General features: G+C 44.5%; 3 protein-coding genes across 4 annotated transcripts; all 3 read right to left on the bottom strand.

Moving 5' to 3' along the window:
• Positions 1 to 12,799: 12,799 nt before the first annotated feature.
• Positions 12,800 to 24,620, bottom strand: LOC308308814 (sodium- and chloride-dependent GABA transporter 2-like; the record flags this gene model as incomplete). Its single annotated transcript, XM_080754266.1, has 14 exons — positions 24,431 to 24,620; positions 22,028 to 22,162; positions 21,415 to 21,555; positions 20,986 to 21,067; positions 19,964 to 20,096; positions 19,553 to 19,687; positions 17,850 to 17,953; positions 17,259 to 17,383; positions 16,574 to 16,686; positions 16,140 to 16,277; positions 14,412 to 14,514; positions 13,657 to 13,757; positions 13,339 to 13,509; positions 12,800 to 12,952 (listed from the first exon to the last, which is right to left on the bottom strand). Exons 1-14 carry the CDS (start codon positions 24,546 to 24,548, stop codon positions 12,800 to 12,802), a joined length of 1,752 nt encoding a protein of 583 aa, XP_080610392.1. The 5' UTR covers positions 24,549 to 24,620.
• A 5,686-nt stretch (positions 24,621 to 30,306) lies between these two features.
• On the bottom strand, positions 30,307 to 59,516 carry kdm5a (lysine demethylase 5A). The gene is made up of 29 exons (XM_080754674.1): positions 57,885 to 59,516; positions 56,955 to 57,032; positions 56,237 to 56,359; positions 55,447 to 55,617; positions 52,738 to 52,932; positions 50,953 to 51,031; positions 50,731 to 50,822; positions 50,465 to 50,623; positions 49,953 to 50,072; positions 49,423 to 49,581; positions 48,680 to 48,861; positions 48,154 to 48,316; positions 46,493 to 46,612; positions 46,103 to 46,297; positions 45,730 to 45,911; positions 43,209 to 43,333; positions 42,793 to 42,943; positions 42,451 to 42,571; positions 41,947 to 42,123; positions 41,277 to 41,455; positions 40,947 to 41,085; positions 39,565 to 39,744; positions 38,676 to 39,233; positions 37,100 to 37,258; positions 36,643 to 36,771; positions 35,981 to 36,128; positions 34,951 to 35,171; positions 34,129 to 34,617; positions 30,307 to 31,806 (listed from the first exon to the last, which is right to left on the bottom strand). The coding sequence occupies exons 1-29, from the start codon at positions 58,029 to 58,031 to the stop codon at positions 31,477 to 31,479; spliced, it is 5,271 nt and encodes a 1,756-aa protein (XP_080610800.1). The 5' UTR covers positions 58,032 to 59,516; the 3' UTR covers positions 30,307 to 31,476.
• Positions 59,517 to 67,286: 7,770 nt separating this feature from the next.
• On the bottom strand, positions 67,287 to 71,352 carry LOC308308637 (aldo-keto reductase family 1 member D1-like). 2 transcript variants are annotated; one of them, XM_080754073.1, is made up of 9 exons: positions 71,135 to 71,352; positions 70,777 to 70,944; positions 70,524 to 70,640; positions 69,579 to 69,656; positions 68,988 to 69,110; positions 68,694 to 68,803; positions 68,005 to 68,170; positions 67,800 to 67,882; positions 67,287 to 67,390 (listed from the first exon to the last, which is right to left on the bottom strand). In XM_080754073.1, the coding sequence occupies exons 1-9, from the start codon at positions 71,225 to 71,227 to the stop codon at positions 67,348 to 67,350; spliced, it is 981 nt and encodes a 326-aa protein (XP_080610199.1). In that variant the 5' UTR covers positions 71,228 to 71,352; the 3' UTR covers positions 67,287 to 67,347. The 2 variants fall into 2 exon arrangements, with proteins under 2 accessions (XP_080610199.1, XP_080610200.1); XM_080754074.1 differs by lacking the exon at positions 70,777 to 70,944.
• Positions 71,353 to 72,089: the final 737 nt, after the last annotated feature.

Genomic DNA, 72,089 nt, shown 5'->3' with positions numbered 1-72,089 from the left:
TTTGGAAAATGATCGCATCTCGCTTCTTCCAAACAGAGTCTTGCAGGTTATTTTTGGATTAATACTAACCTGGAGAATCCACTCTGTAGTTGAAAAGGTCGGGATCTTCAAAGTCGGCGCTCATAAACGCACAGCAGTAAAGACAGTGATGTCACTGAAAAGCGACAGGTTTTCTCTCTGCCGTTTTCTTCTCTGTTAACATTATGGGTAACCCATTCAAGTGGCAAATTAAACGTGACTCACATCATGTATTTAGCAAACAAGAAGATATGTTATCAGGGTCAGGCCATACATTTGAAAACACATTTTTATTTAAATCAATATAGTCTTCAGTTCGTGTATGATTATTTTAATATTAGGCTAACCAAGGGTGAATTGCAATGACTTTCTATGGGCTGGCTTGCAGTTCACCGTTCTCCCTTACCCGAAGCGGGGCCGCTGTTTCAATTGTGGGCGTGAATTTGTAGGAGCCCGTCTGTCTGCCGGATTTATCGAAGGGCTTGATGTGCCAAAGCACAGGATCTATCCCTGGTTGGTTGATTGATTGATTGATTGAAGACTTTATTAGAAGTTTGCGGAAAAGGTACAGTTTCATGACGGTACACGGTACAGTTCACTGGTACAATGTCAACTAAAAGGAGATCCTAGTAAGCTTTTCTGCTTATTTGCACAGGAAATCTTTATGTATCTCATATATTGTCTCTCCTAGTGAAAATGCAGTACATAAGCATAACCACCAGGTGTCCTCATTCGTCTAAAAATAAAAAGAGCATTTCAGTTACTTACTGCTGCTTTGATTGATTGATTGATTGAAGGCTTTATTAGAAGTTTGCATAGGAAAATGTACAGATTAATGACGGTACAGTTCACTGGTACAAGGTCTACTAAAAGGAGATCCATGAAAAGACTAAGCTTATTTCAACAGGAAACCATTAAAGTATCTCATATAACATTGAATGACAGACAAATAGAACACAGTACTATGCAGTAGATATGTAAAGAAAAAAAGAAAACAGTAGGTCTATACAATCAGTAAGTACAGTATATACAATATAAGGAAGGGGCAGGTAACAGTAAGTCTAAACAATCAGTATGTACAGTACAAGGAAGGGGCAGGGAGGGTAGGGTTGGGCTAGGTTTTTACCAGTTGTGAACGGCTGCTGCCTGTAAGTGGTTTTTTAGGGCAATTTTAAAGGATGCTAGTGATCCACACTCCTTTATGGCCTTCGGTAAGGCATTCCACATTTGTTGTTGTTTGGCTTGAGGGGCAGCAGCTGTTTATTTTAGCATGTGCTTTGTAGCTGCCACGGTTCAATGAAGGAAGGTCCACGCCTCATACAGATGTCTTTCAGTATTTTTAATGTTACAAAACTCCTCCAAACTCCTCCAACAGACATAGACTCCAAAGACACAGTGAAAACTATAAAGAAAAATAAACATACAGTACCATTTTCGAGTCCACAATTTTGCCATAGTGAAGCAGTCCTCTGATCAGTCCACACAGGTGTAGGCCTATTAATTATCCACAGCAGTCTCTCAAAGTTTACGTTTTACAGAAATCAATCACAGATCAATAAAGGACACAAAATAAAGTGCATTTATTTATGTAGCAATGTTTTCTGTGTGGCTTCTCTGTATCTCTGCTTTGGTCTGACCTGACAGGCTTCACTCTGACCAGGTGTAACTCCTTGCTCTAATTACCATACACCCTTTAGATGACAGGCACACCCTCTTTACCTTTTATCCTTGTAATATAAACCTTTTAACATTTATTCATCGTTTTTAATACAACTTATTTATCATGAAATTACCTTTTTAATCCCAGAATGTAGAGCTATATGAATTATAAACCAAACAAAAACTATTTATATTAGTTAAATCACTGTCTCGACCTCTGGGACAGTTACATGCTTGTTTTAGACTGGAGCAGATTTTATCTTTTTTCCCCCCATCACTTTATTATTTACATTTTGTAAGTCAGTTGTGTTCTTTTCTGCTGTCCTGCGGTCAGAGTTGAGTCTGTGCTGTGGACACACTGAGGTAAGGTAAGGGCCTGGATCACATCAGTCAGGGATGGGACATGCAGCAGCTCCATCAGAATGAATGAATGCCAATATAGACTGGAGAAGTAGGCCTACTTGCTCGCTCGCTGGCTCAAGTAATTACACTTAAGGCCAGTCTAGGACTGGCCTCCAAGTGTGTTATTGATGACTGCACGGTTCTCCATATATGGGCATGTATATACCTGCCATAAACGTGGCAGGTTAAACAGGTTACAGGTTTGAGGTTTCAAGCCAATCGGTCAGACTGTCCTCCGGTTATGGCTGAGACAGACACAGACAGATTTTGCATTTATGCAAGGATTATAGATTATTAGTGTGGTTGCTATAGGCAACCAGACAATTATTGTTCTAGACAGTCCAAAAATGTTCCGTAAACCTTTGTCACCTAAAGTAAACCTGTTTTCATTAAATTTTCTTTGGTAAACTTTTTTCACCTAAAGTAAACCTGTTTTTGTTTACTTTTTGCTGTAAACTTTTATGTAAACTAAAGTAAACCTGTTTTAATGTAACTTTTAAGTCAACCTGTTTTCATAATCTAAAGACAGAATTTACCAGAATGGTACCATCTAGTTAGTGTGGTTGCCCAACACACTTTAGTTCTGGGGAAACCTTATTGCGACCGTAAGGTCGCAGTTTAGTATGAAAACCTCCACCGGCCGTCCGTCGGTCACACGTGCGGTCGACCGCACGTCACACGTGCGGTCGACGTGTGATGAGGTCACGATGAGTCATCTATGCCCAAATATAGATTTCTAGGTCAGATGGCCCATAGAGTTTGTGATGTCAAACCTAGCAACCCAATATAAACAAACCTGATGTCAGACCTGAAGTATCCTTTTATACCCATATATGGAGATACAGAGATCTCCATATATGGGCATATTAGAAAGCCCATATATGGGCATATACGGATGACATCAGGGATATCCATATATGGGCATAAAAGGGACAAGGGCTTACAGTTAAGAGATCTCCATATATGGGCATATCAGAAAGCCCATATATGTTCATATACTGATGACATCAGGAATATCCATATATGGGCATAAAAGGGACAAGGACTTACAGTTAAGAGATCTCCATATATGGGCATAAAGGGACAAGGACTGTTACAGTAGATATAGAGATGTCCATATATGGGCATAAATGAACAAGGACTGACAAACACTGAGATCTCCATATAACCTATGGGAATATAAGGGACGAGGACTGTCAGCTTGTAGACCTATTTTCTAAATATTGTTGTACATTAAAAACTTGAAATGGGTCGTTCTGCATAGTACTTGGGATTTGTTGATGTAAATGTTCACATAGAGTGTAATAATTGGTAAAACAAACTTTTGGCCTATTTGTGGAGATAAGCGACCAACGGTCGCTTATCTCCCGATTAGGGAGTCTTACTGGTTTACACCACTAGATACACTTTTTTTGTGAAAACTGGGGAAACTCTATTTTCACCACAAGATAAACCTTTTAGTGAATCAGATGCCATTGGAAATTGAAGGTGGTGCTAGCTCGAGTATGGGGCTGTTAAGTCTGACATCATTTTGTAGGCAGAGGAGAACTTTTGGCCCCAGCGCCCGTGAATCTTTTTACTATTTTTACTATTTACTAATTTTTCTTCTCTTTGTTGTTGAAAGGAAAGTGGTAGAATTATACTTTAGTCGTTATTTTTGTCTCGGATCTGTTGAAATAGCGAGGGACAGATATTAATAATGATAATAAATCTGTTTGGAGGTCTGACTACAAAATAATGTCACGGCTTAAAAGCCCTATTGGTTGAGCTTCACATGACGGGAGAGTGTTTTCGGCTGGTGTTTCAGTCCGAGTGTATCAAAGGGTGCGTTCGGAAATGCGCACCGGGTCTGGTTAGGGTTAGGGTTAGGGTTAGGGTTAGTTTTAGGCATAGTTTTACTGAGGTTAGGGTTAGGATTAGGGTTGGGTTTAGGCACTCACTACACAGAGCACACACACCCGGTGCGCATTTCCGAACCGCACCCTTTGATACACTCGGACTGAAACAGCAGAATATAGTCACAGCAACCACATTTGCAATTTCCAATTGCATCCTTCTATTTATTATTAGTGTGGTTGCCTGTAGGGCAAGACCATTGTTGTAGCCCATTTTTCATAGTATCCTGGATACACAATCAGATGTCATCAGTGATGTCATTGATGCTGATTGTAATTGAGTTCAATGGGGTGCTAGCAAGGATTCGTCGAGCTTCACATGACGTTCTGGCTAATAAATAGGCAACCACACTTGCAATTTCCAATTGCATCTTTCTAGTAGTTGGTATTATTATTGGTACTAGTAGTGTGTACAAGTGTGTACCCGGGCCGTTATATCCATTGTCAGAGTACACCAGTAAGCCGCGCACATGGGCGAGAAGCGCACATGGGCGTATGGGATATAGCATCATATCATTGTGATTTCAGAACAGGTCAGCTATATCCTTCTGCTGAGCTGGGATGATATTGATGACATCAGGGATCTCCAGATGGGGCTATCCTATATCCCTCTGCTTAGCTGGGATGATATTGATGACTTCAGGGATCTCTATGGGGCTATATCTCCATATATGGTGCTATATCCTATATCCATCTGCTGAGCTGGGATGAGGTGATGTCAGAACAGGTCAGCTATACTGTGATGTTAGAAGAGTGACATATTGAGTGATTTTGAGTGACAGACTGGAGGCTTTCATACTAAGAAGTGACCTACGGTCTGAATAATGCAGCACCCATTACTTGAAGGCCAGTACTATGATGTTATTTTGATAACATCAGAGCTCTCCATATGTTGGCATAAAAGGGACACGGCAGATAGAAAAACACACTGCACGTTACAAGCAAATGTGAGTTTCCCCCACACAGGTATAGAGTTGCCATGGCTGCCATGGTCTCCGAGACAAAGCAGCAGACAACCAGATGTACGCTGGGGTCTGAAATAGACATGGACTGGTCGTATATCCTCTAAGGTCCACACATCACCTTCGTGGGCGTTTCAGATGGTTTGCATGAAGCCATTTAGCAGAAAAATACAGCAGTAGAAATCTCTACAGTCTACACCACCTGCTGGCGTAATTACGATGAGAGCTGTGGAGGGTGGAGGCGCAGATGTTCCCTCAGAATGTCTAACCGACCGAAACTCTTGTCACACCGATTACAGTGGTAGGGTCTTTCTCCGGTGTGAACCCGCTTGTGTCTCGTCAGAGCGCCTGACACGCTGAAACGCTTGTCGCACAGTTCGCAGTGGTAGGGTTTTTCCCCACTGTGGATGCGCTGGTGCGTCGTCAGGTTACTTAACAGACTGAATCGCTTGTCACACAGTTGACACCCGAAAGGTCTTTCGCCGGTGTGGACACGCCGGTGTCTCCTTAGCGTACCTAGCGCGCTGAAAGCGGTGTCGCACTGGTGACAGTGGAAAGGTTTCTCTCCAGTGTGAAGACGCTGGTGTGTCCTCAGGTTAGCCAACTGACTGAAACTCTTGTCACACTGTGTACACTGAAAAGGTCTTTCTCCGGTGTGGACATGCTGGTGCCTCTTCAGGTGAGCCAACTGACCGAAGCTCCTACAGCACTGTTTACACACGTGGGTTTTCTTCCCACCGAGAGACAGTTGATGTGCCTTTACGTCTCCCGGCTGAGTTAAAGTCTTGGCGAGCAGTTCACACGCATCACCTTGTCTCTGCCACGTAACAGAAATGCTGATTTGCAGACAGGCTGACGAAATGATCTGTCCGTTTGTCAGCATTTGACTGTAGAGGACACCGTGGTCCTTCTTGGGCTCATGGAGGAACGTGAACGCACAGGCGTATGGACACTCTGAACGGGAGACTCTCTGTCCATTCCGCAGCATTTGGCCGTAGAGGTTGTTAAAGCTCTTTTTCATGTGTTCATGGAGGAAAGTGAAGGTGCAGATGTAAGGAGGGGGACACTTAAAACAGGACACCCGAGTCTCAGAAGATTGGGACGTCACTCCTTCCAGGAGCGGTTCATGGTCAAAGCTGCATCGATTCATGGACTGTGATGGTGATGGAGTTTAGGTCCTGTTGCGGCTGTATTGGTCCCTCCCTCTGTTCCCTCCTTTATATCTCTCCTCTGACTATAGTGTGAAGTAATTTCCACACCTTAAATAGGCTGGCCAGAGTTCTGTTCTGATGTCATTCACCCACGACACAAACTGTTACTGTACCATGCACAATTAACAACCAGTAAGACTCCCTAATCGGGAGATAAGCGACTGTCAGGTCGCAGCGTGATTTTAGGGCAAAATGTGTAGGAGCAGTGTCCAAAAATGTGGTTGAAAAAAATCGGCCTGATGGTGGCGCTATATGGGACAGATCCATGTTGATGACATGAGTGTAGACATACTGTGTAGCGATTTGCGTGATTTTAGGGCAAAAATTGTAGGAGCAGTGTCCAAAAATGTGTTTTAAAAAATCGGCCTGAAGGTGGCGCTATATGGGACAGATCCATGTTGATGACATGAGTGTAGACATACTGTGTACTGATTTGAGTGATTTTAGGGCAAAAATTGTAGGAGCAGTGTCCAAAAATGTGTTTTGCAAGAATCCGCCACATGGTGGCGCTAGAAGAGGGCCATGTGAGAAATGAGGGGTGGGGTCTCCGCGCCGCCGAGGCGGACGAATAGGTACCGGGCCCGGCTCTCCCGGTCGCTCCTAGCCCGAGTTACGGCATTTTATGTACGCTGCAGTGGCAGGGGGTCCTCCACTGGGGGCGCCACCACTTTTGCATCCGTTCTGGAGCACCAGGAGTCGGTGGTCCCCGGGAATTCCCAGTGAGCAGCCCCGTTGGGGTGGTCATTTGGTCATTTTTGCACATTTGGTCATTTTTTACATCTGGGGGTCCCCCAGGGACCTGGGGGTCCCTGGAGCTCCGGGGGTCCTGGAGGTTGTAGTTTGGCAGGCAAGGAGTGTGTGTGCAAAATCTGGCATGGATCGGGGCAACGGTTGCGGAGATATGAGCAGGGCAAAAGTGTGACATGTGACGTGTGACAGACAGACTGACGGACGGACTGACTGACGGACGGACTCACAGTTTGTGGAGGTTTTGATAGTAACTGCGACCTGGCGGTCGCAATAATAATCATGCATGAATACACATACCTTAACATAAAAGGTATGACTGTGTCTGTCAAAAAGAAAATAAAGTTAAACTAGAAAGATGCAATTCTGCTAAATTGAAAGTGAAGTCACAGTGACGCGAGTCACAAGGAATTTGCTGGGAAATTCAATGTCACTCCTGCATAATTGGACGTTATATTGTCCAATGAGAGAACAGAAAAAGGTTAACAATGAATTATATATTGTGATGTAAAGCGAAACAATCGTGTCTAATTTGGACATCTAATTACATTGGACACCAGTAAGACTCCCTAATCGGGAGATAAGCGACCGTTGGTCGCTTATCTCCACAAATATCACAACCTCCACCTCTCACGTCATACGGGTAGCCATAGTTACACCTGGAATGTTGAATCTCCATATATGGAGATAACCTACGCATCACACAAAGTCTGACCTCACCAGCCCATACTTGGGCATGGACGACTTATATCTCCATATACGGAGATGGCCATATATGGAGATACGATGACATCACAGAGTCCACAGCTGATGATGTGGCGTGATGTCATACAATACACAAACAAGCCCTATATAAAGGGGCAATTCTCACCAGGGAAGAGAGCATTGCCTGGAATGTTGAATCTCCATATATGGAGATAACCTACGCATCACACAAAGTCTGACCTCACCAGCCCATACTTGGGCATGGACGACTTATATCTCCATATACGGAGATGGCCATATATGGAGATACGATGACATCACAGAGTCCACAGCTGATGATGTGGCGTGATGTCATACAATAAAAAAACAAGCCCTATATACTGATGCGATACGATGACATCACAGAGTCCACAGCTGATGATGTGGCGTGATGTCATACAATAAACAAACAAGCCCTATATACTGATGCGGAGATATGAGCAGGGCAAAGGTGTGACGTGTGACGTGTGACCGACCGACCGACCGACCGACGGACGGACCGACGGACGGACGGCCGGTGGAGGTTTTCATAGTAAACTGCTCCCTGACGGTCGCAATTATACCAGTAAGACTCCCTAATCGGGAGATGCTTATCTCCACAAATAGGGCAAAAATTTGTTTTTCCAAAATGAGTGTAGACATGCTGTGTAGTGATTTTCGTGATTTTAGGGCAAAATCTGTAGGAGCAGTGTCCAAAAATGTGTTTTTAAAAATCGGCCTGAAGGTGGCGCTATATGGGACAGATTCATGTTGATGGGATGAGTGTAGACATACTGTGTAGCGATTTGCGTGATTTTAGGGCAAAAAACTGTAGGAGCAGTGTCCAAAAATGTGTTTTAAAAATCGGCCTGAAGGTGGCGCTAGAAGAGGGCCATGTGAGAAATGAGGGGTGGGGTCTCCGCGTTGCCTTGGCGGACGAATAGGTACTGGCCCCGGCTCTCCCGGACGCTCCTAGGCCGAGTTACGGCCGAGTTACGGCATTTTATGTGAGCTGCAGTGGAGGGGGTCCTCCACTGGGGCGCCACCACTTTTGCATCCGTTCTGGAGCACCAGGAGTGGGTGGTCCCCAGGAATTCCCCGTGAGCAGCCCCGTTGGGGTGGTCATTTGGTCATTTTTGCACATTTGGTCATTTTTTACACCTGGGGGTCCCCCAGGGACCTGGGGGTCCCTGAAGCTCCGGGGGTCCTTGGAGGTTGTAGTTTGGCAGGTAAGGAGTGTGTGTGCAAAATTTGGCATGGATGGGGGCAACGGTTGTGGAGATATGAGCAGGGCAAAAGTGTGACGTGTGACGGACGGACGGAGAGACAGACAGACAGACAGACAGCCGGTGGAGGTTTTGGTAGTAAATGCGACCTACGGTCACAATGATATTGATATATCCATGATTCAGCCTTACAACTTGGATAACATCACTCAAAAAGTTAACAAAACACAGGTTCACTTTGTTGGCAAAGAATTCTCAGACCGAATACAATAGTATGTTGCCTATAGCAACCACACTAAATATGGATTATATCGCTGGGGCACGTCTGTCTGTCACTGTCAGTCATTGTGAGCCCAAATATGGAGATGACAAATGTCACAGTACTGACGTCTTTTCGACTTCGAGAACTACTGTGAACCACACCGATTAGTTTCCATACTCTACAGCTCGGGTTCAGATAAGGTTCCAAGAACCTATTTGGGGCCCCGCTCAGAAGTTTGGTACTAACACACATTTAGCGCTGCTACTGTAACAGCTACAGTAGCTGTTATCTGACAACAATCTGACAACAATATTCCTGGAATGTATATAGATACAGACAGCACATAATATACCAGTAAGACTCCCTAATCGGGAGATAAGCGACCGTCAGGTCGCAGCGTGCTTTTAGGGCAAAATGTGTAGGAGCAGTGTCCAAAAATGTGGTTCAAAAAATCGGCCTGATGGTGGCGCTATATGGGACATCCATATTGATGAGATGAGTGTAGACATACTGTGTACTGATTTGTGTGATTTTAGGGCAAAATCTGTAGGAGCAGTGTCCAAAAATGTGTTTGAAAAAATCGGCCTGATGGTGGCGCTATATGGGACAGATCCATGTTGATGACATGAGTGTAGACATAGTGTGTACCGATTTGTGTGATTTTAGGGCAAAATCTGTAGGAGCAGTGTCCAAAAATGTGTTTTGCAAGAATCGGCCTCATGGTGGCGCTAGAAGAGGGCCATGTGAGAAATGAGGGGTGGGGTCTCCGTGTTGCCTTGGCGGACGAATAGGTACCGGCCCCGGCTCTCCCGGACGCTCCTAGCCCGAGTTACGGCATTTTATGTGAGCTGCAGTGGAGGGGGTCCACTTTGGCATCCGTTCTGGAGCACCAGGAGTCGGTGGTCCCCGGGAATTCCCCGTGAGCAGCCCCGTTGGGGTGGTCATTTGGTCATTTTTGCACATTTGGTCATTTTTTACATCTGGGGGTCCCCCAGGGACCTGGAGCTCCGGGGGTCCTTGGAGGTTGTAGTTAGGCAGGCAAGGAGTGTGTGTGCAAAATTTGGCATGGATCGGGGCAACGGTTGTGGAGATATGAGCAGGGCAATAGTGTGACGTGTGAGGTGTGACAGACAGACTGACGGACGGACGGACGGACTGACTGACTGACTGACTGACTGACTGACTGACTGACTGACTGACTGACTGACTCACAGTTTGTGGAGGTTTTGATAGTAAGTGCGACATCTTTCATGAAGGTGGAAATCAACGAAGCACCACAGCTTTGCCTTTTTCCGCTGCCAAATGAAGCGCAGAGTCTGAAATCAGGCTAAGCGGCGATGTCAGCCTGTTGATGTCATCTTCAATAATAGCACTGTTACTAGTGTATTATGCATGCGCTACTTGGAGGCCAGTCTATGACATCAGTCATCTATGATGTCAGTACTTTAGTGCCAGTCATCTCCATTTGTGGGAACAACACACAGACAGACAGATACTGTAACATGTATTCCTGAAACTTCAATTGAGACTCAATTGAGAATTGAGCTCAAGTAAGCACATGACTTATTTAAATTGATATCCCTACATGGGGGGAGAGAGAGAGAATAGACCACCACGCCCCCAAGTGGGTGGTCTGTGCCTGGGGGTCCCCTCCCCACGGATTCTTTTAACAGCATACGTCATTTCCAGTATTCTGGTGGATTTGATATGTATTACGTACAGTATATGAGACTTATTTACTATAGGATACATACTAGGCCAAGAGGGTGGGTAAGAGGGTGCTGTTGAGACTAGCCTGGGGGGGGGGGGGGGGGGGGGCGACAGAATTCATAGATCTAGAACACATAGAATTCATAGATATAGAACACAGAATATGTACAGTACAGTTAGGTACAGTAGAGTACAGTAAACCACCGCTCAGTTCACACGGGTGTGATTTTTTATGTTTAATTAGCTAAAACATAATTTTTGGAGAAATAAAAACATTTAAAGACATGCCCAGTCACTATACTGGTGTACGGGTGTTTTTGAGCCTTCTGAATGATAATAATAATAAAATGAAATGAAACATAAAATATAGCCAAGATTAGCTCTGGTCCATAGCGTTAGAGGAACTCCTCTAACGCTATTATAGACCAGAGCTAATCCTAGATAAGATCACAAAAATAACATAATCAAATCATAAAATTATAACTCAGCGTAAATTTGTACATGTTTATTTCAAAAGGTACTTACACAATCCACATTTCTTTGTACAGTCATGTTATACACAAAACAAATTCTATATTGTACACATTTCATATTAGACATATATCTGTTGTATGATAGGCTAATAATCTACAACAATTTGCACACATCGCAACACATTTCCATTGATTAGCAACCATACAGACTCACTGTGTAAGCCTATACTGTACAACATAATAGTTTACCATCATTCCTGTAAAGACAAGAAGGAAAACATAACAATTATTTGAGCCATATAGCAATAATATAACAATATACAAAGTCTTAATACCCATTGTGCAATGACAGAGTGGTAGGGAGACACTTGTTTAAAAAAGGAGGACGGCAAAAAAGGAAAAAGTACAGTACCCATACAGTAAACACTGTATAAAAATCTCAGTATTATTGTGCATGACAAGGCAGACTTCACTTCTTTGACAGTAATAAATCACCATGGCTGGGTAATATGGACAAAGTCAAACATCTATCTATCTATCTATCTATCTATCTATCTATCTATCTATCTATCGGTATCTATCTATCGATCGAATCAATCGATCAATCGATCGATAGATAGATAGATAGATAGAAAGCTCAAAAAACCTCTTCTCGATTCTTCACATTGCCATGGCTGGGAAGGTCCCTTTCAAGTATTATATAACTAACACATTGTTATATAATCCAATATATAAAATTGGCACTAATGTCATCCACTTTCAACTTCATCTGAGATCCTTTACTATAACAAGATCAGTACATTTACAATATATTTATACCAATTCACAAATTGTTTGTACAGTTTAAAAAGCCATTTCCCAGTAAATATGGTTCTCTGTAATCCAGTAAGTAATTAGGTAGGTACCGGTAAGGGATATTCTTTTGGTAAAAAAAAAAAAAAAAGTTATAAAGCTCTATATTCTGATAGTAATCATTGCTATGTCTGCTCATTTATTTGTATCATCACTTCCAATTTCACTTGTTTAATCTGTACCCTGACTGAGTTCTCTATGCTGATCGGATCAAATTGGTATCCGGATCTGAAAATGTATGTTCTGTTTAATAAAGAGGTGGAGAGACATGGAGACTCCTGTTACTGAACACTGAACACTCTTCTATAGCAAAAAGTACTATCAGATATAGAGCTATTTAACACTTACTTTAACCAAAGGAAATCACTTATCCTACCTTTAACTATTTTTCTAAAGTTGAACACTGTGTTTTGTTTCAGTATCTGTAACATATTATAGGTAGTCTTGTCCATGTGGTAATCAGAATAATCCAATCCCTTTACATGAATTCCAGTACTTCCCAACACTACAGATTACCATATACCGTGTGTATATCATATCGTCTCCTAGTTTCCTCCCTCTCAAAAAGAAAGAACAGGAAGGAGGCTAGGGTTTGACGTGCTGAAGACTGACATTTTGTGAGGCTAACGAAAACATGTGTTTGTTTCGTCAGTGGAACCTCAGATGTTGGAGTCCTTCTCAGGCACGGGGAAGTAGCCGTTTTGGTTCATTGCGGTGCCGTCGCCCTCCGGAGCAAAAATGGCCAGCATCCTCTCCTGCTCCCGTTTGGTCTTGGGTAAGTCTTCAGCTGGTATGATGAGCAGCTGGACACGCTATACACACACACACACACACACAAAACAAATGGTGATGTCACCTTTAACCACACTCGCAATTTCCCAGAATTGCATTTTTCTAGTTATTACTTATGCTGCTGCATTGTCTGAAGGAAGCCAAACTAAAATAGTAGAATAACTCTTACCTCGTACCTGTATGCAAGATGTAACAATAAAGCAGAACCTTGAACCTTGAACAATATTCCAATGGTACATAAAATGTAATTCCCCCCTGGTAAAAGATGAGAAGAGGAAGCCGTCTACTGCTCTTCTGATCCAGAGGAGATTTTTTTTTATCATCCTTGTCATCCTTTTTATCACCCCTATCTACCCATGACAATGAAATTGCACAGCACTTTGTTAAATAGTGGATGATCATTCACCTCTCGGAGTGTCCCCTGGGTGATGCTGATCTTGTAGATCATCCACATGGGGATGCAGACCATGGAAGACAGTGCCAGCAGCCAGCCCAGCCCGTAGCCCCACCACGGGTACACATACTCGTTGTTGTACTTCAGAGGGGTGTATTTAATGAGTGAGAAGGCAAAGGTACCCTGCAGGGGGAAAGAAGTAGATAGCCTTTAATCACATTAACCCTGATGTCCCTATTTTGTGAAGATAAAAAAAAAGTATAATTAAAGAAATAACAGATCTACAAGCTCACAACCCGCTACGATGCAACGTGTGGTGTTGACACTCACAATGCACGTGGCTGGGGTGAAGAACAACCAGCAGTACTTGATGTAAGGTCCTGGGCGGTAGCCAATCATGTCCTCTATGTTGTCGTAAAAGCGATCCGCACCTGGGAAAATAGACGGAGAGAACCAAGGACAGGACTTAGAACACTGGGTCTTAGGGCGGACTCACACATGCGTGAAATATCTTCTCCGTATCGTCTGAGAATAAGGGGGGAGGGGGAAGTCCACACTTTATATTAAAATGCGGGCGACTGTCTAATTTCTCTTTTGGGTCAAAGGCTAAAAAGTTTGGGAACCAATGGGCTAAATAAACAACACACTCTTAGTTTTTTGTAGATTTATTTTATGCCTTTATTGATAGGACTGTAGACTGACAGGAAATGGGGAGAGAGATGGGGGGTGACAAAGTTCGTCGGGAACGGGATTCGAACCCGCAACACGCTGTCAGGCTGGCATTGCGGCCTATGGTGCCCGGATTATATAATCAATCTTCCTCTCATCTTTGGAGTTAGCGTGCATATAGTTATGTTCTTTTTCTCTTTATGTTTAATATCTTTTCATTTTGAATGAGTAATATGCCTAACGGTAAAGTATTACATTACAGAATCTTTCTATATATACACCGGTATATATATATATTTTTAAATACCACCAATAAGAGTCACCAAGACCAACCTGAAACTACTTTCTTTTTGTTATTGTTTCTAATGGAAGAGGTGCTTCTAAGGACCTATGGGGACATCTACAGGCCAACTTACCATAGACCCAGGCAATGCAGACGGTCTCAAAGATGGCCATGAAGAGAAGACACATGCCGCTGGCTGCATAGTAATCAAAGAGCTGGAAGACATACATTCCACCCTGGAAAGAGAGATATACTGAGTAATGTACTATGACTATGTGACCTAATTTGAAAGGACAGAAATACAATACATAATGCTTCTATTTTCACTATACTTAACTTGAGCCCAACCCATATATTGTTGTGTTGCGATGTGTTGTGAATTTGTAGGTTGGCTATTTCTGAACATTATTATTTATTTTTAATTACGTTATTTTATCTGTTTGCCTATATACGGTAAATGTTCTCAAATAGAAAATTTATATCAACTCTACGTTTTTCAAATTGATTCGAAAATATTTTGACAAATATCGGTCAGTACATCTGTATGCTTTCCGCCTTATTTGTGTGTTTGAGAATGAGTGGTGAGGAGTGACTGAGTGTGATTGGATAACTTAAGCGGAACTAGCTGGTGATTGGCTCCAGTGGACTATGAAGATGTCTGACTCCAGTTCCACAATGGACTTCCTCCTAGCCATCTTCAAAACAACAGTCCTCTGTGTTTGCCAGTGTTTTTAGTTGATCGATGGTCCAGTACACAAAAACAGGATAGGCACTGGCCGGGCTCTACACTTTTCTTTTTCTCCTATCTTATATTAATCACTTGAACCCTAGTGTCCATATTCGGAGAACTTTATCCAAAAATAGCAGATCTACAAGCTCACAACTGTTGTGAGCTTGTAGATCGGCTATTTTCGGCAAAGAGCTTTGGTGTAGAGGGGAAAAGAGCAGACTAAGTACAGAGTGAAAGGTAAATTTTATTAAGTATTGACGGTTCAAGTGGTGAAATATATGAAAACACAAATTTACATGAATCCAAAATACAGACGATTGTGCTGTCAAACAAAGAAACTAAATGGAATCTATGATAAGGTAGTGGGGGTCCCTGCTTCATCTCTCTCTCAACTAAGGGGTCCTTGGCCTGAAAACGTTTGAAGACCCCTGCTCTAATGTATGCACAGTCCAGAGTGTTAATTTAACTCTGAAAGTGCCTAGGAGTGGACAGAGCAGGTTGAGACAAAACAAAGCAAATAAATACAAAAATACTACAAATCAAGCAAACATCATGCCTCAAAACACCCTCTGAGGATAAGAAAGTTTGGGAATCAAACAATTCTAATTTCTTAGGTTGCACGTCTTAAGCCGCGACAAATTGAAAATAAGAAGAAAAACTAAAAAATTGAAATCCCCTCTAAATGCCAAAACCAGTCCTCTCCTACAAACCCGCCACTGCAGAGAGGGCTCAGGAAGGCAGCTGTGCAGAGGCGAAGGCGAGTGAACTGCATGAACAGTTTATTTCTCCAGAACAGAGCATCCTGACATGGACAACCTCCCAGGTGTGACCCCCAGCGCCAGCCACAGGAAGTGTGTGCGTGCGTTCATCTATCTGTGCACGAGTGTGTGTGTCTGTGTGTGTGCTCTGCTCTGCTCAAGCGTTTGCCTGTTGTGTGCTTCTACATCGGCTATTTTGGGCTTCATGGCAAAGAAATTGTACAAATGGCATTCATATTATCGCCGTCCTAAAATGTTGGAAGTCCTCAGAAGTATACCGTAGTTATAATGCAAATGTGTGTGTGCGGGCATGTGTGTGTGTGTGTGTGTGTGTGTGTGTGTGTGTGTGTGTGTGTATGTGTGTGGCCCCTACCTCCATCAACATGACAAGGCCGAAGAGGAAGGACACAAACGCCACGACCAACAGGAAGAGCTCCCTGCGGTTCTTGCGTCGGAACGTGGCTGGGTACATGTCCACTATGGCCGTCACCAGGCTCTCCACGCACACAAACTGACAACACACACACACACACACACACACACACAACACACTTTCAAAATCATTCCAACACCACTTAAAACAGCACTCTGTAACATTAACGTCCTTTCCGCGATCCGACCCCGGGTCCACCGCACGTACCAAAACGTTTTACCACTGAGCAGATGGAGCACACCTGCTTGCTCAGCCAATACCACTTGTCAATTTGTGAAAAATGAAAAATAATATAGAATTATTTTAACACCACAATTATCTCCGCAACCAAATATATGAACATGTTTGAAAAACAATGATGTAAGGCTGTATACCTGGCTGTCCAGCCCCAGAAAAACGATCATGATGAAGAACAGAGCCGCCCAGACAGGAGAGAATGGCATCATGGACACAGCACGAGGGTAGGCTATGAACGCCAGCCCTGGACCTGAATGAAGACAGGACAAATCACCAGTTGATTGAAAATAAAAGGAAACCGTTCAAATTACAAAAAAAAGCTTCAAATTGCAAGAAGTTTATGCACATCCAAAACAGGTGCTGGAAAGAAGAACACATTAAAATAAAAGAGTCCAGAGTCAGTCCTCTTCAAATCTGGGCACGTTTTCAGCCCAATCTGAGCAATTGACTTCCATTCAAGAATTAACACGCATGAGGGAACTAAAGGTAGCAACATGCTTCAAAATACACCATCCAATGTCCAAACTTTTTTTTGGCTAGTTCTAAATGCCAAACCCTGTCCACTCAGTAATCTGATCAATAAATCTGTCCAGCAATAACTGCAGCTAGCACCTCGGAAGAGTTCCTAAAGAAAAGTTCGGACATCGGATGGAGCATGTAGGTTGACTTTAGGCACTGATCAGTGCAGTGTTTTTCGATTTAAGAGCCGATCTACAAACTCAAAACGCAATTGCATTGCCTTGTTTGAAATATGAAAGACTTGACCCTAGATATCATGGCCTGTCCTTTTCGTTTGCACTCCCGGGTTGTTGGGTGACTCACCGGACTCTGCTACCTCTGAGATGGGGATGTTCTGCTCGTATGACATAAAACCCAGGATGGAAAAGATGGCAAAGCCCGCCACGAAGCTGGTGGCACTGTTCAGCAAGCACAGCGACACGCAGTCTCTGGAAAACAGTCGTTTCTTGTTGTTAAACAACTGCAAGCCAGCAATGTAATTGTTCATTTGCAAAATGGTTTATTTTAATTTTGAAAGTTAAATGAATAGATAAATAAATAATGATATTGCCTGTCATTGTTCACTTTCTCTAAAATGTATAAACATTATATCCAGTCTGTAAAAATGCTTTCATGTTCTCCCTTAAACCCTGGCTATATACTTAGCTGACATGGGTCCCGCAGTGCCTGCTCTTTCTTCCCCGTCAAAACAAAATCTCTTAGGCAATCTACAACCTCATAATGTGTCTTGTTTACGCTGTGTGCTGAGCTTGTGGATCTACTATTTTTGAATGTTCTGAATGTATTTCTGAATTTCTGAATGTTTGCCCCAGAGTAGAGAGGCTAGGTTTCTTGTGGTTAATTAAAATGCCATAATGTACCAGCCATTTCCTGATACGAGCTAGTAGTGTTTACCTGTAGCAGTTGTTGTTGTATTTGTTGTAGCTGCCCAGCGCTGTGAGTGAACCCAGACAGATAGCATACGAGAAGAAGATCTGAGTGCCGGCGTCCATCCATACCTAAACACACATACGTAATAAACGTCACGTTTATTTGAGACGGTAGGATATGAGTGCACACAAGGTACGGATATAGTGAACTAAAAGATAATTCATAACGTTTTCTATAGTTGTACATGTTGAAATAATGATGTTTGATTGTCACAAAATCCCAAGGCACCGATGGACTTGTCTCACAGCACACCAGTATGCCTCGGCACACGGTTTCGGAACCACTGACTTGGGAATAAGGCATCAAGAACCGTTTCAGCTGCTACATGATATAAGGTGAAGATGATGATGATGAATCCACAACATTCAGGTTAATATAAACCAGTGGTTCTCAAACATTTTCACGTTAAGGATTCCCAAATTGATATATATCGATATGACCCCTTATTTGAAAACATTTGGTGCCAGGGAACCCATAAGAGAATATGTTTGTTGTTAGATCAGATTAAGTACAGCATTCTACAACTCCATTCTACAATCTACTGTCAATGAGGAGACAGAGATGGTGAAGAGAGAGAAACGTATGATCTGAATCATCATTCCTATACAGTGCATTCTCTCACTGGGCTAACTCCTAGACAGAAATACAAAATAAAATGAATTCCCTGGTCCCCACTTTGAGAATCACTGAGAAAAAGTAAATTATATGCAAACGTGGCGTTTGTAACACGTGTATGTGTTTGTTTGCAGAAGGATCCACGTGTGGACTGTATTCATTTTCTCATTAGCTTTTGGTAATCACTGACCAACAAGCCAATATGAAACTAGGAGCTTGCTTAGGCAACGTGTGGTCCACTATTTATTAACCACTCCCAACCTGGAATCCATATTTCATTGTCACATGTCATTATAGGTCAAAATGTTCAAATACATTTCTGTTGAAAATAAGTATTTTATCTAAATGTTCTACTGTATCTGGATATTATTGCAACATTGTGTGATTTGACTGGTCTTGTGTCTGTTCGGCCAGTTTAAGCTGAGGAGGGGGGAGGGGTCATTGCTTGCGGGGCGCAGCGACGTCCAGGCCCTCCGCGTGAACCCTGTGGTCCGGCTCTCCGGGACTCTTTCATGGAGCGCAGATGGGCCCTCACACTAAACATCTGGTGAGCCGTCGCCCACGGGGGTTGCAGAACAATCCGGAAACAACTGCTGAACGCTGCTTTTGGTGTACTGCATGGGTCTTCAACAGGGGGTCCGGGGCCCCTAGGGGGTCCTCAGAGTTACTACAGGGGGTCCTTCAAATCTTTGTGTGATAGAAACCTTTTTTCTCTACCACACTTGAACCCACTTGAATGTCCATATTCTGAGAACTTTAGCCAAAAATAGCAGATCTACAAGCTCACACTGCCTCACGCTGCGAGGCGTTGTGAGCTTGTCGGCAAAGAGGTTTGATGTAGAGGGGGAAAAAGAGCACACTAAGTACAGAGTAATAGGTCAAGTTTATTAAGTATTGATGGTTCAAGTGGTTAAATATCTGGAGACACAAATTTACATGAACCATACTGTCGTGTATGGCCACTAATAGTGCTTTTTGATATTGTTTCTTCTGGTTCATATATTGTTCTGTCTGTTTGTCTGTCTGTCTCTCTATATTGGGTGTCATGGTACCTGTGGATCAGCCAGTCTTCCCAGGTCAGGATAAAGGTAGAACTTGATTCCTATGGCGGCTCCAGGTAGAGTGAGTCCTCTGACCAGCAGCACAATCAACATCAAATACGGGAAGGTGGCGGTGAAATACACCACCTGTATACACACACAGGGGCGTCACAAGGGGAGGGGGGAGGGGAGTGGGACTGGGTTACTAGGGCCCAAGGCCTAAGTTGTTGACTTTGTCTAATTTAATGTTCGAAATAAAGCTATTCGTTCATTCATTCATTCATTCATTCATTCATTCAAGAACAGGAACCCAGTCCCAGATGTCATCCAATTAAAAGGTTTCACTTTCATGACACCATATTGAGGATGTGATTATATGCTGGATCAAGACCCAGGAGAGCCACTACCCTCTCCCTTACCCACCTTCCCTGTGGATTTGGTCCCCTTCCAGATGCAGAAGTAACACATGACCCAGGCAATGAATAGACACAGCGCCAGGTCCCAGTTCAGAGAACCCATGTGGTCGATGCCTGGGGATATCCTCAGAGCCCTCCTCCTGCACAGAGAGAGAGAGAGAGAGAGAGAGAGAGAGAGAGAGAGAGAGAGAGAGAAGAAAGAGAGAGAGAGAGAGAGAGAGAGAGAGAGAGAGAGAGAGAGAGAGAGAGAGAGAGAGAGAGAGAGAGAGAGAGAGAATTTAACTTTGAAAATAGCTGATATACAGCTATTTTTGTTGATTGTCACCCACAGAATAGGGATGCTAGGGTTCAAGTGGAACGTGATATTTCTTTGTAAAGGATAAAATAAAATAAAAAGGTTCTTCATAAGAGAGAACTCATACAGGATAAACAAGTGCAATTGGGAATGATGAAAAAAAAAGAGCAGACGAAATTGGAACTGGAAATGATCTTTGTGGGGTTCTCTCCTGAATTGACCAGAAAACATGAACATTTATTTTTTGCTTGCTAAAGAGCTGAAGAGATAGGGAGACAGGAAAGGCTCGATATTTCTATGTGTCATTAGTTCGACTAAGGGTTAGGGTTAAGTTTTAGGGTTAGGTTTTTTTAGTCAAACAAATGCTACGTCGCAATATCGACACGCTCCCTAGGGAGACACCAGTGTTAATGAACAAATACTATAGAATGATTACTAATTTTAGGAAAATGTATCACCACCTTTAACTCTGAGAGTACTGTATACATATGGTGCATATAACTCTCAGAAATACTAATAGATAATGTAGGGGGTGCATGGTAATCACCAATAAGTAAGGTGTCATTGAGTTGAGCAAGTGGTTCTCAAACGTCTTAATTTCAAGCACCCCAGTTTGCCCTAACACCATGAGGCCACTGATCCGCATATTTCTGAAAGTGTACAAATGTTGAGTTCCTACTTCCTTACTTATATTATTATAAATAAATAATTTGTCGCGTGTCAGGAAAACTCACTCCCAGAATTCCATGACAGGTGAGGTGGCGTTTGGGTCCGCTGTGACGTTGTCCACTCTCCTTTGAAACTCCACACAGTTCTCTGAGGGGGGGAAAGCCCAGCTGTTATTCAATGCATCTCCACACACACACATGGATCTTATTACTCTACAGGGCAGGGTGTGTGAGAGTGCGACCCATGCGTGTATGTTTTTCTTTGGCTAATTTAGCAAACTGCCACACTGACCACATTTCTCAGACTGCAGACTGCCAGCATGATAAGGAACAAAGTACCAGTATATTTTTCAAATCAAATCAAATAAATTATAAATTTATTATTTTCAAATAAATGTATAATTTATCATTCAGGCTTTGGGCAGTCTGTAACCCTTTTTAACTCCATGTTTAGGCTATAGTTAAAACTACACCATTCACTCATAAAACACTCACCTGTGTTCCATGTGTTGTTGCAGGAGGACCAGGGCAGGTCCCAGGTGAAGGAGAAGGACAAGTAGAAGATGCCCCACGCCAACACAACGATGTAGTAGAAGTTGAGGAGAGTCACTATGACCTGCGTGCCATAACCTAGACCTGGACACAAGATATACAACTGTTAATGTACAGATACTATATAATGCCATAACCTAGATCTGGACACAAACTGTATAATGCCACTGTTCTATTTCCAGGCGTTGCCACACAGTGAAATATCCAGCAGCCTGTCCGCAGCCGGTGTGTGTACATATATGATATATACGAAACATATAGATCGTAGCTGTAGGATTAGGGACGAGGTTAAAAATGTAACGATAGTAATGAGATTGTGTGACCTAAAAGTTGAATATTCCAAAACTGGTTCAGAATATGCTTATAATTCACCTCTAAACCCATGTTAAAGAATGCATCTTGGATTATAAATTAATATCACGTTTTATTGTCAGCAACTTCCATCAATCTGAGGCCTCTCTCAAAACTACAAACTAAAACTTCTAGGCACCAATCCCACGTTGGATGCCAAGCCTTCCAGATTCACCTTTACTACCAGTAAGAGGAAATGTTCTACCTTCAAACAGAGGACTGATCTTCCTCCAGCAGGTGATGCCTCCCTCGCTGGTGAACTGTCCTAGCGCCACCTCCAGGAAGAACACGGGAACTCCGCAGGTGAACAGGAAGATGAGGTAGGGGATCAGGAACGCTCCTGGAGGGCAAAGAGGAACAGTTAAGAAGGGGACTTTTATATTGATGCCTGACCTAGCTAGTACTGCTAGTTTTATACCCTACTCTGTCAGAACCCACACTGCTACCATTCATTCCCCAGTAGTGTTGAAAACCAGCAGTACCAGTGATCCCTGAAGACCAGGGTGGAGGAACCCTTCTTTACAGCATGCTAACTTTGCCATTTTGTGGGGTTTTCAATGGCAAAGCAAATTTAAACTGAAACCACAAAAATATAAGAACACAAGGTATCATCCCTTTTGCTAAATCAGTGTCTGAGCTGTCGCTATTAAACAGTAGAGATTTATCTTTGCAACAGACATTATCCCGAAGCTATAGACCCACTATTGGTCCTTTTGGCCTTCCAAAAGTCAGCTAAGAAAACAGAAATGCTTTTTAGCATATCTGTAACACATAATTCCTCAAACATTTCCAAAATGAATTATATATAGTGATCAGTTTTAATGTTATGTTTTATGTTCACCCATTGTATTGAAAAAGATGTCTTCGCATCAGAAAAACACAGTGATGATGACGGTGATGGCAGATTTCGGTGTGAGTCCAAACTAATTATACTCTGAGCTTGTTGTGCTGTGCTGTGCTGTGCATCGATCTAACTGATGCAGGATAACTCAGCCTGTCATGACAGCATGTGCATCTGCTCTGGCTTGTCCCATCTTGCCCCAATAAACCCGTCTGAACCATCTCCCCGTCACCCGTGTCCCTGAGTGTCTGAGGAACCCAAGCCAAGCCACAGTGGTGGCTGGTAGCACAGACTTGTTGTAACAAATATCATTATCATTCTACAGTCTACACAAATACACACACACATGCAACTTGTGTGTGTTCACAAGTGACTTTGAGCAGCCTGGGATGTGCAGAACACTCAGATTTCCACCACGCTGTGCGATCCAGCAACAACAGCTGTGTGACCCCGTTGACCCTTGACCCCTGACTCCCAGCCACCCCACAGAGACACACACAGAGAGAGTAGGGGTGTGTGTGTGTGTGTGTGTGTGTGTGTGTGTGTGTGTGGGGGGGGGGGGGGGGGGTCTGATATACCAGCTAGACAAGTACGGTCAAAAAAAAGTTGTTGTAAGACAGATTTGCAGAGATGTTCACTCTGCTAATAACTTTTATATTCAGTTCTTTATTATTGGAGTGACGCAAATTGCTGGTTCTCAACGTGGGGTCTGGGGGGGAAGGGGGAAAGGCAAATAGATTCTTAGAGGCTTGTGACTCCGTTTACAAATGGTGTATGGAATTTAAATTACAAGAGGGTGAGAATCGCTGATGCAAAGCACGCTTTCACCCATCTCCTTACTCACATGAATTGTGGACAGGGACATGGATAGATATACAGTATGCGCACTCATGGATGCACACGTGCATAGAAACTGATATGCAATTATGCATACATAATACTGTAGAATAAATATGAATGCATATTTAATAGGCAATTGCATACATAAAACAAACATGCATGCATGCATACAGACATGCGTATGAACACCTGCATATACACATCAAAAAGAACGTACATAAACATGCATGCGACTGCACTGAACATACTCACACACGAATACACACAACATACATACACACTTGCATGTACAGTATGAAATATTGCGCACACACACACACACACACACACACACACACACACACACACACACACACACACACACACACACACACACACACACACACACACACACACACACACACACACACACACACACACACACACACACACACACACACACACACACACACACACACACACACACACACACACACACACATCCTGACTGTTAATTTCACAGAGAGTGTACAAATGGAACCAAACAGACTCTTAGTTGGTTCTATAACTCTGAGAGGGAACAAATGGAACCAAATTGACCCCTCTTAGAGTTAAAGCTGTGTTATGTAACTCTTTTAGTTAATACATGTTATTTTGTCCAATCTGTATGGTAGAGCAAGTTAATACAATATAACTTCAGAGTGGTTGTATTTGATCTCCCTGCTCTCCTGTTGAGACACTTAAGATCCTGTGTCTGGTATGACACGACCTTTGACACGATCCTGTTCCTGGTTTGAAGTGAATTTTGACCTGAGGGTCAAAATGCAGTAGGCAGGCTCTATTAGCCGAGTGGTAAAATGGCAGCACTCGTGCAGGAGAACCAGGTTCAAATCCAGGGTAGTACAGAAAGGTTACATAGTGCAGCTTTGAAGTGAGTGAGTCCCTCACCTCCGCCGTTCTTGTAGCAGAGGTAGGGGAAGCGCCACATGTTGCCCAGTCCAATGATGGATCCAGCCACGGAGAGGATGAACTCGATCTTATTGCCCCACTGTCCTCTCTCCTCCATCTTCTGCTCTGACTGCGGCAGAGCCTGCTGCTTGGCTCGGACCGAGCCATTGGAGAGGCCTGCACTGGCAGTGTCTCCTGCAAGTCAACATGGAGACCTTTTTCCGCAGCTTTCTCATAATTGCATGATATGCTAATCACCTTTTTTTCTTCAGTGGTTCTCAAACATTTTAATTTCAATAACTCTGAGACTGTACATATGGAACCAAATAATCTGTTACGCGTACGGGAGAGCAAGGAACCCTGAGGGTCCATAGACCATACTTTGAGAACCAATGCTCCAGACCAAAGGACATAATGCATATACAGTGAAATGTTAACTCAGAGTGTATAAAGGTTATCCCGGTCCTGTAAGGAGAGAGGGCGAGCTCATCCTACAGCCTATGACCTGGTTTAAACCTGGTACATTTTACATTTATACACTCAGTTACAAATTGATAAATTATTACACAATTATAATTCTACAGACATATGATCCCAATATTCATCATTGAGAATTGTAACATCTTCTTGCAGATCCTTATTTTGGAGGGGTGGATTTCATTGTAGCAGTCATTTGAGTTCACATTGTTTTGTTACTGCACTTTCTGTATGAGATTATATTGTTACCAGTCAGAATTGCAGAATTGAACATGCTACATGTACTAATCAGTACTGTATGAATACTTTTTTCATTGAAGACAAAGGACATTAATCAACTGTTAAGTCTCTCCCTCATTTGTCAAAGGTTATAATATGTATGACTAAAACCTATCCAAATCATAACCTGAATCAAATTATATAAAAATACATTTGGAACTGTCAAATAATTACTACTTATTACACTAACCCCTAATGCACTAGTCCTAATGAACAACAGTAACTGGAGAAATGGCATTCACTTCACGTGTCTTACCATGCATTGCAGTGTCAAACGATCGTCTGTGTCCAACTCTCGTCTCAAGGCTGAAGGGACGACTGAATATTGATCTTTGGTGGTTGAAGTTTTAGTATTTAATGTGTGTGGGGACGGGGGCGGGCCGAGTAATGCTAAACATAGGCCAGCCTCCACTTTTTGTCCCTTTGACTTCTCCCTGATCCAAGTGCAGCACCCAGCATGTCTGCAGGGGCTAAAAGGTATTTTCCTGAGGGATTACTCTGTACCATCGCCCCCAAGGCCCCCACACACACACACACACACACACACACACACACACACACACACACACACACACACACACACACACACACACACACACACACACACACACACACACACACACACACACACACACACACACACACACACACACACACACACACACACACACACACACACACACACACACACACAGTAATCATTGCTATAGTGTTTGTACAAAAACAGGGGTCTCCCCCTTCTCTTTAGTAAAAAGACTATACATCCTGTGTGGATGTATGGCAATGTGACCCTTTCTCTCTATTGAAGGTTTACTTCAGCTGTGCAGAGAAGAAACGTTCCTATCGTGTCCCCTAACAGATTTCTCATCAGCAAATACAAACTTTAACTCAAAATACCAGCCTTTCCCCTGGTGCAGGAACAAAGTATTATTATTAATGATAGTATATGCCACTGATTTGTTTTATAAAGTGATGACAGAATACCATGCACACACCACAGACTTTGGGTGGTTTCTTCGGGAGAGGTATTTTATACAATTGGGAGCTTCCGTCTCAATTGTAATCCAACTCCTTTTAACAACCCTTTCCCTTTTTAAATTGAAAACAATACTTTCTGTATCAAATGGATTAAACAGATCTAGGGAGTTGTGGGAGATGATGACTTGGAGTTGAACTCAATGCTGAGATGTAGACTCACAGAGTTCATAAAGCATATTATACAGACTGCAGAGCACTCCTGACTTTCTAAAGAAAATGAATCCCCAGATCTCTCCCCTAGGTGTGAAGTGTGAAAAAGAAGTAGGCATCATGTCTTGGCAATGCCCCTTGGTATCCAGGTACAGGAAAAACGTAGGAGGAGTATAGCTCAATCTTGCAATCTTATTTGTAAAAATGGATTATTGCATCCTGTTTATTTTTATTGTTTTAAACTGATGTTTCTGCCCAATAGACCAGTAAATAATATAGTACACAGTATCGTATAGTGTAGTAGTGGTACAAAAATGATAAAAGCTTCCTGTCAACTCACAGGGCATACAGCACCTCTCTCATTAAATGCAAGATTGTTCAAGGGCTGAGGGTATGGGTAAGGACAGAGCTCCAACATGTTGGATATTGTGATTTCAAAGGTGATTTCACTAGCTACTCAATGTGTGGCTCCTCAGAGTCCTCACATCTAGAGTTTGGGCTGCTACTGTATATGCGGCACTCACATAATGTATACACACAACACTGCTGATCCAACCGATGACGGTTTCTGTTGTCAAGTCAAGTCAAGACTTCCTGTTATGTCTGAAAACAACGCATGTTACATTTGAGTTGACATCAGCTGTAAACTCAACGTCGACCCAGACAACATAGGATCATTAATATACAGTAGGATCAATATGAATATATGAGTATAACTGCTGTGTAAAATGGGCGGTTGCAACCGTGGCATTCCAAGGACAAATACAGTTTTGTCATTTAGCAGATGCTCTTATTCAGAAAAAAGAGCAAAATCTTTATAGTATGAACCCTAGAGTACAACAAACCAAATAGGGTAAATGGTCGAGTAAATAGAGTGCCAAGAAATCATTCAAGTGCTGCAAAGTAACGTGCTGTGCACTAGTTTGAAGAACAATAAGTTAACCTTTGAGTAACAATGACTGTAAGTGTAGGATAGCAGGTAAAAATATATAATAAACATATTATCCGTCATAATAACATGATGCCGAAACAGCATACTTGGCATTTGTGAACATGTGAACGGGTAACCAATATATTTCTGCATAACTAGCATCTATCAACAATAGGCAAAAAACACTGATACAAGGAAAGAGGAGCGTGAGGTCGAGTCTGAAAAGGGGAGTTTTCAGACAGCGAGGGAAAATGAGATGGAGAGTACAAAATGTTATGAATCTTGGATTTCTTTTCCTGACTCCTTTTGTATTATCAATGTGTCAATTGACTTGAGGCTTAAAAGAAAAGATCCCTCTATAAAATTCTCAACGTCTCAATTCATTCATCCATGACTTCAGAGGGTTTAACTTAAGGTCAAATTAGTTGGGCCTCATCGTTCACATGGGGAGTCTATTTCAAAGTGAGGGCAAGTGATTGTCAGTGCATACCATAGACTGTAGAAAAATAGGTGCATACATAATGTAACGTACTAGGTAAGCAGCACCTATGAGATGGGAGACATCGGGCATCAACTGACATAATTGTCCTGAACTGCATTCATTATGCATAAAACGGTAATACTGACATACTGTAACTCAGGTTCTGGAAAGATAGTAAGTCAACACCAATGACAAGTTATGTGTATATTACATCGCGACCGTAGGTTGCAGTTTACTATCAGAACCATCACAGCTTGTCTGTCTGTCCGGTCGTCCGGATGGGTAACTCATCTCTGTCTTAGCATAAGTGTTGTAACCGCATGCACGTTTTTAGTTATTTATTTGATCAAAACAAATTCCTTTTTGTGTGTAAATATCCAATATCAAAATGATCACCGAGCCCTAAGTAACCAAGAGAACTCAAACACAAAGGGACACCCAGGGGCGCCACAAGGGGGGGGGGGGGGGGGACTGAGTTACTAGGGCCCAAGGTGGAGGGGCCTTAATTATTTTATACTTTAGCTATTGAAAAATAGATATACAAGCACTTGTAGATCTGCTATTTTTGAAAAGTCCTGAAAATGTGTGCAAATCTTTGAATATGGATTTTTTAAGCAAACATTTGTAACTGAAATTTTGCTTTTGGGGGCCGTGGGGGGGTCCCTGGAACTAAACATTTTGAGATGGGGATCCGTGGCAAAATACATATCATTTTGGGGGTCCTTCATATGAAAGAGTTTGATCACCACTGACATAGAAACAACAAAACCTTAGATGGATTTGAAATATTCAAAGACTTTTTTCACATTTTATTTGGCAGATCTACAAGCTCGCAGCGTGGCACTCTGGGACACGTGTCAGAGATGTACAAAATCATGGCAACTGGGCAGAAAATACATAATCTAGCGTGTATTGTGACGATGCCAGTGACCGTTTGTGCTGGTTAATGATCTAGTGCCACTTGGCTAGGACTGGTGTTGGTGACCCAACGTCCCCCCCAAAAAACACCAATACCCTGTGTGTCTGTCTACTTGGTGTAAAACGTACTAGTATGTTTTACTTCAATAAAAGTCACAGAATTCAAAATGTACTTGAGTAAAAGTACGATTGGCATCAAAATATACTTCAAGCATCAAAAGTAAAAAATGTTTGGAAATAGCAGATCTACAAGCTAACAAGCTTGCATATTGTCTATTTTCAAATAGCCTAGGTATAAAATAGGGCTAAAGTAGTACATGTTTTATAATATTATAATTTATATCTTCAGGGTAACTAGTAAGTAACTAAAGTTTTCAAATAAATGTAGTGGAGTAGAAGTATTGGAAATTGGAAATGCTCCAGTAAAATACAAATACCTCAAAATTGTACTTGAGTAGGCTACATTACTTTAATAAATGTACACTTTACACCACTGCTAACTTACTAGTTGCTGCAGTCAACGGGGTGACAGAGGTGACTGGGTCAGGTAGAAGCAGCTGAGGTCAGTTCAGACCGGATTAGGCTCGCTTCCATCCCCAATGCAGACAGTACAGCAGATGGACGTCGATTGGATATCTGTTGGTCAGTAAAGCTAAAGGAAATAGCTGATCTACAAGCTCACAAGATCTACAAGTTCGTTTGAGCTTGTGGACCGTTGTTGTCAGTGCCCGACATACCGCTGTATGACCAATGACCAGGGGCGTCACAAGGGAGGGGGGGGGGGGGGGGGGGAGTGGGACTGAGTTACAAGGGCCCAAGGAGGGGCCTTAATTATTTTATACTTACTTAGCCATTGAAAAATAGCAGATATACAAGCTCACAGCGCGGCCGTGGCACGAGCTTGTAGATCTGCCATTTTTGAAAAGTTGTGAAAATGTGTGCAAATCTTTGAATATGTGTATTTTTTTAGCGAACATTTGTAACTGAAATTTTGCTTCTGGGGGGTCCCTGGAACTAAATATTAGGTTTTTCAAAAAACCTTAGAAGGATAGACTTGCACAAATTACACATTACTTGCACAAGTACCCAGGGCCCAGAATTTGGTGCGACACCCTTGCCAATGACCAAATGGATTTAGGTAAGTAAATGTTCTCATGAAGTGGGAAAATAAGACGCTCTAGCTGATTTGTTTTTTTAAAGATAATCTAAATTATCAGTTTGAAAATATATTTCTTGAAGATAGGATGGGAAGGGGTTTTACTCAGTTATTAACAATGAATCAAAAGAGGAAGCTGGTACTGGTGCAGCACAGAGTAAAAAAAATAAAAGACTCTACATGCTTGAAATCTCTTCTGACTTGCTACTACAGTATGTCCGTCTCCTAATGAAGGTAAACGAGTAACTCAGTGTCATATTCCGTAATTCTCTAACTAACAGACTGTCTGACTGGAATATTCTTTCATACTATATTTTTATAATAGGCAAACATAGCAATTCAGTTAGGCCATTATGGAAATCACAAGATTTAAACAGTATTTGGGGGAATAAAACATGAAGTAAAAAAATAAATAAGAATATCTGAATTCTGTGATTTGACTAGTAAGTTTTTATTAAAGGTGAGAAAACAGAAAAGAAACTCAAAAAACAGCCACAATCCCGATTATTTAATCGCTTAAAACCTATATACATTATAAATAATTCCACTACATTACAACTGTTTACAACAGTTTGCATTTGTTCCTAGTTGTTGTAATCCTAAAACATTGAGATGTTACGTTTCTGAGGAGCAAGGCAGGGAGGAGGACCGGTTCCAGATAGCTGCTGGGTTAAGAACAGTCAAACCTAGTAGAAGTAGGCGATACAGCATCATTTCCCCTGTTTGGACTGAACACGACAGCATAGGTTGAGGAGGAAAAGGTGTTGGGTCGCAAACTTTTGATGTTTAGACAGAGACAGATGAGCTACAGTAAACCGGCTGTGATGAGTAGATTTGGAACTGAAGCGCTGATGTGTGTTTGTGTGCGAGCGCCCAGTGATAACCGTTTAGACAAGTGGTTCTCAAACTAAGTGGAGTCCAGGGACCCTCTGGGTTTCTTGAGGGGCTCCAAATGATCCCTTACAGGTCTGTAAGTGTACAAATGTGTACAAATGGAACCAAACAGATCCTTTTTCCATTCAAACACTCTCTACGGGGGTCCTAGAAATAAAAAGAATTTGAGAACCACTGGACTTTGGACACATCTCAATGCTCAGGACGCTGGGGAGCAGTCATGACGAGCTTGAGCGGTGGAGTCTTGGTAAACTGTTCAGCGTCCAGCGCCCATCACGTTATGTGCAAAGGACGGAGCCTCCCCTATCCGTCGCTTTGTATCCACTCGATCGCTTTCCCTCCTCTTTTCTCCACGGGTCTGCCCTCGGAAGGTCCAGTCTGAGAAAGGGAGGTCGTTGCTCTCTCCTCTCTCTCTGCTCCTTTAATGGAGTCTTTACCGTGTGCTCTGGGATCCAGGCAGTAATAGACAAAGCGCCATCTTCATTCTGCTCCCTTTTAATGCCAAATTCATTCATAAGCAGGTGAGCGGGAATGGAAGTGATTTCAAACCCCTCTTACACCTCGGTCCAGTGGCCCGGATTTGAGGACACAGAGCTGCGTCGCTGGGCTCTGTGCGGTACAGCGGTTTCACCCGTACACTTGTACACCGTACTTGTGTGTCTCGGCGTTCATTTTTGTTTATTTAAAAATGTTCAGGGGCTTTTTTCCCTGGGGGCGCTAGGCTAGCTGCCCTGGTGTGATTGCGGCTGGTGTGAAGTCACTGTGGCGGTGGTTAGGTGCAGCGCTGGCGGGAGGTTCTGCTGCGCACTGCCCCCACCGGCGATGCACATGGACGGCCCCGCCAGCATCACCACGGTCTCCTCCGTCGTCACCACCTCTTCCTCCTCAAGCTTGACCTCCGCCGCCGTGGCCGGCGGCAGGCCTGCGATGCCGGCCTTGCGGGAGCAGTCGACGCAGATGTAGTCCTCGCTCTCGGCCATCTCGCACGTCACGCCCACACACACCTGGTGGAACCACTCGTCACAGCCGCCGTCGCACTGCACCCAGTCCACCTGGAGGGGGGCGACAGAGAGATAGATGCAGACCAAATTATGACAAACGTTGAGTGAGGATCAGTGATGTCATTATGATAAAATGGGGATCTACACTCTTCGTTGGGAAGGGATTGGAATGTTGTGAAATTCCTGGTGTAATCTGAAAAACATATTTTAGGTGCAATATCACCTAGACCAGGGATTCTCAAAGTTGGTTCCGGGGACCACCAGGGGTCCATGAGCTGGTTCCAAAGTTAAAAAAATTAGTTAAATTAGCATCAATCTGCTATAACCTGCTATAAAATCTTGAAAGAAATCTGCAATATTTTGAAAAACGTTGAAACCTTTTAACAACACAAATTTTGTTTGGGGGTCCCGGGCACAAAATATTTAAAGATGGGAGTCCGTGGCCAAATACATATCAATTTGGGTGTCCTTAATGCTTCAAACCGTTTCATGCTGACTTGAAAATACCGTGGAAGGATAGGGCCATGTGAGTTCTTTTTTTTTCTTTTTTTCTCACAATCTCCCCTTTCGACTCCCAGCCCCAATAGAAGGACAGCAGTGATTGGTTGGCCCCTGGACGGACAGGGCAATCGGACTGGTCACTGTTTTACTGTGCCCTCCCCAAAGAGGACCGCCTGGTGGTCACACCCCCCTGTTAATACGTTATGTGTAACTCTCTTTAAGGTGTTCCAGTGCTGTTATCAGCTGTTGATATTCAATAAAGATCCATGTTCTTTTGAAAGAGGAGGTTTTCTGTCTCTGGGGGGGGTGTTTCGTCAACGGCTCCATGCTGTCACACACAACATTCACACAGTCCAACTCAGCCTCTCAGTCAGTAAGACGGGAGTATTCTTTCAGCGTCGACATGTTGACAGCTTAGTTAAAGCCGATCTTTTGTAGCTCATTTACATAATGTGGAATCCAATCCGGGAACTGGTTACGTTTTAACACTGGTGATCTATTTTATCATCATTTTGGCCTTACTGTGACCAAAGCGTCTTTCACATTTCAAAATGCAGCGGCATCAGGACTAGATAGAGCTAGATAGAGCTGTTACAATTTGACCGTATCACCTACTGGGTGATGGCTGACATTTGGGAACTAGTAACATGCAGTGCTATGATGCTGCAAGGTTATGATTCTGACATGATTTCACAAGCTCACAGCGTGGCACAAAGTGACGTGCTGTGAGCTTGTACATCTGCCATGTTTTAATAGCCAACGTGCAAAATAAAGAATTACACAGATGCTTTCCCGGTTTTAATTACCCTGGTTACCAGACTAACCCAGGCAACCTGTACTACAGCTTTCTGTAGTTCTATTTCCAATTTCAGTTATGCTGTTAGTGAATGTTATGCTTAACTTAGGTTCTCTCTGATGACTGGATAAAATGGGTATATGGGCCTGAAAATGTATTTTCTGCTTACCAAAGATCTTGAGAGATGGGAAGATCCCTGATACTGAACATTAAACATTATACATTAAACTATATATCTATCGATCAACTTCAAAACAACACTTAAATTTGAGAAAATGTAGCTATTTAACTGACAAGCTACATTTGATGTGATGGTTTGAACTCGCAGTCAGTAATGAATTGATTCTAATGGATATGTTAATTTAGAAATAGATTCTTGTTAGTCTGAACAGATGCACTTTAGTTATGTGCTATCACCTTTTGCCCTCTGTTACTCGCTAAGCCAAAGTTGTCTATCAATCATCTATGGGTCACCTGTGTGCTGTTCTACCCAGATTACTTCACTAGAGATGACACAGGCCTTTTCATGCCCATCAGTCTAGATCCCGTTCATCGGCCCCTCTGATCTAAGGAACTTGCCACGTGTGCACATGCCTGTTCCCAGTGCTTTCTCCTGTCCATTTTAATGTTCCTTTTGTATTGTCAAATAGTTGTATTTAATTTTTTTATTGTCTGTATTGTGTATCGCTGCAACCCCACGCACCAAGTATGATTTATGCTGACCTTGGCTTACACCAAATGACTTTTCAATGATTTCACTGTGACAGACACTGACCACTGTCTGTCAATTTGACACTCAAGTGTTTCCTGTGAATTAAATTTCTTATTTAGACTGTCATAATAATAACAAATGATCTCGGTTTTCTACAACATCACCTTGGAAATGAATCTTCCACACTGAAGTTTCAGAATAATATCTATGTGTTTATATTAGTCTGGCCATGCCAGGCTACAGCCCCGACTCTTTGACTTCACAAAAGGGACACCTATTAACAAATTTCGAGAATCAACAAGATACTGATTTAAAACGTTACAATACAAGGACCCAAAGGCTAGATACTCTGTAGACATCTCACCTTATCCTTGCAGGGCCTCTGGCAAGTCTTGGAAGCACACACAGCGTTCTCGTCGTTGGAGTCCTCGGCTCCGGACCAGTCGTACTTGGAGGGGATGTCGAGGATCTTCTTCTCCTTCCTCTTCTCCAGGACCTCCCGCAGGGCCTCTGCCTTGGCCGCCGCCTTCTCCTTCCTCTTCCTCTCCTTCTCCTCCTTGGCCAGGCGCTTGGCAAGCTGCTTCATCTCGCGGCTCTTTTCCAGGTTGAGCTTCAGCTTCTTCTTCTTAGGCTTGCCCCCGAGGCCCAGCTCCAGGCCCGACCTCTTCAGCTCCTTGGACTTGGCACCGCCGGGCCGGTGGTCGCCCAGGCCAGAGGCCCCGGCGCCCGAGGAGGAGGAGGCGGCCACCATCATCATGTGGTGGTGCTCGGCTCGCTCCAACTTCCTCTTTCTCTTCTTCTCCGAATCCTTGAGTTTGAGCTTCAGCGGCTTCCCCATCAGAGAGTCATCAGGCTGGAAAAGACAGAGACAAATGCTGTAGTACAATGCAAATACAGGATTTCAATTTGCCGGTAAATGTGTTTCCTTAGTGACTGTCTGACACATTTCTCGGCAGACACATTTTCTCATCGTTTTGAAACAGTAAAAATAGTAAAACAGTAAAAAATCTACAAATCAAATTGTATGTGACAGGGTATAAATAAGCTTTTATGTTGAAATTTTGACCATAGCACATTGAAGAAAAGTCAACTCAACTGACAGGGCTAATCTTTTTTTTTTGTGAAAAGATAGATTAACTCCATCAGTTCAATTAACTGTTGCACCATCCCCTATCCAAAACCGTACCTCCATGACCTGCAAGAATCTCTCCTCTGAGGGGGGATGCGTGGCTTGCAAGATTCTCCAGATGTGCTGGGTCTCGTCCAGGGAGACCTCCAGCAGGTCGCCCACCATCATCAGCTCCTCCAGCTGGGCTTTGGCCTGAGACGACAGCTCCAGGACCGGGGGCTCCAGACTGCGGGGGACCAGGGGGGTCTTTCTGGGCTGCTTCCTGGGGGTGCCCATGTCTGGGGAGGAGGGGAGGGAGATGGGAGACAAAGGCAATGTTTAGTCTAATGAACATTATTGTCCAGTGTGAACGGTGGCACAAAAACTAAACATAGCAAGGGCATGTAAATGCTCCTCTCAAAGCAGACATTAACCACGAGCCGGTCTACAAGCTCATTGGAAAAATAAGACACTTTTCAAAATATTCAATGATTGACACGGGTCAGCAAAGTATTATTATAGGGTTCAAGTTAGGGGTGGGCGATATGGAAAAATACAATATCAGGTATTTTTCCAAGCTGTATCACGATACACAAGCTTATCATGATTCTTTTTCATGTTGGTTTTTATGGTTATTTTTCAAGTTACTTAACAGTACAACCACAAAAACTAAAATAAAAAGGAGTAACAGGCCATTTAGACCAGAGGGCCTCAAAGTGGGGTCCAGGGACTCTCTGGGTTCCTTTTGGGATGTCTAAATGGACCCTTGCAAGTATGTAACTCTCACAGTATACAAAAGAAACCATTACGGGTCCATTTGGTTTCATTTGTATACTGTCAGAGTTAAGGGGAGACCATGACATTCTAAAGTTTGAGAACTACTGATTTAGACCAAAATGCAGGTTTAAATTAATTCTGCAATGAATCTCTGTATTAACAATTCAACAGGATTTTTTATAAGGCTCCCTCATTGTATCACGATATATACGATATCTCTGAAAAGGAATATCTCTGAAAAGGAATATCGTGGGGACATTGTATCGTCTCAACAATATTTATCACCATATCGCCCACCCCTAGTTCAAGTGGTGAAAAGTCAGCGTCTTACTCTGGACGGTGGACTTGGAGGCTGAGGAGTAGGCATGTTCGGCGCAGAAGGAGGGCGTAACGGTCGGCCACATGTGGCTCACCACTTCCTCGGACTTGACGGGGATCTCCTCGTCACAGAACAGGTAGGGCTTCACCTCTCCTGGGTCCTGAGGAACAGACTTTATTTTTAAGGTGCTTTTCAAAAGACACAATAAACACATTTAAGATTTAAAATAAATAGTATCAAATAACATAAATTTAAAAAGGCACAGCGGGAAATAAGCATGGATAGGAAGCAATAAAATAAACTCTGGATAACACCAACACAAAGCAGAGAGGTCGTTGAGAGAGGAGTTAGAAAGATGAGGAAAATGCAGGAATGCGAGTATATTTGGGCTGTTTTAGGGATAGGGAAAAGGTTGACCAAGTTTAGGCATAAAGTGAGAGTTGCTTAAACATCCTGGACAGGCGCTTTACAATGATTGTGCAGTATATTCATCAATTTACACACACAATATTCCCTGCTTATCGGGAGCAATTAGGGGTTCAGTGTCTTGCTCATCGGCACTAACTCTGGAGGAGCCCGGGATCGAACTGGGAACCTTTCGGTTCACAAGCGGCCGCACTACCTCCTGAGCCACTGCCGCCCGTGTGTGTGTGTGTCTCTATGCATGTGTCTACCTTCATGTCGTAGCCGTATGTCTCCCTGATGTCCTCGTCTGAGTCAGTCTCCTCGTCATCATAGTCTAGAGACTGCCGAGGTGACATGGCTCGGCTGAAGCCGCCCTGTTGGAACGTCTGGATGTGACCCTGGGGAGAGGTGACTCATAATCATGCCTCAAGTATACAGTTGCAACACATTTGCTTGGTCAGTTGATGCCTTTCTTCATGGTCTTGCACCTAGCTGACTAAACAAACTGCTAAATATTTAGAATCAATGTGGTAGCCTCACATTAGAAGTGATATAATATGCAATATGTATGGCCAATTGAACAACATACATGAACCAGGTTATATTTACAAAAATTACCTATAAAATTATAGGACAATTACAAAAGCCGAGATTCACTTCAAAACAACAATTTAGCACAGTTGAGCAGCACAGTTCCTCTATACTTGGCCTCTTTTCCAGCAGTACCTGTAGGTCAGGGTTGGCGGCAGCTTTCTGAAGCTCTGCGTTGATTATTTTTTCTGTCTTCTCCCTGGCGGCCTGCTCCACCATGCGCTGGCTGAGAACAGACAACTTGGCCAAGGCTGAGGACAGCTCGGCTGTGGCCAGGGCCTGACGCGCTCGGTCCTGGAAGGACAGGACAGAAAGGAGAACAGATGAATAATTAGTGCTCTTCCTCACTCCCACTGACTCCTACAGTGACGTCATTACGTGCGCGTCCCACGTCTCTGACGCATTCACGTTGCCTAGAGACGCATTCACGTCAGTGTTCTGGGGTCCCACGGACGCATCGCCTCCATTGGAGTCCACGTGAAAATAATTTACCACGTCGCGAAAAAAAATATATTTAAAAAAGTCCACAGACGCCACCATTGTTCATGGGTGAAGGCATGCTACTTTACGCTATGTTAACACAAATGAAATCCGCGTAGAAAGTCTTAAAACAGACGATAGAACTAACGACAGTGTGTTTTGAAAGCCATTTTGTGTGTCCGTGCATGGTCACATAATTCAATGGGTGCCTGAGTTTTAGCGTAGCACCGGGCCGCTCTCTGACCATAGTGGCACAGGGTGTTAGGTGATACACCAAAAAGGGTTCCCCCACAGAACGTGTATGGCAAGGCACGGCGCAGAAACGTGACGTGCTCACTGCTCACTGCTCAGACAGCGACCCCGCCTCCTCTCTCTCCCCCTCTCCCCCTGTCCTCTTCATCCTCTTCATTCAATAACAACTGGATACACGCGCTATTGTTTATAGATGTGGTGGACATTGGACAACGTGTTAGAAGCCACACAGGTCTTCATTGCGTCTTTACAACAATAGCGACGATTAACGTTGTGGTGAACATGGTCAAATAACCTTTATTGGCTCAACTACAACACGGAGGAAGCAAGCTAGCCTAGCATGTATGCTATCTGAGATAGTATGTATGTAGCCTAGGCTGCCTAACTGTTTGATTGATTATAGTGTTTTCGTGGCGGCGCCGTCCCTTTGGTGGTCCGCCGGGACAGCGGACCACCGCGGCCGCCTGTGCCTTGCCCTCCCGCATCCATAGAGGGGCGGCACGTCCCTCTATGATCAACCGTTCAAAACAAAAGTAGCCGATCTACAAGCAATCCCTTTTGACCCAGTCCACTGGTTCTCTGTACAGCAGAGCAAACACAAGCACGGCAGAGACCATTTCCCCCATTCCATAGAAGCAGTAACAGTACAAACAGGAGACATCTCACTGAGAAGATCTATATATTATCGATGTATATAAAATAACTCATCCGAAAGACCCTTCTTGGGTCCCGGGACTCATTACATTAAAAACCTATTAACATCACTGCTCCTACTTTTTTGCCACTCAGGTGTTCCTGCATAACCTCCGGGTACGATGATGTCACGCGCATACCCCCTATACAAATAAACTTGACATGCCTTACATTATTCAACAGCTATGTGCTGAACAAAAACAATAAAATGTTTTTACAGAGGACTACATGTTTCTCCGTCCAAACAATTAACAGTGCCCAGAGAACATGGTCGTGTGATGTGTACCTGCCAGCCCATGGCTCTCTCCGTCAGACACTGCAGAGCCTCCCCCTCAGGCAGCCTCACTGGGAGCTTCTGCAGAGACACCAGCAGTGACAGGATGGTCTCCAGCCGTGGCCGCCTCGACCGCTGGCACAGCGGGCACAGGAACTTGGACTCCTTGCCGTTGCTCTGCCAGCCGGTGCCAGGCTTCCGCTGCTGGCCCGTCTTGGGCAGCGGCACGCAGGCCCCGTGGAACCAGTCCTTGCACAGCTCACACTGCAGCATGAGGCCGCTCGCTGTCTTGCGGCAAAGGCAGAACTTGACCTCCTCGATGCGGTCCGCCATGGCCATCTTGGCCAGGTTGGCGGCGCGCAGCGCGTGGATGGCCTCCACCTCCTTGTGCTCCTTGGCCTTGAAGGCCGCCACCACGGCGGCCGGCTCGCGCACCTCGTCCGCGCCCTCCTCGCCGTCGCAGGCGTCGAGGATGTAGCCGCCGCGCTCCTTCTCCATCAGCTCCTTGACGCGCTTGCGTTTGCTCTTGCTGTTGCCGTAGACGCCGATGTCCGCGCGCGGGCTCAGCACCTGGGAGAGGGACGGAGGTATTTTACGGTGTAGGTTGCACCGAGGGACAATCCAAGGAAGGATTTTAAAAGCATCTGTGATACATCATTAGATACTGAATAGATACTGAATCTACTGTAACTTAACTACCCTCCTGTACTATATACTTCGATGTAAGATGAATAGCAAAAATATCCAATCTACAACTGCAAGCTTGAAGATTACCTTTTTTTTTTAATTAACATTTTGGCCTATGACTGGCAATAGGGAAGCCAGGTTGAAACTCGATGTTTACACATCACAACACAGTGTTGAATGGTCTCCTACAGTCCTATACTACGTGCGGCCCCACCTGCAGAAGGGTGTAGGTGGAGTTCTTCTTGAGAAAGGTGCGACCTGTCCTCTCTCTCCAGGCTCTGGCTGAGGTGACCTGGGACTCCACCTGGGCCAGGGGGTCTAGGCGTACGGGGATGGATCGGCCCCTGGCCAGCAGGCTCTCCAGCTGGTCCAGGTATGCATAGCTACTGCCGTTCTGGAAAGGAGGTTAGAGGTCATTTTAAGAGACAACATTTTTTTATTATATTTCTAACTTAATTTGAACCCATTTAGACCAGGAACCCTTATAAATAACTATATGTTATGAACAGTATATATATATAACAACATATATTAGAAGGCGTTTTTAGAATCGGCCTCAGGTCTAAATGGGTTAATGACTGAAAGTGCTTGACTAGCATAATATATGTACAAATGTATACTTTCAATGAATGTCTGTCTATATACTGCAGTTCTTGCTATAATTTTTGGAGCGGTGAAAGCGCTCCCAATAGACAGGTATGTCCGTGGCTGGCTGGCTGGCTATGTGGCTGGCTGGGTATGTCTGTAGCCTGGCAATACCTTGAGTGGCCACACAAGTTAAAGGAGGGGCGCTGTTGTGCAGGCGCGCACGCACGCACGCGCGCACACACACACACACACACACACACACACACACACACACACACACACACACACACACACACACACACACACACACACACACACACACACACACACACACACACACACACACACACACACACACACACACACACACACACAGACACACACACACACACACACACCGCTCCACTTCGAACCGAGGTTTGATTTTTCAATTGTGGCCTGGTCTGACATCTTTTTGTAGTAACATACAGGTAGCCACCAGATGGCGATCACGTCCACAGAAGCTGCTTCAGAATATCCATGTTTGATACAGTGAAAAGCCAGATACTTTTCTTTCCGGATTGAAATGCTAATGTATGTTTTTTATTGGCAAATACATATGCATTTTAAAGCACTAATCTATTGCTCTCACCACAACTACAGCGCAAATTAATTAAGTGCTTGTCAGGTGCAAGTGCACAGAGCCATGTTGCTCCAAGTAAATATGACAAAAATAATTACTACCGTTACATCTTTCTGTCATAGCTGACAGGATAGTACTGTAGGTTCTAGGTTTCTCTCCTGGTGTGATCAACATTATATAGGCAATGGGTCGCACACAGTGGCACGATATGATTTTCTTTTCTTTATTGCATCCAAGAAGAAACGTTTTGGCTATCCAGCCTTCTTCACAAATACACACTTACACAGTATTTGTTTTGTTTAGTAATATAACATAGCTGTGCCACTCCACAAAAATATAAAATGTCTCATGTCATGTCATGTAGTGGTGCACATTTGCAGTAATACCTGGATGGCCTCCACTTTGCCGGTCCAGTCCTTGGCTTTGTGCAGGGCCTCTCGGAGGGCTAAGACATTGGGCAGGTAGGCTGGGATGTTCCGAGCCTCCAGCACAATGCTCTCTAGAGTCACCAGGCTGTGACGAGGTCTGTGGGGAAGCAAACACAACAATGCAACGTGTCATGCAACCGAAAGCCCTGAGCTAGATGTCAGAATAAAGAGTTGAGGATGCCTGCCTGAAGCTTGATTCATATTTTGTTGTGAGACAGTGTCACCTACTGTAGCAAATCTACCGCCAGGCTCATAATAATTTAAGCGTAAGTGTGTGTGTGATCTGACCTGGCCTGCAGACAGGAGCGGGCTTTATCCTCCCATCTCTCGGAGACGGTAAGGATCTCTTGGAGTTCCGCCATGGCTTTTTCTACGGCGTGGTGAGGCGCCAGGCCCACGCCGGAGTCTATCAGCCTCTTCATCAGCTCCAGGGTGACGCGGTGAGGCTCAGCCAGTGTAACACGCACCTGAAAAGCAATCAGTATGTGAATATTTATTTAAAATGTTACCACGCTTTTTCAGTCGCGTGTTGTTAGCTTGAGGGGCTTAACTCTTGTAGTAAGGGAGCTAGGAAGCTAATTAGCTCTGTTCACGCCTATGGGTGCAAATGCAACGTTACATATTACATACGCAAGTCTTGCTTGCTGTTGTCAGTACAGGGGGAAATTGTGGCCGAACCCATTATTCAGTTGAAATAGCGGGGAGTGAATAAACATTCAGGGTTGTTTGTCTTTATGGGAAACAACGGAAAAGTCCAGAACATGGCAAACCTAAGACTCTTCAAACTACAACATACAACTACTGTCATTACAGTCTTATGCACTGTCATTACAGTCTTAGGCACTGTCGATTGACGCATACGGACTGCAGCGCATTCCCTATTGGTAATAATCAACAGGGTCATCTTATTCCTAACCACGTGAAATAGCCAGTTCCTTCCAGACGGACGGAGCCCTACCTCGTCAAGCCAGCGGGCCTGCTGGAGCTCCTGCTTGAGGCGGGGAAGCTCGGGCAGCTCCACGTCTAGCCCACTACCCAGGTCCAACAGGGCCTGCAGCTTAGAGGAGTCTGGCATCTCGTCCGCCAGGGCCACCTGGGCCCTCTCATGGAAGTCTTCGACGTTCTCCAACAACTCCTGTATAAGAGGAGAGAGAGGGAAAGAGAAAGATCAGATTGTGCCAGAGAGAGGAGGTTGGTTCAGAAAAGAGAATACATTTAACGAAGGGGTAGAAAAGAGGGAAGGGGAGGTATAGATAGAAAGAAGATGGATGGGCTCACTTCACACTAGGTGGAATTTTTGTTGTCTGAAATGAAACCATTTAGCTGAATCAACAACCGATTGTGTGTGTGTGTGTGTGTGTGTGTGTGTGTGTGTGTGTGTGTGTGTGTGTGTGTGTGTGTGTGTGTGTGTGCACACGCGCAGAGTCTGTGCACGCACAGGCATGGAAGGGAATGGACTTGCCTTGACTTGTCGGGCCTGGCTGATGACACAGGGCAGTCTGAAGAGCTGCTCCACAAAGGCCTTGAGCTCATCCACCGTCAGCTTACTGCGATTCCGACTGCTCTCAGTACGCAGGCGACTACTGCATACATGCACAACGTACACAGACTCAGTGGACAGTATACCACTTACAAACTGGAGACACTTTGTCAAGTTACAATTCAACACACAGTCAGCTTTCCATGAGTTGAACAAAACTGTTTAACATTTAGCCATCGATGTGTGTTATGCAGAGATTTGTATTCATGCCTGTGTTGGTCGGCATGTAAAGAGAGGTGTGTGTGTGTGTGTGTGTGTAGTAACCTGTGTCTCTGCTTGCGGCTGAGCAGCAGCTGGGCCACAGAGGAGCAGGTCTCGGCTTCCTTCACCATCTCCCTGAGACGACGGAACAGAGAATTCTCTGGGTATTTCCTGTCCTCAGCGTCTTCCAACAACACCTTCAGCTCAATCAGGTCTGACACACACACACACACACACACACACACACACACACACACACACACACACACACAAAGGGAGAGAGAGATAAATGATAAGAAAGGAATCAAACGAAGATGTAAGACAGAAAGGTGACAAAGGGATGAAGGGTCCAAGTATGCAAAAGAAAGCAGGCAGAGAGTAACAATCTCTCCACTACTTTGCACTGGTTGATGGGTAGAAAGACTATTCTGTAAGATTATGAAAGATTACTCATCTTTTAATAGTTTATGGTTCCGTACCTTTCTTGTTCTTCTGTTCTGCAGCCAGGGCCTCAGTGACTCTCTTGGCCCAGGTTTCGTAGGACTGCGCCCTTGTCTTGACTCCGTACAGCATGGACGGGAATTCCTCTAGGTCATATCGATACCTGGAAGACGTCACAGAAAGAAGGATTTAAGGAGCAACCAAACAAAACAAATACAGTATATGCATAAGCCTGAGAGAATAGGTGTCTTTTTTTGAGAAGATCTAAGTCAGTGGACCGCACGTGTCTTTTTTTGAGAAGATCTAAGTCAGTGGACCGCACGTTCTATAGTAGATTTACTGTGAACAGCTTAGGCCTGAATACAACCAAACGCCGCTCAATTCATTCTGGCGTCTAAAGGGAACACACCAGCGAATTTCACTGTAAATTCTATTCTCTCTGGGCGACATGAGCTGAATTCATCTGAAAAATGCAGTGTCTGGGTCACCACCGTGGAGACTATAGGCGTTTGAATACTCCATGGACATGGTGCATCCGGCTTGGCCGGCCAGTCCTACCAATACAATTAGCTGTGTTCGATGGTAAGAAGCAAAACAGGTCATTAATATACGCTCTGGGCAGCCACCTAGAATGAACGCTTCTGGTCTGTCTGCAGCACTCCATTTCTGGAAGAGTATATATGCATGGTAGTTAACGCTCCATGTCCACTGTGTTAGGGTTTTAATAATAATAATAATAATAATGATAATATTGTAGGACAAATGTGTCCACTGCATTTACCCATCCTAACTATTATGAGCAGTGAGTGCCATCAGTACAGTGCTTGGTGAGCAATTAGTAGTTAAGTGTCTTGTTCAGGGGACACTTCGACACATAGACCGGGGAAGGGGTCACGAATCCGGAACCTTGGGTTTCCCACACAGTCTCTCTAAAAGACAAGTGGTTGCCAGAAAACCCATCTGACAATTAGGGTGTTGTTCTCCTCTAGAATAAGCAGGTGTTTGTGTCTGAAAAGATCAATCTGTATGGATTAAACAAAAACATCAGATCCTTGTATGTAACATACGTATGCTCAGTTGGAATGTTCAGTGAAAAAACAGGTTGGTCTGGTTTCAAACAGGCAAAGGCAGAGGCAATAAATGTTTCCATGTGGTACAACAAGCAGTTATTATAATACCTCTTTTATAGCATTATTCTGAATCTGAAAACAGACTCACAACATAATAAGAAATTAGGTTAAGTGGTAAAACAGTTAAAAACAATGGTTTCTTATATTCATAGGATATGAAAGATGTCGGTGTTGGTTCCCTGTGGATCTCTGATGTCATGATGATGATGATGGATGACTCCATATTTGGGCTAGTCTGATCAGTGAATTTATTTGATTGATTTACTATCAAGGGATTATACTTCTTTGGCCGACGGTAATAATGGACGTAGTGACCACAACATACCTAGCTTTATTGTCTATTAACGTGTTTACCTGTTTTTCTCTGAATGAGGTCATAGTTTACAAACTGAACATAATGCTGTATTGAAGAGCATATAAACTCATCAGGCAAATGTTTACTGAGGCAACTAATCAAATCAGAATCAGTCATTTTCTCAGACTTCCATTCAAGACTTCTTTTTGCAACCAGTGGAGTTGTCCCCTGCTTACTATCAGAGAGAACCCAGGTTTAACCCATTTAGACCGGGTACGCATTATTAACTATTAAAAAAGAGCAGATATACAAGCTTGTAGATCTGCTATTTTTGTGCATGTCTTTGAATATTTTGACCCGATTCTATGTCTTCTAAATCCTTATAAGGTTTTTTGAAAAGCCTAGGTTTCTAATATGTCAGTGGTGCTCTCAAACCTTTTCATGTCAAGGACCCCCAAAATGACATGTATTTGGACACGAACCCCCATCCCAAAATATTTAGTTCCAGGGACCTCCAGAAGCAAAATGTTAGTTACAATTTGCACACAATGTTCAAGACTTTTCAAAAATAGCAGATCTACAAGCTCGCAGCGCGCACTCGAGTGCCGCGCTGTGAGCTTGTGTATCTGCTATTTTTCAATAGTTAAAGCATTAAATAATTCTTGGCCTAAATTGGTTTAAAGCTATACTGTGTAAGCCCGCGGACCGGGCCTTCAGACCACCGCGTCCGCCTCGCCTCGCCGAGACCTATCCATAGAGGTCTTTCGTGTCCCTCTACGAGCCTCGGTTGGGGAGCTACATGCTAAACTCCTAGCCCAGTGTAAACACTGCAGTGTATTTCCTGAAGAGCTCGGCAGTGTATGATCTGGGCTTTGATTGGCCGGTAGGGAGACACGTGTACAGAATGATGCATATGACGTAATTTTGCGGGAAAAACAGCCCCGGTCACGGCCACCAGGGCTCAGTAGAACACATATAAAGAAAAGGCTTTGGGAGCTGAAATGAACAAAGTGGGTGTTCTAAAACTTTAGCGATTTAATAATTAGGACAATTTTAAGATTTGTTTTATTAAAAAAGTTACATAGTATAGCTTTAAGTAACTATATTTGGACATAATGACAGTGTGAATCTCACCGTAGACACTTGCTTCCCATTGGACAATCACAGAGGTCTTTGGCGTGGTAGAGACAGACCAGCCGGTCGGGGCTACAGGTGCAGGTGAGCGCCGACAGGAAGCAAGTGGTCTTACACTTGTGGCACTGTCGCTCGTCGTCGGGGAACAATTCAAACACCTCCTGCTCGGAGGACAAGACCCCCTGCAACCAACGAGGAGGAATAACGTGGAGAAAATGGAATGCATTAGCGCTCATACAGCACATGGAGAAGGTGACGATAGCGTGACAAAATAACGTCAAAATCAACCTAAAAACAAGCCATTGCTTAACCATCAGCTGTTCTCCCAACATTAAGAAAAAGAATACAGATTGAAAATAAGGTCTCCTCTCACCAGTTCCTGGACAGCCTGTCTGAGTCGTGTCTCCTCCTCCATGGTCTCTCCCATCTCCTTAAAGACGGCGGCGGCGAGCTCCACGTCCAGGCTCTCTGGGTCGGCAGCCATCTTGCACAGCAGCTCCTCGTGGGAGAAGACGCAGTAGCGATGGAGACGCCGGTAGTGCGCCACACACTGACGGCCCATGGGTAACTGGCCGCACGCGCACGCACACGCACGCGCACACACACACACACACACACACACACACACACACACACACACACACACACACACACACACACACACACAGAGTAAAATTAACACTGAAATTCCTAAAACTTTGAAAATAATAATATAGTCATCATCAATTATGCTGCTGTTTCTTTGTGTTGTGTTTTCTCTCACCCAGTCAGCAGTGCAGAAGTTGACAGCCTCTGCGAAGTTGTATCCCTGGTTGAAGCCACTGTGGTAAGCTCTAGGGAAGGTCACGACAAACTCTCCAGCACACTGGTTGGTTCTGTACACCTGGGGGTAGAGGCAAAAGAACATATGGTCATATGAGAAACACCCCAGAAGTCATGACAGAACATTATACTTGGCGTGTCTGCAGAGGCACTAGGTTTGTAAGACAATGCATGTAACAAACTCGTTATGTGTGTAAAAGTATGCTGACTGCGTTGTGTGAGGATTGGAGGTTCATCGTTAGTGACATGACACAGTCTTTAATTTACAAAGATTTAACAAACATGACAAGTTGTAATGATGCCGAAAATGGATTAAACGCAAAGTTTTAGACATAGTTCTTATTTACGCTATTAAAAGCATGCATCTGTGACTTAAACAATGTACACACTTTGGAAATACCGTACGTTAAACTCTTGGAACCTCCACAGCATATGTGAGTAGTTCTTGCTGTCTAAAGTGAAGTTGTGTTAGCAACCAATAAAAACGCTTACTGTGCAATTATCAGATACACAACGAGATCAGCCATTGCCAGCGTCTTTTCTCTGTTCTCTTTACTATTTTTGATTTTGTCTTACAAGAGACGAGCGGCTACTGGATATGCACAGCATATCTATTTAATGCTGTAGCGTTGGTCTCAGAACAGTCTGCAGTCTGATGGATTTTCGCCTATTAAAAAAGCAGGCTGCCGTCATAGTTCTCCATTGCTTTTAAATGTCTACAAATATTGATATTGCACTGTTGCACATAACTATATAATGTGCAGCACTGAAACGCTTGCATCGTAGCCTTCTATATGGACATGACCAATATTTGTATGTAAAACAAATCGTAAGAAAGTCTACATTTTAGGTTGCGCACAAAGCAACATCACCAGGTGCTCCCCTGAGTACTAGCCAGATAAAGGTGGACCCCTGATCTAGTCATAGAATTTCACTCTGGGGTAATAAAAAAACTAGTGCTGTCCGAGTTAACTAAATTAATCGCAATTAACTCACCGTTATGTTAATCGCGATTAATTATTTTAATCGCAATTAATCGCATATTTACAAACATTACTACAATATCGGCTATATTGGCTACAAGGTTCATCCCTGTTGATGTAACAAAAAATACAAAGTATAATTAAAGCATAAAGGTGGACACAACAGTAATCATTTAGCAGCTCCTTATACCCATCAGTTGAAGTCTGTTTAATGCAATACCAATGATTATGATTTATTCCGGTTTTTAATTGATTTAGAATAAAAGATTAACATACTTTTGCATAAATCCAGCAAATATTTACACTTCCAAGTTAATAGGGCCACAAAAGACTTGAAAGATATCCCTCTAAGTTACATTGTGACCTGATAAAAGCTGATGACTTATTTGCGATTAATCGCGCGATTAACTACATAAATCATGCGATTAATCGCGATTCAAATATTTAATCGTTGGACACCACTAAAAAAAACACACCTTATGTACGAACCACTCATTTCTCCAAAAACATACTTTGCGACGCCATCAAAGGAACCCTTCCTAAATAGCAACTACGGCAGCTTCTTTCAAGAGTCTGGAGGACACTTCTCACAGGTGCATGCATGGTGACCTATACGTACAGGGACTCCGTGCTCCATGAGGACATTGGGGTTCATGATGGTAACCAGCTGGTGAAGGAGGTCTGGCTGGGAGTCAAACAGCTCCGGCGCCAACTTCTTCATAACAGCCTCCAGCTTTTCTGCCGCAGAGGCTGGAATGCCATACCACGTCTTTGGCTCGCCCCTGGACATGACGGGAGAGATCGATATCAGATATAAGTGAAGATTGCACAAACACCATGACAATACAAAGAAATAAATAATGTGATGGATAAATGCAGTAGCCGTCTCTCGATGGAGACCATTGGAATTATAACATCTAAAAGCTTAGATAGTTTTTTTTTTTTTTTACTACAGAGGGTAGCGTAGGAGTCCTGGTATATATACGGGCACCGTCTTCGGCCAAGCCTTAGCCCTTATCTACAAGCTCACAACGTGTCGACGTAGATCGGGTATTAGAAGTATTTTTCAAAACAGTAAAAAAAGGCAAAGACGTTTAAGGATAAGGAGTAAGGCATGGACAAAAATATAGCTCTTTATCTCTCACCAGTGCAGGAAGTTGATGGAGTAGCTCCAGTGATCCTCGATGTGCCAGCAGAAAGAGGAGAAACACATGCCCACGTAGAGCCAGGGCACCTTCATGCCAGAGATGTCCACGTTGATGTGAGTCAGAACGGACTGCTCCAACACTGGCATGTTGTTCAGGTTCCAGCCTGAGTTGGCATACTCCTTCAGACGTAGGAAGACAAAAGTACAGGTCAGGTTTCCAGGAGAAAAGGCCACCATTATGGCTTAAAATCCTTACCAATACCAGAAAGATCTTTGCACTGGCTTCCTGTCTGTCAAAGAAGCATTTTTTAAATAATGTACTACTGTTGGTTTAAAAAGCATGGAAAGGTTTCGGGCCAAAATACATTTCTTACCTAGTGTGCGATACCATGAACCATCGAGACCTCTCAGGTCATCTTGGACAGGGAGGGCGGTTTTCGTTTTATTTAACTATAATAACCTTGTTACACCCTCCCCACCATAAAATTAAACAAAACAAATGTCATCAGATCCACAAGAATTGTCATAAATGTGAGTTACTAATGATTAGATGTGTTAAGATAGGTGGCATGTTGCAACTTGCACCTGATCCATTTCTCATGCTGATATGCGAGCATATAGATTTGTGTTTAGAGAGAATATCCTGGCGTCTTCATATTCTCTCATACTACAAACCAGTGTCCTGAGGCATAATTCAATTCTCTGGGAGATTAGGAAAATTTTTAAATAAACTCCACTCACCTCCTCGTCCCCCAGCAGCCTCCTCTTGCCGTCGCGGACAGGGAAGCCGCTCCCCACGTCCTTGGAGCTGATGTCAGCGCCGTACTCCACGATCACATCCTCTTCGATGCTGCTGACCAGGCGCCAAAACTCCTTCTCCACCAGCTCTGTGGGAACCATCTGGGACAGGGAGGAAGACACAGATCAGCCACGGAAGGCATCACATCACGTCTTACTGAGAACAGTCTATCTGGACAGGACTGTTTACATATCGTTGCTGTCAGGCAACAACCTTATATCTCCATATTTCAACGTTTTGTTTTTCCTGTATGTTAATAAAATACAATAAGGCCGACTTCCTTCATCATAGAAGAGTGTCACACAAAAGTAGCGAAAATACCAGATCTACAAGCTCACAACATACTGTATCGCATGATGAGGTTTTTAGACCTTCTATTCTCACTCAACAGTTTTTGAAAGTTTAACAGCTTGTCACTAAATAATAACTTGCTTAGATATTCTAAATGCAGAGATTTGCAATATATACATACATGGACAGGCATGTTGAAGTAGTCGGACTTGAAGTGGTCAGCCATCTCTCCAAATGTCTGGAGGGTGTATTCCCTCACACCCTGTTCGAAGCCAAATGCCTCTCTGGGTTTGCTGCACTCCTGTAAAGAGTCAGGTACAAACACATATAGTAGTTCAGTGCATGAGCGATCGCTATTAAGGTGTTTACACATCGGGGACATGACGCATAACCGATACAAGAATTGCTGTTGAGTATTTCGCATCAAAACTATTCATAGAGTTAATACCTCATTCATACAGGTTGATGCCTTCATTTGCAGTGACAAATCAACCTCTCGCCGAATAATAACGTTATCGCCGACGCCAGGTAACATTGACGTTCTGTGTAAATGTACTCATAACACAACCAAAATTCACAAGTATAAGTAAATAAGTTCCTGAAGGCAGCTTTAACAGCCACAGTGTTTGATCCCGCATGGTGCAAGACTCTGCTGGCAGAGAGAACCCCCATCAACTGCACCCTGCACCTTACCTCAGCCACACACTTGGGACAGCGCCAGTCGCCCTTGGGGATGTCCGGCAGAGGAGGGATGAGGCAGAAGGTGTGGTAGCTGTCGTCACAGCCGTCGCACAGCAACAGGCGGTCCTCCTCGTCGCCACGTCCACACATCAGGCACAGGTACAGGTCAAGCTGGGACAATGACGCGTGTGCATAGAGTGGTTAAATGAGGGTGTCACGTTGATTGTAAACGTTTTAATGCAACATGGATCAAGCCCAAAGAAGTTAGTGGCGCTTACAAAGTTGACCTCCAGGGTCTCCTTGCGAGGACGCATTTTGATGGCAAAGGCCTGGGCTTTGAGGTGACGTTGCTTCTTGTGGAATCCATCGTCTAGAGGAGTTAAACGTATGGATGTTAGAGTGGAAAGGCAGACAGTATGTTCTGTATATCTGTATGTACATCATCTGAAAACCTGTGCTGTAATTATAGCACAGGTAGAGCAGCGATGCGGTTTTCTTACCGGCCGGTACGATCTGCAAGCCCACCATCTTGGGACTTGTGCCAAAGAACTTCAGGCCTTTTGGCTCCTTGTTTTCCCGCTGGATAGAGGGGGGAAAAACAATGAATACAACATAAGATCATCATGACAATGCTTGGGACATGTCAGGAAAAAACGCCTAAAATGACAAATATTAGAGGTCCCCTGGGAGCATGCCTGCAGCAGCTGGAATTCTAGGACAGACCAATAGAGATGAGACATGTATTAGAAGAGAAGGAATAATTTGTCAAACAAACTGAAATCATACAGGAGTCTGGGCCTCTTTTCCCCCCATTCCCATGCACACATCCACAAGGAAATAAAGAATGTGACCCATCCCATTTTTATCCAAGAATGGTAATACGAAGGGTAACTACTAGTGATGCGCGGATCAACCCGGTGCCCCCACCCGCCCGCCAACCCGCCCGCAAGCGGGTGGGTGGGTCAAGGTTTCAGACCTTTTCAGGCGGGTGGCGGGCGGACGGGTTATCACCACTCTCACGTGCAAAAAATAAATAAGAATAATCACCTGTTCTTATTTGCCTTTTATTCTTAATAAGAGTAGGCCTATAAGAATAAGAATACAACGTTTGAATACGAGCACGACGAGCGAGTTTTAAAATGCGTCAGAGAGGAGCGAGGTTTCTCCTCCGCTCCTTGGTGCGAGGACCGTCCCAATTCCGCTCCTGTTGGGGCCGCGAACCACATCTTGCCAACATTTGACACAACGTGAGGTCGTGAGCACAGCAGAGAAGATGCACAAACAATTCAGCGCGTGTCGCTGATCAGGATTTCACTTATATGTCTCTGTCATCCACACAAGTCCTTTTATAGCTAAATACTTTGTGTCGGTTAAGTTATATAACCAGCCAGTCAACGGATACGATTTGAAACAACTTTCGCAAGTGAGGCGGATTTTTTTTGACTGAATGAACCAACCAACCAACCTCAAGTCGCCCCATCTCTCCAATCTGGTGATTAATCAATAACCAACAGGATTTAATATTGTCCGTCTTTTGCTGTCTGTTTAAAGTGCGAGGCGCTGTATAAATATGATTGACATAAAACCGCCATTCTTACCCCGACGATGCCCGGCGATTTAGAGAGAATGAACGTCTTTGAATGAATGTTTTTTAGGCTAAACCCCAATTTGAACAACACGTTTGTTTAAAAGTGTATTTAGCCCATGACAATATTGTGCTACTGTAAACCTTTCTGTAAAAGCGAGTTTGGGTACTTAGAAGAGCCGTATATAAAGATGAGCTATTGTGGAGAATCTGGAGATGATATACCATCTTTTTTTTAAATGCGGGTTGCGGGGCGGGCGGATTCGTTGATTTGTATATTGCTCTGCGGCGCGGGCGGGTTACGTTCCGTGCGGGCTGTGGGTCGTGCGGGTTATGAAAAAAAGATGACCCGCGCATCACTAGTAACTACACATGATTCCTCTCCTAAAATAGAAGCCTGGAATACATTTTAGTTATTATTATTATTGTTGTATTTCTTTAATAGATGACACTATCTACTGGTCTAGTTGACAATTTGCTGATTTATAATTACATAGTAGTTAGGTATACTATACGGTACTGACAATTTCTGTCATTTACTTTAACACCTCTTGTCCAGAGCTGGGTTATTATTGGCAACGAAAAACGGTCACGAAAAAACAACTCTCCCCAAATCCCCTGATCCACTAATATCTAGCATCCTACTTATATCCTACCACTTTGTTCCACTTTTCTAGAAACAACCTTTTGTCTCCTTTACCTCTGACCGAAGGCGACGAGAGCGCCTCTCAGTTCGCGGCTGCTCTTTGGCGCGTGGCGCGTCACAGAGCCCCTCCCTGTCGGTGTCTCTCTCCTTGTCTTCGTCCTCCTCCGGCTCGTCTTCCTCCACCGTGTCCTCCCCGACTCCCTCGTCTGGCTCATCGTCGTCACAGTCGTCGTACAGCCTCTGGATGCCCTGTGTGGGAAGGGGGATAGGGAGTAATAATATAATAATAATAATAATAATATATAATAACGTGGAACTTGAGCCACAAGAGGCACCGCCAAGCTAGCTAAAGCGAGCGAGTTGTGCCGAAAGTTCGCTTGAGGCAACTCAGTTAAGCACAGAGTCGTAAATCATGTTTTGGCCAATTTTGGGTGAGCGTTTTCCCCAATTGTCTGCCATTATTTGTGTGACAATTAATCATCAACTTACATTTGTAGTCGTGAGTGACAGCCCTCCCCTCCCCTTCACATCTGACAAAAGCTGAAACCTCCATAGGTGACCTAAAACCTAAAATATCCATAGGTGATTGGTTACCTGCTAAGGATGCTGCTAAAACCCAGAAACCTGTTGCATATGCACACAGCCCAGTGGTCTTGTGGTTAGAGTGTCCGTTGAAGTGTGAGCTTGCAGATCTGCTATTTTCACTACTTTTGAGCGACACTCTTATACATCGAGACCAGCTGAGTGGCCTTGTGGTTCGCCCAGAGATTGGGAGGTCGGCGTTCGATCCCCGGCCGGGTCATACCAATGACTATAGAAATGGGACCTGGGCGCCCGCTGGCCTAGTGGTCAAGGCGCATACCACATACTAGGCTATGATTAGGGTTGGATACGGTAACCGCCGTACCGCGGTATACCGTGGCCTACCGCGGTGTCAGGGTCCTTACCGCGGTCAAAAAAGACAAAAAAAGAGGCTATTTTCTAATAAGAACGAGCGAGTTTTAAAACGGGGGAGAAGCGACGACCGCAAGCGCTCCATGCCGCTCTGTTCTGGGCCGCGTACCACATGTTTGGAAGCTCTGGCCGTCAAAGGAAGAGTGCGCTTCCAAATCGCGTCGAAGACAATTCCTTACTGGAGCAGTACCCTCGTAGCCTAGCAGCAGCGTTAAACTTTCTCCATAATCCACATGACAAGTATGTTTATACATTCCTTGTGGCAGTTTCTTTTTCATTCATACGGGCGGAGCGCGAAGACTAAAACCGAAAACGAAACTAGTGCTGGGCTGCTGCAGAGCAGACGCTAGGGATTGTCACTTACTACTTTTGACTGCAATTGCAGCAGCGCGCCTGCTCCGTCGTTGTTCTTACAACCTTTTCTGTCAAGTCTGGTAACTAAACCTGCCTACTTGTTTATATCACCACTCAATCAATGTGAATTGCGATGTGAGTTTACAGAATCACATGATCTACCCCGTCTCATCGTTTGATTGTTCACACACAGCATGTAGTGTCTGAGAAGCCACAGTGCGTTACTATAGAAACCCGACACTGCACAGATCTACAAGCTCAGAACGCGTCGTGGACGCAACGCGTTGTAAGCTTGTAGATCTGCTACTTTCAAAGCCAGAGCCGCTGTGCTGTGCTGTGCTGTACGGGGAAGTATAACTCGGGCTTATAGGACCGTGGAGCGGTGAATTTTGGACAAATGATAGGACTATTTTGGCTTATCGCCGAACCTTAATTGATAGATACGGGGGTGCGGTAATTACCGCAATACCGCCGGTAAATGGGAGGACGGTAACCGCGATAACAAAATGTCAATACCGCCCCAGGCCTAGCTATGATGCCTGATGGCGTCGCCGGTTCGATTCCCGATCCGGACAACCTTTGCCGCACTTCCTTCCCCATCTCTCTCCCTATTTCCTGTCAGTCTACTATCCTATCAAATAAAGGCATAAAAAAGCCACAAAAAAAATCTTAAAAAAAAAAAGAAAAAAAGAAATGGGACCTAATGCCTCCCTGCTTGGCACTCAGCATAAAGGTTTGGGGTAAGTCCCTGCGACATACTGGCGCCATGTCCAGGCCAGGGGTGTACATCAAGCTGCATCACACTAAAGAAACAGGAGATGGGGTCAAATGGCTCGGCAAGGCTTACTTATGCACACGCTTAAAATGTACTCGCCTTTGGTTGGTGACTGGAGTTAATGCCCCCTCATGTTTGAACAGTGAGCTCATAGCGACAACATCTGGAGTGCTTGTGAGGGCATGCAATGTACGATTTACAATTTGGGCATTTAGAAGACGCTCTTATCCACAGCAACTTACAGTCTATTAAAAGAGCAATAAGGTTCCTCACAGGATAAAGATCTGTCCTGGGTCCTGACTCACCTCTGATGTAAGGTGTCGAGTGAGTGTATCATGGCCAACGTGGCAGCACTGAAGAGGGTGTAAAAGGCTGTTAGAACAGCAGGCAGCGACAACTGTCTATATAATTAATTTAATCAGGTGCCTTCTTCAACTATTGTGGCACGCAGAATCTCTGGCCTTTTAGTCACTTAGGATGATGAGGAACAACCATTTGTCATTGTATTCACACCGAAGATATAATCATACTCAATTGTCCAATATGTTGACAGTGGATTCACACTGAAGATAATCATACTCAATTCTGCAATAAGTTGACATTGTGTACATTTGTTTGGAAAACTCCAGCAAACTCTCTAGTACACCCCTTTGCGCGTCAATCTGGACGACACCACTCACCGTGAGCGTGGCTCCAGATTGGAAGAGCTCGTAGGGGTAGAGGAATCTCTCGTAGTGGGAGCGCAACAGTGAGCCGATACCTTTCCCTGGCGGGAAGCCCATCCTGCTGACCACCTTGGACCACCGCTTCTCCTTACACACCGTCTCAAAGCCACCCTCTGACGACACAATCTGAAAACACAACAATTAATTGTTATACCAAAATAAAAAGTATAATTATTAATGATTAATGATTTAATTGTGTTTTTGGCACTGAATATTGGAACACAGTTAAAAAGTAAAATTTCTGTTCGGCTTTTAGGCTTTGTATCGAAACATGTTGACGGTTACAGGACCATAATTGTGGTCTGGCATTATCAGCCCATTGACTACGATTCGTGGTATACTTGACATAACCGATTTTATACTGTGATCTGATTTTCAAAGATAAGAGTCCAAGGGGTACTGTAACACGCACATCTAAAAAACAAAAAAAATACATGCATTGAAAATAATGTCTGCACCCTGCAATGTTGCTCCCAGGGAATAACTTTAATGAGGACAGGGACAAAATGTCAACTTTCAGTCCAACATGGGTCTTCATCAGGTCTGACTGAACATTGTTTTATAACATTATTTAGAATGTTATAAAATGCACTGAGTTGCAATAGGTGGGTGTCATCAGCCCACGATTAGTTTCCAATCATATCCAGTACTTTATTTTCAGAAACTGACTCAGAAACATCCACAAATTTCCATTAAAGTGGAGCATTCCATTAAGAAAAAGATATTGATCAGAGTCCAATTCTACCTTGCTGAGGCGGTACAGGTCCAGGACTTTCCTCTCGACATTGGGAAAGCGGATCTTGGAGCCCTGCAGCTCCCAGAACTTGGCGATCTGATCTAGGAAGTTGAGCTTGACCCGCGTGAGCGCCTGTAGACAGAAAAAGAAGAAGGGATAAGAGAGAATAAAGACACACTGCAACCATCAAACGCACGTTACCAAAAAACACACATTGTTTACAATGGCTGCAGCCACGCTGGAGGCGTCAATTGGACGCGCAAAACCTGTTGAAATTGAAAAGTGTCTCTGGTTGGATCTATTTTGGAGCGTCAACCGTCGTGGCACAGATCGTCCAAAATGAGTTGGAGCCACGCAGAATGTAATCTTTTTATTTCAAACTTCGTCAGTGACATTTGAGTCAGTAGTGCTATCAGTGTGTCACGGCCTTAGTTAATCCCTTGGTTAGAAAACTATGTCTTTTGAGTGGCTGCACCAGACTGACAAGAGAATACCCCTCTGATCATGTGGAAACGCCATCACTCCAATTTTGGTGTGTGTTTGTAATTTGTATGAATGTTGACATTTAACAAGTGACGTGGCCCAACAGGCCTCAATACAGAAACAAACACTACAACAACAACAAAAACACATGGCACTAATAATTGTAGCAGACATTTAAGATAGTCCAGGTGTACACCAAACATAACAATATAGGATTCATTCTCAGATGCTAGTTAAAACTCACCTCAAGTTCATTGAGTCGTTGGACTCTGGGGGTGAAGTGGAAGTTGCGTACATCACAGGCAAACGGAGGCTGCCAGTCCTAAGAGAGAGGAAAGTTATATTATTAGCCTTTACTCACAAGCAAATTGCATCACCACTTAAACTTATACCTAAAGAAATAGGGACAAATAGGGGACAAGACAATAGTTTTTTTTTTAATACGTTGAATCTAGGGTTGCAATACTTCCCATTGGCAGCCAATGCATCCAAACAGTTTTTAGCTCATAACATGTGTACTGTGAGGCAACAAATATTTATGTTATAAAGCGACCAATCACTGCATTTCATTTGTTATGAAAGGTGCAGTTTATTTACAGTCATCACATTTCCTTGCATTTGTGATAGGCTAAAGGGCAAACCAAGCACACATATCTCTTTCAGACTCAACTGTGGTCTGGAGGACTCATACCGGTATTTTACCTGGTGATATACAACATTAGAGGGCTCATAAACATTACATGATTAAGCAGCAAAAGCAATTCCAAAATTCTACTCCATTTGTTTATTACATTGCTCACAACAATAAAACAAGAGCCATATGCTATCAATCAGACTGGGCCTTTATTTAACTGGTTTGGTAAACAAAATAATTAACTCAATTTAGAATTGAAACAGCACGATCTGATTACATTCATTACACATTCATTATTATCTTCTTATGAATGAAGAGACATCCAATATATCAGCAAAATAACAGTTGAATTTAAGCCTCACTTGACCTCTATTAGTGCAATGCCTGGCCATTAACGTTGCTAACGCAAAATGCACATAGGCCCAAAATACCATGCATGCAGTACAACAACTGAAACTTAACATTGAGAAGAATCATGTGGCGTTGGCGTGTATTTAAAAAAAATCAGTGGATGTTTATTGTTAATCACTCCAGGTTTACCTCTGGGGGTCGGATCTTGCAGATGCCCGTTTTCTCTGCAATGGGTCGGATCTTGTTGATAAATCCAAGCGGGTCCGAGAAATCTTCCCAACTGGGCTCAAAAACAGGACATTCTGGAGGGGGGACGAATTCTGCAAATGCAGACATGATTTGGATGTGCTTCCGCCACTCTTCTTTTCGATGATCGTTATTTTATAATGTTATAAAACGCACTGAGTTGCGATGGGTTGAGTGTCATCAGTCCAGCATTATAAGTCTCTCAAGAACTGTAGATTTCTCCAGAGAACTTCCTCAGTGTGATGCAAATGCATTATGGCTCTTCCATTTTACAACAGCCATTTCTTGGTTCGTGTCCAAAAAAGAAATTCATATATTTGTGGACGGTGAGTAGATGAACAGATCGCTCAATCGTTTTTCTTTTTTTTAAATCACGTCCAAAGCATAATGTTTATAAATGTCCGTCACCCGGAGGATGCCTTGTTGGGCCTCGCCGGGGAGTGTTGCTCCACCACTCCCCTGTTGAATGACACGGGACCGGCCCTGAAGCCCACCATCATCATCACACCCCCCATAGACCCTTCATCTCAACTAAATATATTTACACACACGATCCACCGTCTAAATGGAAAACACACACTTATTCTGTTCAGGTCTGACCCGAGAAAACAAAAAAACACTCTGGTGGTTAAGATTATCTGCTTATGATCTGCGACACGTCACGTCAACAACAAACCCAACAACTGCATCATCTTCGTTGATAGATATGGCGTTTTACTACATTGATTTTTAGTAATAAATAAGATGAGTAGGTGAGGGTTCTTTTCAGCGTTGTGTCTGGTGGTCAATGAAGATCCTCATCCAGTGCCTGCATGATGACACTAGTCTGGTGGTGCGATGATGATGCAGAAAAGGGTGCTGATTGTAAATGAACTAGTTGTACAAGCAAATGTACTGGTTTTATAGATGAGTGTGTGTGTGTGTTAAGTGAAGAAAAAGCAAGATCCTGGTCAACAGCCACAACCTAATGCAATCTAATACTAAGCAACGTCGCAATGAACGGGCAAAAGGTGGTAGAGGTAAAGGACTTCAAATTGCCCTTTCCAAAAAAAAAAAAAAAAAAAGTCCAAATAGTGTGTTCATTCACTCATTGAGGCTAACTAACGTCCACATGCTAACACCGTTAGCTCCCCCCGGCTCGTTGCGCACCTCCCAGCCACCGTGTCGACGTTACAATCCCGGGCTGGATGATGGTTGTGTGAGTCCAGAGATTAAACTATATAAACACAACGCACACAACGGCCTCACTGACGGTTAAAGGCCTCCATTTCCAACGAACGTAAATAGCCGTTTAATAGCCCAGCACAGCAGCGTCAGGCTAGCAGTACAAAGTGACTAGCGTGCTAACGCTAGCAGGTTAGCTTCTTCCTGGAGGGGTTTGGTTGGGTTAGGAGGAGATGAAAGCTTCGTTCGTTTGTTTTTATATCCCAACAGATTGAGGAGGTCTTCTGCAGAAGGACGGCGATTGTTAGTCGCTGCTCTTATAACATTCCAGCGTGTTGTGGTCGTTATGTATGGTCTTATCATAAAGTTACAGTTAGCATGTTGCTAACATTGCAACAGACTACAGCCGCACTACCGCCGCTCAATAACAATGTGTCCCTCCGCCACTTCCGTCTCTCTTTCAGGCGAGAGACTAGAGCCCGAGTCGGTCCTGCCCCTAATCTGAAACATCCGCATTGATTTACACTGTAAAATATATAAATACATGTAAAACAGTGGTGGAAAAAGTACCCACATGTTTTACTTGAGTAAAAGTATCAATACTGCGGTGCAGAAATACTCTGTTACAAGTAAAAGTCCGAAATTCAAAATGTACTTGAGTAAATGTACAAAATGTGCTTATAAAGTCCCAAAAGTAGAACGTTCTCATTATGCAGAATGTCCCATTTCCATCAAATATGTATAATGTATTCAAATATTTTGAAAATAGCAGATCTACAAGCTCACAATGCGTTGAGTCGCATTGCTATTTTCAAATGGCCAAATGTAGAGTGGAATCAGTGGATATGCTACTCAAAAAGTAACTAAACTAAAGTTTATTGTCATACCTCCAGACAAGGTCCCCCATTGGGATATCAGCGCCATCTGGCGCTGCAACAGAGTAAAACTCATAAGCTCCCGTACGAGAAATATCATTTGTCGGTAGGGCTGTCAATCACAAACGAGGGCACCGCCCCCGAGTGTATATAAGCCCTGCGGGCTATCATAACTTCCTCTTCCGCACCTCTGCTTACCTGCAACTAGTGTCGCGAACTCAGCCATATAAGTATAATTTTCTTTAAAGTTTAGCCTAAGCGTTGACTAGGAAAGTCGGCCACTGGCCTTTAGAGATTATTCTCCTGTACGTTCTAATTCTATTCTTCTTAACAGTTCGGTCTCTTTTCTTCACTTTCGCTTTGAGTCTTTACTTCTTCTCTGTACGTTCTGCCACGTGTCTCCCTGCCTTAGCTTAGCTTCGCTTAGCTTCGGTTAGCTCACGATGGCAGCTCGTCGACCTACAGTTAGCAGCCTGCTAGCTAGGGTACCGAAGAAGTGCGGCCTTCCCAGCTGCAAAGGCCTCATCGCCAATGAAGATACACATCCGTTCTGCATTGTCTGCATGGGGGTAGGACACGCCTTGGCCTCTCTGTCCCCTCCGGCCCCGGCCACGGGGGTGAACTGTGCTGAATGCCTCCAGTACGATGTTCCAGCCCTCGAGGCACGATGCGAGATCGCTGCCGCAGGCTACGGCCTTCACACCACGGTCTCCGCCGGAACCCTCCCAGACACCTCTCCTCGTGTGCCGGACAGCGCTGAACGCCACAGCGCTGCTTCTCGCCACGTGGTTAGGCCTCCAGCGGCCTCGCCCTCTGCTAGCTTCGGTAGCCCCGTTGCTAGCGGGTCTGCGGCCCCTGTTTCCACTGCTGTTTCTCCGACGGGCTCGACTGGTGCCGTGCCCAAGAAGAGAACATGCAAGACCGCCCACGTTGTTTCTCCGCCAGCTACAACGTGGATCGTCCCCCCCAAGGAATTCCACCCTCTAGTCGTCGGGGACATTCCTCTCTCCTTCTCCGTCCCCCAGCTACGGGCTATGCGGCCACCTAGCCCCGTCTCCTGGCATGCTAGCGACGGAGACGAACCGGAGCTAGAGGACTACGACATGGAGGAGTTGGACACGGAGGGTGAGTACTCGGAGGAGGACGAGTCCTCTTTCCCCTCCGGACAGGGCGGAGGCGCGGCCAGGGTGGTTCCTCATGCCGAGGCTTCCATCTCCGCCGCGTCCTCCCAAGCCCCTTCTGCCTCTCTCCCCCCTTCCATGCCGGCTGGGGCGAGAGGGGCAGCGGCGCAAGACCCAGACTCCATCCCCATGGACGAGCTCTCGGTGCTGGAACGCGCCGCCATCCGTTGTGGCCTGGAGCTGCCACTCGGAGATGCGCCACTCGGACCACGGGCTAGGATTCCTCTCCTGGGCCAGGATTTGGAGTCCTCTCCCCCGCGTCGGATGGAAAAGCTACCACTAGTCCCAGGCTTTGCAGAGGCCCTGCATTCAACCTGGACTACACACAAGGACCCCCCCAAGCTCCCCTTCCTGGTCGATTACCGCGACTCAGAGAAGGCGGGAATCCCCTTGTGCCCTCCCATGGACAAGCTGATGGCCCAGTCCCTGATAGGGAGCATCAAGCCCAACCATGAGCGGACCGGTCCTGGAGGCCGGCCTCCCCTCAATCTGGCCGTGGGTAAGAAGCCTCCTGGGTTTGCCATCCCCTTTGACGACAAGCAGTCTTCAAGGGTGAGGAACTCTTACAGATCGTCCGCGCTGGCAGCCAGGACGATGAACGCCACCCAGCTGCTGCTTTCCTCCACCAGGCGCCTCCTCAGCGAGATGCGGGAGGTGCCTGACGTGTTGGTAGAGGAAATGGACAAGTCGCTGCGCATGCTGATGGACTTGAATGTCCACGCGATCGAGTGGCTTGGACATGGCATGGATTATTGCATCCAGGCGGAACGTGCCAGGTGGCTAGACAAGGTACAGTGTCCTGGCAGTTCTGGAGAGGAGACCGGGAAGATCCTGCAAGACCTTCCCGGCCACCCTACCTTCCTCATGGGCGGTGGACTGGAGCTTCTCCGCCAGGAGGTGGCGGATAAGAAGATCACTCTGGAGCTCCTGGGAGCCACGACGGACCCCCAGGTACCCAGAAAGGAAAAGAGACAGGGACGGAGCAAGGCCCCTGGTCAGGCTGACAGGGGGCGCTCTTCCTCCAAGCAGGGGAAACAGAACAATCCCCCTAGGACCCCCTCTTCTTCCTCCGCGGGACCCCCTCGCACTGCAGCGGGGGCTCAAGCCCGCTCTCAATCCCGCCACCCTCCCAGGCACGGGATACCGGCCAGCTCCCACAAAGCCCGTGGGAAGCCGCCGCGAAAGTGACACTGGACTCTGGCGGGGTCCCCCTGAAAATTCAGGGGACCCCCCCTTGCAAGCGCAGACGTTTGGACAATATGAACAATTTTTCTTATGCAAAGAAATCAATGTTTATTCCTCCTCTGTGCTCTCCTCCAGTGCCTGTAATAAAAAGTGTGTTGATGAAACAATGCCTGTTTATTTCAAACCCACCTGCTTTACTACAGACGACCCCATTTTGCATGAATTTAACCAGTGTAGAGAAGTCCAGGCTGGAATTTCTTTCCACTCAGATAATATCGCTTCCTCCAGTCATGCAGACAGGTTACAAGCAGAATATTTCTCTTTGCAAAATGTTCCCAGACAAGCTAATTCCTATTCACAGTGGTATAGTCTCTCTAGGGTGCAATACCCCTCTGTCTCCACCGAGCGGCACTGTTATGCCGACTCTAGTTCAGGACAGGAGTTTGGTCTTAGCGTCAGGGAAGAAGCCAACACATATCACCCAGGGTCGGCCTCGTCTTCCCGCAAGGAAGCATATAAAGGCCTTAGCACAGGTTATAAACGTAAATACAATTCCCCGAGCCGGGGATTATGTTACTTATGCGATGAACCCTGTCCCCCGGGCTCCACGTTGTGTGTCGCATGTATTATTAACAAGCGAGGCTTCTTGGAGGTCACGTGTTCGTCCCCCACCGGATACGGAAATAAGCGTACCGGAAACGGAAACGCTCTTTCCGCCGGTGACTCCGCGCCTTCCGGCCCGGAGGTCACGTGTTCGTCCCCCACCGGATACGGAAATAAGCGTACCGGAAACGGAAACGCTCTTTCCGCCGGTGACTCCGCGCCTTCCGGCTCGGCGTCTAGCGGAGACGGATACGTGCCCGGATATGGAACCTTTCCCTCCCGGCCCAGTAGTTCCGCTCAGGCGGTACAACCCCAAGGCTTCTCCGTTGCTCAGCAACACGTTAGCACAGTGTGCAGAGCAATGGAAACGTTGCAATCCGAATCACTGGGTGTTTCGGACGGTGACGCGGGGTTACAGACTACAGTTCGCGAAAAAACCCTCCCTATCCAGCAAGGTTATTTATACTCGAGCCCGCGGCTTGAAGGCCGATGCCTTGAGGGAGGAGATAAGCTCACTATTGCGCAAGGGCGCTATAGTGGAGTTATCACGCGACCAGAGCCGTTTAGGCTTCTGGAGCCGTTATTTTCTGGTTCAGAAAAAAGGAGGGGGGCTGCGTCCGATTATGGACTTACGTGCTCTGAACAAGCACTTGAAAAAGTTCAAATTCAGGATGTTGACGTCAGAGTCACTGATGAAATCAGTGAGACAGGGGGATTTCCACTGTTCAGTGGACCTGAAGGACGCTTATCAGCACATCCTCATTTATCCCCCACACAGGAAGTTCCTGCGGTTCGCCTTCGAGGGGCGCCTGTACGAGTACACGGTCCTCCCTTTCGGTCTTTCTCTGAGCCCTCAGGTTTTCGTGAAAGTGACCGAGGCAGCCATTGCTCCACTGAGGCATCAGGGAGTCAGGCTGGCGAACTACATAGACGATTGGATGATTTCCGCCGCCTCCTGCTCAGAAGCGGCGCGCCATACCAATCTGGTGTTGTCACACCTGAAGGCCTTGGGTTTCAACGTCAACTTTGGCAAAAGTATGTTGTTACCCTCCCAGCAGATTTCCTTTATAGGAATATCTCTGGACTCGGCCACCATGTCCGCTCGCCTCTCCCCGGAGAGGGTGGACAGGTTTCTGGCTTGTCTGGGCTCCTTCCGACTGAACCAGGTGGTCAGGTACAAGGAGTGCATGAAGTTGACTGGGCTGATGGCTTCAGCAGTGCAACTTCTGCGTCTGGGCAGGTTTCATATGAGACCTTTCCAGCGGTGGTCACTGGCGCTCAGGATTCCTTCCCTGCAAGGGTACAGGAAGGTGTCAGTCAGCCAGGTCTGCATGGACGCTCTGGTCCCATGGAGGGACCAGGCGTTGTTGACAAGTGGGGTCTCCATGGGCGAAGTGGTGTCACGCAAGGTGATCACCACAGACGCCAGCCGCTCGGGGTGGGGCGCCACCCACGAGGGGCGCTCAGCCAGGGGTCTTTGGACCCAGGCCATGTTGGAGTACCACATCAACTATCTGGAATTAATGGCGATCTACTTGGCGCTCAAGCATTTCGAACCATTTCTCCGGGGTTGCCATGTCCTGGTCAGGACGGACAACACGGCGGCCCTGTATTATCTCAACAAACAGGGCGGCCTCTCCTCGCGGACGCTGGATCAGCTGGCGCGCGAGATGACCCTCTGGTGCTTGCCTCGGTTGAGGTCCATCAGAGCCTCCCATGTCCCGGGCCTTCAGAACGGCGGCGCCGATCTGTTGTCCAGGGGGGAGCCTCGTTACGAGGATTGGTCTCTCCACCCTGCGGTGGTGAGGCAGATTTTCTCCAGGTTCGGTCGACCGCGAGTCGATCTCTTTGCCTCCCAGGAGAACGCGAAGTGCCCCCTTTACTTTTCAGTGAGGGGACCTTCTCCTCTGGGGATGGACGCGTTTGCTTACGAATGGCCACAAGGTCTTCTCTACGCGTTTCCACCCCTGGAACTGATTCTTCCCACTCTGGAGAGGATCAGATGTTCCAACCAGGAGGTTCTTCTGGTGACACCATCCAGGGGAGTGTGGAGGTCTCTGATCACCCCACTGCTCTCTCAACCCCCTTGGCGGCTTCCCTTGCTCAGGGATCTGCTGCGCCAGGCAGGGGAAGAGATCTTCCATCCAGACCCACGGGGCCTAGACCTGTGGGTTTGGCCCGTGAGAGGGAGAACCTGCTTGCAGCAGGCTTCTCACCGATGGTTGTAGCCACTATTCAGAGTGCTAGAGCCCCCTCTACTAGGGCTGTGTATGATGGAAGATGGAATGCCTTTTTGGACTGGTGTGAGCTACAGGAGCCACCTGTGGTGGCTCATATAGCTTCGGCCCAGAAGGTGTTAGATTTCCTGCAGGACCGCCTGGACCTTGGTCTGGCGTTCTCTACACTGAGGGGTTATTTAGCGGCTATTGATGCCTGCCACCTGGGGGTGGCAGGCAAAGGCCTTTCTAAAATCCCTGAGGTGGTCCAGTTCATGCATGGTGTGGACCATTTGAGACCTGTGACCAGAGCCTTGTTTCCTGTTTGGGATCTACAAGTGGTTCTTGAGGGCCTTTGCAAGGCACCTTTTGAACCGATTGGGAGGACCTCTTTGAAACATTTAAGTTTCAAAACAGCTCTTTTGCTTGCCTTGTCTACGGCTAAGCGTGTGAGCGACCTTCATGCGCTCTCTGTGAGCCCTGATTGTATGAGGTTTCTCAATAATGACTCCAAGGTTCTTCTTAAACCTCATTTGAGTTTTATTCCTAAGAACCGAGTGGTCCCGAAGGAACCTGTTGTTTTGACGGCTTTCCATCCTCCTCCGTTTGCATCAGAGGAGGATAGGCGTCTTCATTGTCTTTGTCCAGTTAGGGCCCTGAAGGCCTACTGTGATAGGACGGTGGACAGCAGGTCTACTTCTCAGCTTTTCGTGGTCATGAATGCCCGTCAACGGAAAGCGGTGTCCAAACCCACTCTGTCGAGATGGCTTGTGGATGCTATTAGGTTGGCTTACACCCGGTCTGGGTCTGAAGTGCCGGAAGCACTTAAGGCCCACAGTACTAGGGGTGTGTCTACCTCTTGGGCTTTGTCCAAAGGTGTCTCCATTGAGGAGATTTGTGCAGCGGCGAATTGGTCTTCGCCGTCCACCTTTGCGACCTACTATCACCTGGACGTTGCGCCTTCTGCTATGGCGCATACGGTTCTGGGTGCTGCTGCCCTTCCTACTATGTAGTGGGGCGGCTCTCTCTCCCCTTCCTGAGATAGCATGTTGCTGTCTCTAGAATACGTGGGGGGACCCTGAGTTTTTCCCTTATATTATTGCAATTTTATAAGGTGGACCTGTGTCTGCCCTTAGTGCATAAGGCAGGCCTCGGTCTGTCAGGGTCTTTTTCTGTCTGAACACGCCCAGGCCCTGTGGGTCTGGGTTGGATCAGTCCTGAAAGGGGTCACGTCGGTTGACAGGACCTCCTTTCCGGGTGTGGTCGGTGTGCACGACAGTCTTGTCGGTTCATGACTTCTCGGGGAGTATATGAGTCCCAATGGGGGACCTTGTCTGGAGGTATGACAATAAACGTATAGGTTCCGAACGGAACCATGTTTATTTAATACCGGAGGACAAGGTCCCCCAGAATAAAGCCCCTCGGTTCGCTAGTTGCGGGCGCAGAGGTGCGGCTTTAGAGGAAGTTATGATAGCCCGCAGGGCTTATATACACTCGGGGGCGGTGCCCTCGTTTGTGATTGACAGCCCTACCGACAAATGATATTTCTCGTACGGGAGCTTATGAGTTTTACTCTGTTGCAGCGCCAGATGGCGCTGATATCCCAATGGGGGACCTTGTCCTCCGGTATTAAATAAACATGGTTCCGTTCGGAACCTATACGTTTTCAAATATTTGTATTGGAGTAAAAGTATAATATTTGCCTCAGATTTAGAAGACTAGAAGTAAAAGTATTGTAGCCTAAATGGGAAATACCCATGTAAAGCACAAATACCTAAAAAATTGTACATGTGTAAAGGGTCCACACTGGTGTGTCCTTCTAACCCGTAAAAATAAGTTACATTTTGTAATTATCTTACATGAAATAAAGCAAAAGCAAAATACAAAACCACCGTATATTGTTATTAAAAATAGAAAATACTTGTATGGCATTGATGACTTAATTCCAGTAATCAATTTACCAAAAAACAACTATATTGCAATGTATTAAATTAGTTATTAGTTATATCAGCCAGAATGCCAGAACCAATTCAATGTTGTAGTAGGCACTGACACCTGCTGGTTCAGGTTAATATTTCAAATTCATTATAATAAATACAGTACATTAAATGAGAGACAATGTTATTAAGTCACAAAGTATGTGTTTATTTGTTGAAATAAAGAGATGTCTTCATCGAAGGCTCTAGAAGTCATCATGAAATGGATACTCGGGGTGATCACTCCACCTGTTGATGTAATACAGAAGAATAAGGTCTTTCAAAAGCTATGGTTCCATGAAGAACCATCTAAAGAACCATTTTATTTACTGAATGGTTCTTCATTCAACTTTTTTTGTTCACATTTCTTCAAGGAACCATATTTATGTATTTTTACCCCTTCATAGTGTCCCTATTCTGAGCCTATATTTAGCTAGGCTAACATATAGTCACAATAGAGATAGTGTAGGGAACATTTTTGGAGACCAATATAGTTCCCTGGGGGACCCGGCACGCATGATCGACCCTGTTCCATGAACTATAGGCTATAGGGTTTAAATGTTAAAGGTTCCAATTAACTGTTCTCCTATGTGTGCCGTGTTTATTAGAGTAAGATCATTTGTATTTGCTTATCCATCTGCTGTGTAGGCCTACTCACATGAGAAGCTCCACAAAACGAATGTTCTTGTTCAGGCCTTCAATTGCCTTCATGTCTTCCTCAGAAAGCGAAAAGTCAAATATCTGCAAAGATTGACAAAACAAGCAATCATGATATTCAATTTTGTCCATATCTCTCATGGCTGATCGAGTTGTGTGCCATATGAAATGTGCATATACACGAATAAACATGGGTTGACAAACACCTGAAAGTTCTCCTTTATGCGCTGGGGGCTGAAGCTCTTTGGAATGACCACAACTCCTCTTTGGACATTGAAACGCAGCGCCACCTGGGCTGTGCTCTTCTGATGCTTTTTGGCAATAGATAGCAAAAGTGGATCTTCCAGCAAGGGTGGGCATGTGAGGTTTACCCTTGAAATGAATGGGAAATTTACCAACACACAGAAAAGTACAGTTTACTCCATGGCCCTAGTGAATGATACACATGCTGAGTTCTCGTTCTTTGCATTGTATATTGTGAATAGTCTGCAATGTAAGAAGTTGATAACACAGTTGAGATATGCTAACTGTATACTGATATGTTATGTGTATATATATATCATTCTTCAATAGTGTATAACCACTTCAGTCCCATTTTATACATTCAAATATTGCTGACGATAGAGATCTACATGCTTCCAAAGCATCACATATAGGCCTATATATATATATATATATATATATATATATATATATATATATATATATATATAGTTGTTGCAGGCGTTTTGCCTGATGATTGCGTTTTGCCTGATGATTGTCCTATGGCATGAAATTCCTGAAATTCCTCTTTTTTTTTTTTTACATGTTCACCTAAAATGACATGAGAAAAATAGGAATTCCAGGTTGAAAGTGGTTATCACAGTGTAATGAATGACACATTTCTCCACCATACCAGGAAGCATCTCTGGATGTTCCTATGGGGCTGTATCCCACAATGACAATATCTTTCTGTCGGCAGTATTCAAGCAACTTTGGCTGAGTGAAATAGGGATGGCATTCAACCTGTGTATGACAAAAAAAACAAGTGATTCAAATGACAAAATAAACAATTGATTCAAATGACAACATCTGACCCTTTTTCACTCTGAATGCATGAGCCAGTATAGTGATAATAACCATGGTCATATTGCACCTTGCCTCTAATAACTGTAATCAGCCTAACTTAGGTCTGATTATGTGTGTCTACCTGATTTGAGACAGGTTTATGTTTCAACCCAGGTTTGTTTAGAATCAGTTCCAGCTGCCGCTTGTTGAAGTTGGACACTCCCAGAGATTTGACCAGTCCAGCATCTTTGCAAGCTTCCATTGCCTTTTTTAAGTAAAAAAACAAAACAAAACAAAAACAGTTAGAAAGTAGCACATTGAACCTGGGTGTAAAGGGTTAAATATACAGGGTGACATGACTTGCTGCTGGTTAGCTGGACTTTGGCCTTTATTCAATCAATATGTATGATATTTTATGGTTTTGTTCACTGGAGGTTAGACACACGATCTGGGACAAATACAACAGAGCCAGGGTTTGTAGGATACACAATTAGCTGCAATACAAACAACAATACAAAATGTTGTTTTGTTTTTCAAGTTACGTAATGTTATATTAAAAGTAGGACAAAAGCCCATGATCCTGATCTGAACGGGAGTCATGATCTGAACGGGAGTGAACTGCGGGTCAATGTGTGTGTGTGTGTGTGTGTGTGTGTGTGTGTGTGTGTGTGTGTGTGTGTGTGTGTGTGTGTGTCAGTGTCTGTGTCTGTGTGTGTGTCTGTTTGTCTCTCACCTCCCATGTGGCACAGAGGTCTGTTTCATGGTAGGCCCATTTGCCATTCTCATCCTTGGGATAAAATGTGTCTCCTGGCTTTCGAAAACAGAAAGGTGTGGTTGCATATTCTAGGTGAAATAGTCTGGTTGCCCTATCGCACATATGTCAAACTCAAGGCCCGGGGGACAAATCAGGCCTGTTATTGAATTATCTTTGGCCCGCGGGATGATATTTAATTACTATTAGAAATGGCCCACTGGCCACTGGTATATTGCACATGCAATGCCTGGGATTCGAACCAAGGTCTCCCACATGAAAGTCTAACATCTTACCCATCAGACCAAAGGGATATCTTTATGGACTGGGGGAGGTATTAGACTTTTGATGCCATCAGGCTGAGGCAATGAGTAGCTCTGTTACACACGCACCACAATACTACAAGTCCCACAATGCACTGCTAGTGCATTGGCTCGTACCGCATTTGAATAAACATTGAACCAGTCCGGCCCTCGACTTGTACCATTTTTTAAATGTTGTCCCCCTGTGCATTTGAGTTTGACATCCCTGCCCTATCGGCAATCACAAAAAATGCAAACCATGCTTAAACCATATTTAAACACACACACACACACACACACACACACACACACACACACACACACACACACACACACACACACACATATATATATTCAAATTGGAGGGAAGACCGGCCAGCCGGTTATCACGCTTATTCAGCCATAACCGTATAAGGAGTTCTCAATGCAAAGGTCTGTGGGCCACGTAGCGGACCGGAGTCTAAATGTGAGTTGCACATTGTTTTGATGAGCTTCATAGCTATAATGTTAACTGGGATCATAATGATTATCAGATTCAAACATTCCATTGGTGCAGTGCTACATTATACAGTACATTGCTACTTTTCCTGCATGTGATGCCTAATATGAAATATATACATTATACCTTGAAGGCCGTAGGCATTTCCATAATATATAGATCAACATAGTCAAGTTGCAAGGTCTTCAGGGTTTGCTCCAAAGCAGGTCGTACCAATTCCGGGGGATGGAACGTATTCCAAAGCTGCATGTCAGTCAAAATCAGAAGACTGATATTAACCAGCAGATAACATCAACATGTCTAAAGAACAACACAGCACTCTAATACACTGTACTACTGTACACACACAGACATAACACATATTTATGTTCATACGAACTTTCCCACAGTAGTAGATGTCCTCTCTCTTCACAGTTCCATCTGCAATTTTGTCCCGAATGGCTTGCCCAACTTCATGCTCATTGAAGTACACCAAAGCCCCATCAATGTGTCTGTATCCGGTTTCAATAGCCAATTTCACTGATTGAAGTGCAGTTCCCTTAGCAGTCTAGCAAACACACAAACATCATGATTTGTAATGTGTTTAAATTGACTTCACAGCATTGCTGTTGTACAAATATGTGACATTATTGAAAAGTATATTTAGCTTTCCTTACATATGTGAACTATAAGGTTGCCTGCAATCACTGTGCTGATGCTGTAATAACAAATATATATTTTTTTTATTTTCATCTTACCGTTCGGGGATCCCCATAAGTCCCTAATCCTATCAATGGGATTTTGTTTCCATCACTCAAAGGGATAGAGTGACTCTCTGCTGTCAGCTCCATGTTCCTCAGAGACAATCACTGCAAGGTAAATCAAGTGTGGGTTGCTTGGCTTTTAGTTAGTTAGTTTAGTATAAAGGTCATAGCTATAAACCTGTTGCCCTACACAAGAGTATTGTATATGAGTATTCTCAGCTTTCTGATAACCACTTCCCTCACTCCTCCCACAGAACCGCCTCTATTATTGTCAGAAGCAAAGTATTACACCACATTCCCTTGTAACCGTACAAAGGCTTGTTGCTCAGTACACTACACTCTGATGTGTTCCACGAAAGCTATGGGTAACTAGAAAGATGCAATTAATTCTGGGAAATTGCGAGTGTGGTTGCCAATTTAAATAGTCTGGATAGCTAGAATGTCATGTGAAGCTTGACAGAAAGAAAGTAGCACTAGTACTATAAAGAAAGAAAGTAGCACTAGTAGTACTAGTGTGTTGCCCTGTTGGGCAACCACACTAACAAGTGATTACAGGTATCATTCTGTGAAAAATACAGTATTTCACACATAAGTTCTGGATTATTATCTGCTGTAGCATAAATTGCCCAGCTTGGGACATATTAATAAACTTGACCTTGAACATTGCTCGCACATTCCCACTATACTAGGCCACATGGTACTGTAGGAGTGCCACATTATAGCAGGTTGCAACCCTGCTTGCTATAAACCCTTCTAGCCTACTCATCTGCACTCCGAGGAGACCACTTTTCTACTTTACAATGCCCTAATCGCTTATTATCGACCTTCACTGATTCTGAATAGACACAGATGTGAAGGATTTGAGTCTACAATGCTGTTAAGTACAGGCTATTGATGTCTGTTCAACAGCCCAAACCAGTATTGAGAAATAGCAACGAGAGATTTGCTC

Source organism: Nannobrachium achirus (assembly GCF_963921795.1).
Source record: "Nannobrachium achirus genome assembly, chromosome: 23".
Lineage (NCBI taxonomy): Eukaryota > Metazoa > Chordata > Actinopteri > Myctophiformes > Myctophidae > Nannobrachium > Nannobrachium achirus.
Note: the sequence above shows the minus strand (reverse complement) of the source record. Positions and strands in the feature narration are given on the sequence as shown.

Coding starts and splice junctions, on each gene's coding strand:
- kdm5a (XM_080754674.1), bottom strand. CDS start 58,031: ATGTCTGCATTTGCAGAATTCGTCCCCCCTCCAGAATGTCCTGTTTTT. Junction 57,033..57,884: donor GCAAGATCCGACCCCCAGAG/GTAAACCTGGAG, acceptor CCTCTCTCTTAG/GACTGGCAGCCTCCGTTTGC. Junction 35,172..35,980: donor CTCCAAGTCCACCGTCCAGA/GTAAGACGCTGA, acceptor CCTCCTCCCCAG/ACATGGGCACCCCCAGGAAG.
- LOC308308637 (XM_080754073.1), bottom strand. CDS start 71,227: ATGGAGCTGACAGCAGAGAGTCACTCTATCCCTTTGAGTGATGGAAAC. Junction 70,641..70,776: donor ACATCTACTACTGTGGGAAA/GTTCGTATGAAC, acceptor ACTGACATGCAG/CTTTGGAATACGTTCCATCC. Junction 68,804..68,987: donor ATAAACCTGTCTCAAATCAG/GTAGACACACAT, acceptor TGTCATACACAG/GTTGAATGCCATCCCTATTT.